The following is a 72,089-nucleotide window of genomic DNA, read 5'->3' as shown; positions in this document are numbered from 1 at the left end:
CAAATGATCATCGTGTTCCTTTTCATTCCTCGAATAGATCAGAATATCATCAATGAATACCACCACAAACTTATCTAGGAACTCATGGAAAATCCTATTCATCAGATCCATAAATATGGCGGGTGCATTGGTTAACCCAAAAGGCATTACTGTAAACTCATAATGGCCATAACGAGTCCTAAATGCAGTCTTAGGAATGTCTTTTTCAGCTACCTTCAACTGGTGATATCCCGAACGCAAATCAATCTTTGAGAATACACTTGCCCCGTTCAACTGGTCAAACAGGTCATCTATCCTAGGCAAAGGATATTTGTTTTTGATTGTTACGTTGTTCAACTCCCTATAATCAATACATAGCCGCATACTCCCATCTTTCTTTTTGACAAACAATACTGGAGCTCCCCACGGTGATGCACTAGGCCTAATGTACCCCTTGTCGAACAAGTCCTGCAATTGTGTCTTTAACTCACTCATTTCTGGGGGTGCCATCCTATAAGGTGCTTTGGATATAGGTGCGGTTCCGGGATTTAACTCTATGGTAAATTCAAGTGTTCTAGCCAGTGGCATACCCGGAATCTCATCCGGAAATACATCTACAAATTCTCTTACGATTGGGACATCCTCTATCTTTACCCCAACTTTCTTACTTACATCTTGGACACTACAGAAAAATAGTTCACACCCTTTATTGACCAGTTTCCTCACTTGTAATGCGGAGATCACCCCAAAGTTCCTAGACTTCCCAAAACGTCTATATGATATTGACTTCCCAGTAGGGTTCTTTAGGCTTACTTTCTGAATCTCACAATCTATCCTGGCCTTGTATAAGCTTAGCCAATCCATCCCCAGAATCACATCTAGTTCCCCCAAACTAAATTCTATCAAATTAGATGGAAAAGTGCAATCTTTTATCTTCAAAGGCAAGTTCTTAAATAATTTCGTACACCTTATAGTTGCACCATTAGGCATACTAACAGGTAAATCAATTGCCTCAAAATCTACTAACTTCAAATTTTTAACAATAGAGGTCGAAATAAAAGAATATGTTGCCCCTGAATCAAACAATGTTTTAACAGGTAAGGAGTTGATAGAGAAAGTACCCGAAACTACGTCTGTAGAACGTTCAGCTTCATTTCTACTCATTACGAACAGCTTTCCGGGAGCCTTGTTGTTATTGTTGTTTCCATTGGCAGGTTTGTTTTGGTTTCCCTGGTTGTTTGGTGCCCCAGCAGGCTTCGAACCTTGGTTCCCCGAATGGTTAAACCCTGGTTTCCCTTGGTTACTACTCCCACTACCATTCTGCTCTCTCTTCTGCTTTGTAAAGCACTCATACTCTCTATGCCCCTTCTTACGACAGTAGTTGCAAGTTACCAATTCCCCCTTACAGTCCTTCCCAGGGTGATTGTTGTTGCACATCTTACAGTGATGCACTCTGTTAGGCTGGTTTTTGTTGGTGTAGTTGTTCCCCTGGTTATTCCTTCCCTGAAAGTTACCATTATCATTACCATTCCCATTTCCATTTCTATTCCTTTTGAAGTTCCCCTGACTTCCCCCAGCATTAAACTCTTTCCTTTTATCCCCAACAACAATATTCTTTTTGTCCCTCCTGGTCTGCAGGCCATAAATATGGGCAGCTCTTCCATACACAATGTCTAAGGACGTAAAGGTTTCCCCGCCTAATCCCAGTTGGATCTCATCGGTTAACCCCTGTTCAAACCTCTGAGCCTTTAGTTCCTCAGTAGATACCACCTCAGGTGCAAACCTCGACAAAGCTATAAACTTACTGTAGTATTCAGCAATGGTCAAATTCCCCATCCTAAGGTTGATAAATTCCTGGGCTTTCTGCTTCCTCATAAAAGGAGGATAAAACTTCCCCCTCAAAGCAACAATAAAAGAATCCCAATTGAATCCCTCAGCAGCACTTAGTCTAGTCCCATTTTCCCTCCACCAAAGGTCGGCCTCATCTTTCAGGTAGAGGACAGCTTGGCCTACTTTCATATGCTCAGGACAGTTTACCACCCCAAATAGTTTCTCAAATTCCCTGATCCAGTTTTCAAGGAAGGTGGGGTCTGCCTGCCCCTTAAAGTATGGTGGCTTAACTTTTGCAAGCCTTTCAAACATGTCCCCTGCAGAATCGGGACGCTCAGTTCTTTCCTGGGTTAGTTTTTCCGCCAAGAGGCGAATAGCAGCAGCTAGGTCACTATTATTGGCCATCCTAGAGCGCGACCTGAAATTAATATGCTCTAATTCAGGTTCTAAACTTTACTTACATTATCCTCTAGCAATGCAATATCACATTAACATTCCAAATGCACACGAAATGAACAATCATGCAAAACATTCAACTGAGAGACGAGGAATAACTTCAATCATCACGAATAATAAGTTAGAATAAAAGAAGAAAACATTCCCCTTGCGTGCCCGTAAAACTTTGATCCTTTAGATAGTCAATAATCTAACTTTTATTCCTCAGAAGAATGTCAATAACAATCCTAAATATTAACACACACCTGTTCTCAAAATAACGTAAAAAGGTTCTACGATATAAACATAAACTATGGTTGGGCGGATTGTCCAACATTTTTCTCACACACAACTAAATATGTAAGCAAAGCTAAAGGGAAACATCATCAGACTTGTCCTTTGATTCGCTATAACCTTCTAGGGTGAATAACTCATATTTAAGTTCATCATCATCATCCATATCAAAATAATAAGCTTCTTTTCTTGGCCTAGAGGATCTTCGTAGACCTTGAAGTTGATGATTAGCTTCCTCTGGCTCAGGCTCAGGTTCAGGTTCAGGTTCATGTTCAGGCTCAAACTCAAACTCAGGTTCAACCTCCAATTCATGCTCGAACTCAAACTCAAATTCTTGTTCGAACTCAAACCCAAATTCATGCTCAAACTCAGGCTCCGAATCGCTTTCAGGTCTCAAAACAGCTTGATAAATATCGACCCTAGTTTGCCCTCTAGCACGATCAAATTCACGAAGGGCTTCATCATCACTATCAGGTTCTCCTGCTCTTAAAACTCGACGCAGAACAAGTTCATGGCTGGTGTAACTGTTAATGTCAGACTCGTAATCCATTTCATTTTCATCATCGCTTAGAATAATAGGGTTAGAGTTGCTCCCTATTCTATTTCCTTCCATGCCAGACATGATTAGAGATCTATAACAATTAAACATAGTTTCTATGTTAGTAATTAGTACTCTCACTTACCGTATGATCCCACAATACACAATGAGCAAGAATGTATATCAATCGCAAAGCATAGGAAAGACACGACAGTTAGCAGGTAGAGAAATTACAATCATGTTGACATAATGCAGACACAATGATTCTATTCTATATGCCCTTTCCTATACTACCCAACTCTCAAAATAATCATAGTATATCAAACATTGAAGCATAAAAGAATAAAACAAGAATGATTTATAAGAATTGGATTGATTAAAAGAATAACTATTAAACGATAAATAATAATTTTTTTTTTTTTTTTTTTTTTTTTTTTTTTTTTTTTTACGGTACTATAGCAGCAGCAGCAGTAAAAAAAATTTTTTTTTTTTTTTTTTTTTTTTTGAAATATTAATTTGAATTTCAAAAGAATCGAAATACATTAATTCGCATAACCAAAAACGTATTTCAAAGCACGATTCAAGAGTCAATATTAAAATAAATTCAAACATTTCTAGCTAATAACTTTAAATTTATTCACTAGTGTGAAATTACTTTTACGTAACTAATTAGTTGGTTAGGCGCCTAAGATATAAAAGGTAGACACGAAATGTCAGTAAAACCTTTAGCTCAAAAATACCACTTTGTAACACCCCGACAATTCCCATTTTCTAAAATAACCCCTTTTTAAATATAACTCTAGGGAATTATCAAAGTATTATCGCCCGTGTAAAAACGTACGGCTTATTCAGAATTTTGCAGCGGAAAACATAAAACTAACTTTTGGGTTCATAATTAATCTATTACATATTAGGTCCAAAACAATTAACTGAAATAAGGAAATACGAATAGTACGACAAGTTTCAAATCCAAGTTAACAAATTGAATCACTTAATTAAACAAATAGAACTACAAGCTCTCTAATCCCGATCCCAATGATGCATCATCTTCAAACCTGTAGATGGGCAATGCTTATTGATCCCTAGAGACTGCTCACCAAAGATGGGTCATCACAGGATCAATAAGGCATAGCCATGATCAACACACACAAACAAAGCACGTAATCAGCAAAGCTGAGTACTACATACTAAAGCAATAATAATCCTAACATGATACTATTAAACATAATTAAGGGCAGACAAAGCATGATAATCTGACGACCATACTTAACTAGACTAGGCTAGACTGGACTAGACTTTTATAACAATAATATTATTTTAATTGAAATAGGCAATGGACCGAGTTTTCTAGCTAGGCGAGGTACGGGCGCGACTCCGTAACCTCAGTGACCTGCGATATCGAGGAACGTTTGACTGAAAATAGGACGCGGTGATCAATCCGGTCCGAATGAAAGGCCATGGGCTACCACCATGAACCCCAACTCCTGTTTGTCCGTCACTCTAGACGTGCACAGTCTAAAGCTATTGCTACTCAGTTTCACTTTACATGATTTACAAATTGACACCCTGTTATGACTCAACAATCACCTAAGGCATGCAACTCACATTTATTTATAACTGTTTGTATCTTGGAATTGAGTAAGTGATCACAAAGGCATCAAACAAGACTCATTCCAATTAACTCCAATCTTTTCTTTAATACTGATCAACCCCTGAATATGGGTATAAGGTTTCAACTTACTAAATAAGGTCCTCCGCCCTCATAAAGTAGTGAAAAGCTAAAAAGGGAACAACAATTAATTGATCTGAATTATATACTGAATAATCTAGTGTTCCCAATCAAACATGTTTGCATCAATCTTCCATACTAACATGTTATAATCCTCAAAATGCAATAAAGGTTTAATATGTTCATCCAACAGTATCAAACATGCAATTTCAACCTGACTAAGTTCATCAACAACATTAACATAACCAAGTTCATCAACAATTCAACATGGTTTCAACAATTAGCACACATTCCAAGCACACAGGTATGTACGTACCTTGTGTAAACAAACTAATAGGCCACTTTAACACTTTCAAAAGTCGCCTAAAGAGAATTCTCCGCCTAAAACAACCAACAAGTAATCTCAATCAACCTCTAATCATTGGCAACCATAATAAAGCATTCTAAATGTATCCTAAACATATTTAGAGCCTTCCCCAATATCAAAACTTAAACATTTGATTTCCTAGCATCATAATTATTGAACTAGTGATTGAAATTCGTTGAAAACTTTTGCAAACATCGTACTTTAAATTTTCAGCAATATAAATTCATTTAAAAGCTTCACCATGGTCAATCTACGTTCCTAGTATCTCAACACAACCAATTCAATGATCCATACTCAACCTATCATGATTAATAATCATAAAAACTTTGAATTTCATACTTTAAACAATCAAAAACCAATATTTCAATATAATTAGATAATCTGAAAATTAATAACTTTATTATAAAATTCATATAATCTCAAATTTATAATTTAAACCACAAAACTCATAACTTTAATTCAAGAAAACTTAACTCAAACTAATAAATCATGAATAAACCCTAACTCAATTTTTAATTAACCAAAACTGAAAATAATTCGTTTATAATTAGCAACCCAAAACTGAAAATCATGTTCAAGCCATAAAAATTATAAATTTAATATCAAGAACATAATTTAAATTAACAACTTTTATTTAAAATAATTAGTTACTTAGGGTTTAAGAAATAACCACGAATTAGGGAGAGAGAAAAGCTGGACGGCGGAACGACAGTGGCTCGCGGCAAGGTCTACCGGCGACGGTGGCTGGGCCGCGGTGATGCTGCGAAAAACGAAAAGGGCTAAGCTAATGGACAACGAAAAACAGAGGGGGGGAAAGGAACGAAAAAAGAAAGAAAGAACAAGGGGAGGAGGAGAGATACCGAACGGTGGCTGGGACGGCGGCGCGGTGGAGGTCGATGAGGCTGCTGGTCGAGGGTTGAAGAAGGCTCCTTGTCTCTCTTTTTCTCTTTTTTTTTCTGCTTTACGTGAATCAGGAAGGAGAAGGGGAGGGTTTTATTTTTTGTTTGGGCTTTTCCCAATTGGGCTAGGAGTAGGATATCCTTAATGGGTTAGGACTTGTTTTCTAATTTCAATAGAACATGGTTTTGCAACTCGAATTCGTTTTAAAGTAAAACTCGAAAATACATTTTGATTTCATAATCATTAAAAGTGTTCGAAATGAAATAAAATAATTATATTTCAATTATATTCGTTTCTAAAATCCGTAATTTATGTTTAAATATATATTAGATATACTAAATATTAGTTAAAATATATAAATAAAATGTATAAAATTACGGGGGATTACAGTCAAGAGTCGTGTCTCGTGTCGAGTATTGTCTCCATGTTTACTTGTTTATTATATGGCTTTTGCATGTGGATTATTTAATTGTCGAGTGAAGCATGTTAGGATAGAATGTTATTCTAGCTTGTTCGTACTCAGCTTTTGTTGACTTCGTGCTTCATGTCTTCTGGTCATGGCCTTTGCCTTAATGACCCTATGATGATCCATCAATTGCATTTGCGTTGTTGGGGAGTAGATTTTTAAATAAGCAGGTCTGTAGAGATAACTTGCTGGAGAAGTTATCATGGGATTCGAGTTGAGAGTTTTATGCTTCCGTATTTTATAAATTCTATTTACTCTTTATTTTTATTTAGTCATGACTATCGTTTCGACTAATACTACTATTTTCAGTTAATGGATTTCAAACGGTTTGTTTAGTTTGGGCCTCAACGGTTCCAACTTGTTTTAATTACCATTTAATATTTATTTAATATGTTTTGAAAGTTAGTTAATTCTGCTGCGTAATTCTGGTAAATAGCCTTAGCCGTTATCACGGTGGCGGTAATATCTTGGTAATTCCTGTGATTTAAGTCGGAAAATGTTTTATAAAAAGCAAGGAATTATTAGGGTGTTACAGTCCGAAGTCACACCATTGTGTTTGATTGTATCACAATAATGTTCGAATTGCTTTAGGTGCTCGTGTGGTGACTCGTTGCTCTTCCCACAAAAAGGATGGCTTTGAACCAAGTTAATCAAAGCGGGTTTGATTTCGAAGTTATTAGTATTGGTTGTGGGAGCTTGGATACCACATGTTGCTTCAAATGCTCCCGGTATACCCAAATTCTTAACCGGGAGCGCCACGGTTTCAAAGGCTTGCTCACTCTCTTCTTGTTCCATGCCTACACTCAAGGATTCAAACCGGTTGTGGCTTGACGAGCGAGTTCGAACGCGCCTTAATCTCCTTAGTGTCCTCTCCAATTCAAGGTCAAGAGGGAGGAGAGACCTTGAAGGAAATAATGCCCTTGGTCCAAGTATGCATTCTATGATAAGTCTAATAAATGCGGTTCAGTATTAATTAACAAGTTAATAATTCAGTGAGATCAAGTGAGCTGAATGCCTAGCTAGAGGCCGCTTCAGTTCAAGTGGAATTAATGATATTAATCCACAGCTTACTCTTGACTGAACCCGTAGGGTCACACAAATAGTACGTAAACGGATCAAGTATTTAATGGCATTAAATACTCCATCTATGAATATTCGGAACCGACGGATCTTGGTTTCAGTGGGAGCTAAGATCGTCACAGGCAAGAAATGAATACTCCGGAAACGATGATATTGCCGGAAACGGAAATATGGATCGTATCGGAAATATAAATATTATCCAAGTCGTAGATGTTGCCGGAAACGGAAACATGGTACGTATCGGAAAATATTATCGGAAATGGAAATATTGCCAGAATCGGAGATATTGCCGGAAACGGAAATATTGTCAGAATCGGAAATATTACCGGAATCGGAAAATAATTCCGGAAACGGAAATATTAAATATTTGTTCGAAACGGAAATTAATTCCGGAATCGGAAATATTAAATATTGTTCGTATCGGAAATGAATTCCGGAATCGGAAAATTTAATCGGAAGTGCATCGTACGAATAAGCATCGGACGAGGCCTGCCGGACGAGGCCTGCCGGACGAGGCCCAGCACGAAGCCAGGCCATCGCCCAGCAAGCCAAGCGCGCCGCACAAACAGCCTCGCCAGGCCCAGCGCAAGGCCAGGCCCAGCAGGCTGCGCAGCGCGCACAGCGCGCACAGCACGCGCAGCGCGCAGCGCACGCGGGCGCTGCGTGGGCTGCTGCTCGCGCGCACGCATGGGGGCCCATCGTGGCTGCCGTGCGTGTGTGTGCAAGTGTTTGTGTTCGTGCACGTTTCCTAAAACATGCAGAGTTCGGTTAATGATTAAATTCCTAATTCTATTTGATAAATTAATTAAATTAGAGTTCTTGTAGGATTCTAGGTTTAATTAATTTGTATCTGAGTAGGATTTCGATTCCCTTTCCATACCCCTATAAATATGAGGCTAGGGCTCACAATTTATAACAAGTTTTCAAAGTATTCAAAGTGAGTTTTTGAGAGAAAAATTCAGTCACACATTTGCCTATAAAGTGCCGAAAATAATAGTACCTTAAGGGCGATTCTAGTTGGTCAATCTTAAGGCGGATCCGGACGTGCTGTGGACTATCTACGGAGGGACGACACTTGGAGTCCTAAAGACTTGTTCTTGTTCGGTTCGGGCGCAGCTAGGGAAGGCACGCAACAAAGAGTATGCATCTAAACTATGCTAAATGATTATGTGTAAATAATATGTTTTCCTGGCTTTATGGTTTTTCCGCATGATTTATGAATTGTCATATGTATCATAACCTAACAGTGGTATCACGAGCCCCTTATTATTTTCATAATCTAAATTGCATGAACATGGTTAAATATTACAAATTTGCAAGAATTAAAAGGGGTGATTAATTTTCGTAATTGTTAATTAATTGCAAATTGCGTTTATTTAATTATACGTACGCAGTTTTTCGGCAGTTTCTTCGTTACTCATCCAAATCGAGTGATTTTTGTGTCAATTCCGCATGTAAAAGGCATTCTAAAATTTTGACAAAAGTAGTATTTTTCTGCCGAACCCAGAATTCTCAAATTCGAAGCCTAACTATGACTTTTCGAAGGTTTTAGTTTTTCGAATGCGAAATTTCGTAAATTTAAGATGTTAAATTAAATATTTGCGATTCTTGTTGATAAATCTTGAATTTTTGATTGACCTACTGCATATGTTTAACAAGTTTGAATGCCTAGTCTTGTTAATTATGCAATCTAATTTGTAATTATGATTAATTTGTTGAAAATTAGAATAATTTAGAATTAATTTGATTTTCATAATTAATTGTAATTTAATTAGAAACCTATGATTAAAAACCACCATAAAAATTGTAAATTTATGATAAATTTTAAATTTTTATGACCTAGACTTGAATCCATAACAATCGGAAATCAATTGGATAATAAATTTTCGATTTTTCGCCCTAAAATTATGAAATTAATAATATTTATTAATTTGTCATTAATTTTATAAATTTTAAATTTTTTATGCGATTCGTTCATATAACTTGCACGCACAAAGCAATGGACGCTTCGTGTTACCCTTAAGGGGTGTTGTATAATGCGGGCATGCGACGACGAGCAAGGGAGCTCGTCGCCCGTGCGGCACGAATGCAATGAGCAAGGGCGTAGTGCACGAGCACAAGGCAGCAGCCCTGCCTTGTGTCGTGTGCCACGAGCAATGGACGAATGGGCATGGGCGAAGGGCGAGCCAAGGCAGTCGCGTGTGGGCAGCAAGCGAGCTGCGCCACAACGCGCGCTGCCTCGCACAAGAGCGCGCAGCCTCGCGCGCAGCGAGCGCAAGCTCGCGTGCCACGAGCGCTGCGCCCAGCATTGCTCGCGCGCACAGCGAGCGATGTCGCCCACCCAGCGAGCGATGTCGCGCGCCCAGCGAGCGATGGCTCGCGCGCCCAGCGAGCGATGTCGCGCGCCCAGCGAGCGATGTCGCGCGCCCAGCGAGCGATGTCGCGCGCCCAGCGAGCGATGTCGCGCGCCCAGCGAGCGATGTCGCGCGCCCAGCGAGCGATGTCGCGCGCCCAGCTAGCGATGTCGCGCGCGCACTGCGAGCGATAGCTCGCGTGCGATGAGCGCTGGCGCGCGCAGCGAGCACCAATGCGTGCGGAGGCTTGCGATGGGGATGCAGCAGCTATGCGACGAGCGCATGGGCTGCGCGCATATGGCCAGCAATGGTTGTGTGCGTGCGGCCCATGGGCGTGCAACGCGTAGGGTGTTTGCGTTACGATTAAAGATCGTTTTGAATGTTTAATTTGAAAATTTCAGTTCACGTAATTTTAATTAATTTTAAAATTAATAATTTAAATTATTTTCTTGGATTTTAATTTTGAATATTGTAATTATAATAAATTTTATTTATTCTAATTATTTTACTAAAATTAAAATCATGAATTAATTTAAATACGACTGAAATTAAATTAAACTTTTTGGATTCAATTATAAGTTTATATGAGCTTTAAATTTTAATTAAATTTGTATGTTTCCGGTTAGACTAGAAATACATTTTTATATTTAAAATTAGTAAAGCATATGAATTTATTGGTTTAAGTGGGAGCGTATTTTAGTCATAAACTCTTGATTAGGTCTACAAATCCTTAAGGTTAAAACAACTTGATTAGAATTAATAAGGACTGAATAATTGGTAGATTATTGGTGCCCTTGATTAATTGCTGCAAATGTTTACGTGATGCATAATGTGTTTTGTTAGGTTATGATACATATGACATTACATAGATCATGCGGAAACAACCATTAACCCAGGACAACATATTATTTACACATAATCATATAGCATAATTTAGATGCATACTCTTTGTTGCGTGCCTTCCCTAGCTGCGCCCGAACCGAACAAGAACAAGTCTTTAGGACTCCAAGTGTCGTCCCTCCGTAGATAGTCCACAGCACGTCCGGATCCGCCTTAAGATTGACCAACTAGAATCGCCCTTAAGGTACTAGAAAATTTCGGCACTTTTGGAGCAAGATGTGTGTTTTTAATTTTCTCTCAAAAAACTCACTTTTGAATACTTTGAAACTTGTGTTATAAATTGTGAGCCCTAGCCTCATATTTATAGCGGTATGGAAAGGGAATCGAAATCCTATTCAGATACAAATTAATCAAACCTAGAATCCTACAAGAACTCTAATTTAATTAATTTATCAAATAGAATTGGGAATTTAATCATTAACCGAACTCTGCATGTTTTAGGAAACGTGCACGAACACAAACACTTGCACACACACGCACGGCAGCCACGATGGGCCCCATGCGTGCGCGCGAGCAGCAGCCCACTCAGCGCCCGCGCGCGCTGCGCGTGCTGTGCGCGCTGTGCGCGCTGCGCGCTGCGCGCAGCCTGCTGGGCCTGGCCTTGCGCTGGGCCTGGCGTGGCTGTTTGTGCGGCGCGCTTGGCTTGCTGGGCGATGGCCTGGCTTCGTGCTGGGCCTCGTCCGGCAGGCCTCGTCCGATGCTTATTCGTACGATGCGCTTCCGATTAATTTTTTCCGATTCCGGAATTCATTTCTGATACGAACAATATTTAATATTTCCGATTCCGGAATTGATTTCCGTTTCGAACAAATATTTAATATTTCCGTTTCCGGAATTATTTTCCGATTCCGGTAATATTTCCGATTCTGACAATATTTCCGTTTCCGGCAATATTTCCGATTCTGGCAATATTTCCATTTCCGATAATATTTTCCGACACGTACCATGTTTCCGTTTCCGGCAACATCTACGACTTGGATAATATTTATATTTCCGATACGATCCATATTTCCGTTTCCGGCAATATCATCGTTTCCGGAGTATTCATTCCTTGCCTGTGACGATCTTAGCTCCCACTGAAACCAAGATCCGTCGGTTCCGAATATTCATAGATGGAGTATTTAATGCTATTAAATACTTGATCCGTTTACGTACTATTTGTGTGACCCTACGGGTTCAGTCAAGAGTAAGCTGTGGATTAATATCATTAATTCCACTTGAACTGAAGCGGCCTCTAGCTAGGCATTCAGCTCACTTGATCTCACTGAATTATTAACTTGTTAATTAATACTGAACCGCTTTTATTAGACTTAACATAGAATGCATACTTGGACCAAGGGCATTATTTCCTTCAGTCTCCCACTTGTCCTTAGGGACAAGTGTGCATTTCCTAATTCCTTTGTCGCTCGATGCTTGCTCTTGAACATAAGGTAAGAGTTGTCATCCTTATTATGTCTAGAGGTGTTCCTCGGTTTCAGAGTTCAACTGATCAAATAAACAGATAATCATAGCCTATGATTCATCCGAGCACGGCCATGCATTTCACAGTTTCTAGCTCTCCGAGTGGCCTTGTACAACTTTTAAGCATCTCATCCCGATTTATGGGAGGACAATCCCAATCTTGCGATCTTGAGATTAGACTTCGTTTGATAGGTGATTACCTGAGCGTTGCCTTTATAGCCTCCTTTTACGGTGCGACGGTTGGTCAACGTCAAAGCAACCAGTTCTCAAACAAGTAATCTCAAATCACTCAGGTATTGAGGATTTAGTGTCTAATAATTTAATGAAATTTACTTATGACAGACTTTCATCTCTTACAGTAAAGTTTCATAGGTCTCGTCCGATACTAGTCTTCCCAAAGTAAGTATCTATGCAAATGATTATGACATTGCCATGTCCACATAGTTCAAGAAACAGAACTACTAGTCATCTTGCATTCTAATCGTCTAACGTTTTCTATGCGTCCAATTTTATAGAAAACTCCGATTAGGGACCATTTTCAACCTTTGACATTCAAGTTCACTTGATAGACATTTCTTAGTCACAGGACTGGTCCTGACAGTCTATCTTGAATATATCGTCAAATTGAAGGGACTCATCATTTAATTAACCACAAATTAAATGGAAAAATGAATTCTTTTCATTTATTGTGAATGATTAACCAATAATGTTTTACAAAGATTTAAACTCTAAAACTTTAAAACATTAAACAGAGACATCAAAGCCATTCTCCAATATGCTTGATTCCCATAGCTGCAGTGTGCGAGTTGTGCTTCGCCTGCGGCAGAGGTTTAGTTAATGGATCTGATATGTTGTCATCAGTTCCAATTTTGCTTATCTCGACTTCTTTTCTTTCAACGAACTCTCGTAGAAGGTGAAATCTACGAAGTACATGCTTGACTCTCTGGTGGTGTCTAGGCTCCTTTGCCTGTGCAATAGCTCCGTTATTATCACAATACAGGGCTATTGGTCCTTTAATGGAGGGGACTACACCAAGTTCTCCTATGAACTTCCTTAGCCATATAGCTTCCTTTGCTGCTTCATGTGCAGCAATGTACTCCGCTTCAGTTGTAGAATCCGCAATGGTGCTTTGCTTAGCACTTTTCCAGCTTACTGCTCCTCCGTTGAGGCAGAAGACAAACCCAGACTGTGATCTGAAATCATCTTTGTCGGTTTGGAAACTTGCGTCCGTATAGCCTTTAACAATTAATTCATCATGTCCACCATAGACCAGGAAGTCATCTTTGTGCCTTTTCAGGTACTTCAGAATATTCTTGGCAGCAGTCCAATGCGCCTCTCCTGGGTCTGACTGGTATCTGCTCGTAGCACTGAGTGCGTACGCAACATCCGGGCGTGTACATATCATAGCATACATTATTGAACCAATCAATGATGTATATGGAATCCCATTCATTCGTCTATGCTCATCAAGTGTTTTTGGGCACTGAGTCTTGCTTAGAGTCATTCCATGAGACATGGGTAGGTAGCCTCGCTTGGAGTCCGCCATCTTGAACCTATCAAGCACCTTATTGATATAAGTGCTTTGACTAAGTCCAATCATCTTTTTAGATCTATCTCTGTAAATCTTGATGCCCAATATGTACTGTGCTTCTCCTAGATCCTTCATCGAAAAACATTTCCCAAGCCAAATCTTGACAGAGTTCAACATAGGAATGTCATTTCCGATAAGCAATATGTCGTCGACATATAATACTAGGAAAGCAATTTTGCTCCCACTGACCTTCTTGTATACACAAGATTCGTCCGCGTTCTTGATGAAACCAAAGTCACTGACTGCTTCATCAAAACGTATATTCCAGCTCCTGGATGCCTGCTTCAATCCGTAGATTGACTTCTTTAGCTTGCATACCTTTTTAGCATTCTTTGGATCCTCAAAACCTTCAGGCTGTGTCATAAACACAGTTTCTGTTAAAACGCCGTTTAAGAAAGCAGTTTTGACATCCATCTGCCATATTTCGTAATCGTAATATGCAGCGATTGCTAACATTATTCGAATAGACTTTAGCATTGCAACTGGTGAAAAGGTTTCATCGTAATCCACACCGTGGACTTGCCTGTAACCTTTTGCAACCAATCTAGCTTTGAAAACTTCAAGTTTCCCATCCTTGTCCTTTTTCAGTTTGAAAACCCATTTGCTTCCAATGGCTTGGTAGCCATCTGGCAAATCGACCAAATCCCATACTTGGTTTTCAGACATGGAGTCTAATTCAGATTGCATGGCTTCTTGCCATTGCTTGGAGCTAGGGCTCGTCATAGCTTGCTTGTAAGTCGCAGGTTCATCACTTTCAAGTAATAGAACGTCATAGCTCTCGTTCGTCAAAATACCTAAGTACCTTTCCGGTTGAGATCTATATCTTTGCGATCTACGCGGGGTAACATTTCTAGATTGACCATGATTCTCACCAGATTCTTCTAAAGATCTCTGAGTTTCATCCTGAATGTCATCTTGAGCATTCTCTAGAGTTTGTTGTTCGACTCGAATTTCTTCGAGGTCTACTTTTCTCCCACTTGTCATTTTGGAAATGTGATCCTTCTCCAAAAAGACACCATCTCGAGCAACAAACACTTTGTTCTCAGATGTATTGTAGAAGTAATACCCCTTTGTTTCCTTTGGATAGCCCACAAGGATACATTTGTCAGATTTTGGATGAAGTTTGTCTGAAATTAATCGTTTGACGTATACTTCACATCCCCAAATCTTAAGAAAAGACACATTTGGAGGCTTTCCAAACCATAATTCGTATGGAGTCTTTTCGACAGCTTTAGACGGAGCTCTATTTATAGTGAGTGCAGCTGTATTTAGTGCATGTCCCCAAAATTCTAATGGAAGTTCGGCCTGACCCATCATTGACCTGACCATGTCTAGCAAGGTTCTGTTCCTCCGTTCTGACACACCGTTCCATTGTGGTGTTCTAGGAGGAGTCAATTCTGATAGAATTCCACATTCTTTCAGATGGTCATCAAATTCATAGCTCAGATATTCACCGCCTCTATCAGACCGCAGTGCCTTAATCTTCTTGCCTAATTGATTCTCTACTTCACTCTGAAATTCCTTGAATTTGTCAAAGGATTCAGACTTATGCTTCATTAGGTAGACATAACCATACCTACTGAAGTCATCAGTGAAAGTGATAAAGTAGCTGAAACCACCTCTAGCATTTGTACTCATTGGTCCACATACATCTGTATGGATTAAACCCAATAGTTCATTTGCTCTTTCTCCAACTTTAGAGAAAGGCTGCTTTGTCATTTTGCCAAGTAAACATGATTCGCACTTACCATAATCCTCTAAGTCAAATGGTTCTAGAATTCCTTCCCGTTGAAGTCTTTCTAAGCGTTTCAAGTTTATATGGCCTAATCGACAATGCCACAGATAGGTGAGATCTGAATCATTCTTTTTGGCCTTTTTGGTATTTATGTTATATACTTGTTTGTCGTGATCTAATAAATAAAGTCTATTGACTAATCTAGCAGATCCATAAAACATCTCTTTAAAATAAAACGAACAACTATTGTCTTTTATTATAAAGGAAAATCCCTTAGCATCTAAGCAAGAAACTGAAATGATGTTTTTAGTAAGACTTGGAACATGGAAACATTCTTCCAGTTCCAAAACTAGCCCGGAGGGCAACGACAAATAGTAAGTTCCTACAGCTAATGCAGCAATCCGTGCTCCATTTCCCACTCGTAGGTCGACTTCACCCTTGCTTAACTTTCTACTTCTTCTTAGTCCCTGTGGATTGGATAATAAGTGTGAGCCACAACCTGTATCTAATACCCAAGAAGTTGAATTAGCAAGTATACAGTCTATAACGAAAATACCTGAAGATGGAACGACTGTTCCGTTCTTCTGATCTTCCTTTAGCTTTGGACATTCTCTTTTGTAATGGCCTATTCCATCACAATAAAGACAGCTTGATGTGGACTTGTCCTGCTTTGATTTAGCATTGCCCTTGGACTTTCCACCTTTCTTGAATGGTCTCTTTCTAGCCTTGAGTAAATCTTTGGCTTCACAGTCCAGTACTATTTCAGCCTTTCTGACAAGGTGAATAAATTCTGCAACTGTTTCTTCTCTTGGTTCACTTAGGTATAGTTGCTTGAAGCGACCAAACCCACTGTGTAGTGAATTGAGCAAGACAGAGACTGCCATCCTTTCGCTTATTGGTGTTCCTAGTAGACTTAGGCGATCAAAATATGAACACATAAGATCCACATGGAACCTCAGTGGGACGCCTACCCTCTGTTTAGTGCGAAGGAGCTGAACATGTGTTTCTTGGACCTCCATCCTATAACACCTGTTGGGAGAACTAACCTTTAGACCAGACATTGATTCAATCAACTCATGGACGTTCAGGTCCCTGTCCTCCGTACTTCCACGACAGATATCCCTCAGATTCTTGATGAGCGTAAAAGGTTCATAGGCTACAAACCTTCTAGCCCAATCATCAGGGATATTGTTCAGCATGAGACTCATAACCTTTTTGAGATCCGCATCCCAGGCGTAAAATCTCTCAGGGGTCATGTCTCTGGCATAGTAGCTTGGCATGGGATGTGACAGTACATACTCAAGTCCATTGAGTTTGACTATTTCAACTAGCTTAGCTTCCCATTCAAGAAAATTTGTCAGGTTCAGCTTGACCATAAGCTCAGAACCCATGATGATGTTTTGATTGTTGTTTGCCATATTAAAAACTACAATTGAAAAGAATAAACAAATAAATAACCATTCACAGTTTCTCTTAATAAACTTAAATTCATGCATAATTCAATGTTTATTAAGCATTTTATTCAAATTATGTGTTCCGGCAGGTGTGAATAAAATGATTCCAAGATCCTAAAATCATTGAAGAACTAAGCACAGTTTGTCGACTTAATCCTAGAACATCTTAGGTAAGCAAAAGCCTTTTGCTAATAGTCTAGAAACTATTCTTGGTTGATAGGTACGTCTAAGAACTTATTAGGTAAACCTATCGAATTTGCCACGACATAAAAGGACTCCTTACTTATATCGTTGAGTTTCACCAAAACTAACATGTACTCACAATTATTTGTGTACCTTGCCCCTTTAGGACCAATAAGTAACACCTCGCTGAGCGAAAACTATTACTAGATTGATGTAAAGGATATCCAAGCAAGTGTATATTTTGGCATGGCACCTTTTAACTCAATTTTTAAGTTTGGAACTTAAGGCTCTTACTATGTTGGTTAGATTTTAAGTGAACTAAAATCCTTAATCATGCAACATAATCAAGCTTTTGATCTCATGCATTTTAAGACATATTCAAAACAATAAATAACTTAAAACATGCATAAGATATTTGTGATCTAGTATGGCCCGACTTCATCTTGAAGCTTTGACTTCAAAGTCCGTCTTGAAAATCTCCGTGGGAGGCACCATTTTCTTCAAATAGGATAAGCTATAACTAATTACAACTATTTGATGGTTCGCAGACCATATTTGAATTGAAAAATAACTTTGGTACTTTAGACCAATTACATTCAAATTAATGGTACGCAGACCATATTTTCTATCCTATTTGGGCCATACTAGTCACTTCATAACCTGCAAAACAGTACATATACAATATATACCATTCACCCATTCATTATCATGAATGGCCCACATAGCTGGTTAGTAAAACACATTATGCATCACGTAAACATTTGCAGCAATTAATCAAGGGCACCAATAATCTACCAATTATTCAGTCCTTATTAATTCTAATCAAGTTGTTTTAACCTTAAGGATTTGTAGACCTAATCAAGAGTTTATGACTAAAAAGCGCTCCCACTTAAACCAATAAATTCATATGCTTTACCAATTTTAAACATAAAAATGTATTTCTAGTCTAACCGGAAACATACAAATTTAATTAAAATTTAAAGCTCATATAAATTTATAATTGAATCCAAAAAGTTTAATTTAATTTCAGTCGCATTTAAATTAATTCATGATTTTAATTTTAGTAAAATAATTAGAATAAATAACATTTATTATAATTATAATATTCAAAATCAAAATCCAAGAAAATAATTTAAATTATTAATTTTAAAATTAATTAAAATTACGTGAACTGAAATTTTCAAATTAAACATTTAAAACGATCTAATCGTAACGCAAACACCCTACGCATTGCACGCCCATGGGCCGCACGCACACAGCCATTGCTGGCCATGTGCGCACAGCCCATGCGCTCGTCGCATAGCTGCTGCATCCCTATCGCAAGCCTCCGCACGCATTGGTGCTCGCTGCGCGCGCCAGCGCTCACCGCACGCGAGCTATCGCTCGTAGTGCGCGCGCGACATCGCTCGCTGGGCGCGCGACATCGCTCGCTGGGCGCGCGACATCGCTCGCTGGGCGCGCGACATCGCTCGCTGGGCGCGCGAGCCATCGCTCGCTGGGCGCGCGACATCGCTCGCTGGGCGGGCGACATCGCTCGCTGTGCGCGCGACATCGCTCGCTGGGCGGGCGACATCGCTCGCTGGGCGGGCGACATCGCTCGCTGTGCGCGCGAGCAATGCTAGGCGCAGCGCTCGTGGCACGCGAGCTTGCGCTCGCTGCGCGCGAGGCTGCGCGCTCTTGTGCGAGGCAGCGCGCGTTGTGGCGCAGCTCGCTTGCTGCCCACACGCGACTGCCTTGGCTCGCCCTACGCCCATGCCCATTCGTCCATTGGTCGTGGCACACGACACAAGGCAGGGCTGCTGCCTTTTGCTCGTGCACTACGCCCTTGCTCATTGCATTCGTGCCGCACGGGCGACGAGCTCCCTTGCTCGTCGTCGCATGCCCGCATTATACAACACCCCTTAAGGGTAACACGAAGCGTCCATTGCTTCGTGCGTGCAAGTTATATGAACGAATCGCATAAAAATTTAAAATTTATATTTAAAATTAATGACAAATTAATAATTAATATTAATTTCATAATTTTAGGGCGAAAAATCGAAAATTTATTATTCAATTGATTTCCGATTGTTATGGATTCAAGTCTTGGTCATAAAAATTTAAAATTTATCGTAAATTTACAATTTTTATGGTGGTTTTTAATCATAGGTTTCTAATTAAATTACAATTAATTATGAAAATCAAATTAATTCTAAATTATTCTAATTTTCAACAAATTAATCATAATTACAAATTAGATTGCATAATTAACAAGACTAGGCATTCAAACTTGTTAAACATATGCAGTAGGTCAATCAAAAATTCAAGATTTATCAACAAGAATCGCAAATATTTAATTTAACATCTTAAATTTACGAAATTTTGCATTCGAAAAACTAAAACCTTCGAAAAGTCATAGTTAGGCTTCGAATTTGAGAATTTTAGAATGCCTTTTACATGCGGAATTGACACAAAAATCACTCAATTCGGATGAGTAACGAAGAAACTGCCGAAAAACTGCGTACGTATAATTAAATAAACGCAATTTGCAATTAATTAACAATTACGAAAATTAATCACCCCTTTTAATTCTTGCAAATTTGTAATATTTAACCATGTTCATGCAATTTAGATTATGAAAATAATAAGGGGCTCGTGATACCACTGTTAGGTTATGATACATATGACATTACATAGATCATGCGGAAACAACCATTAACCCAGGACAACATATTATTTACACATAATCATATAGCATAATTTAGATGCATACTCTTTGTTGCGTGCCTTCCCTAGCTGCGCCCGAACCGAACAAGAACAAGTCTTTAGGACTCCAAGTGTCGTCCCTCCGTAGATAGTCCACAGCACGTCCGGATCCGCCTTAAGATTGACCAACTAGAATCGCCCTTAAGGTACTAGAAAATTTCGGCACTTTTGGAGCAAGATGTGTGTTTTTAATTTTCTCTCAAAAAACTCACTTTTGAATACTTTGAAACTTGTGTTATAAATTGTGAGCCCTAGCCTCATATTTATAGCGGTATGGAAAGGGAATCGAAATCCTATTCAGATACAAATTAATCAAACCTAGAATCCTACAAGAACTCTAATTTAATTAATTTATCAAATAGAATTGGGAATTTAATCATTAACCGAACTCTGCATGTTTTAGGAAACGTGCACGAACACAAACACTTGCACACACACGCACGGCAGCCACGATGGGCCCCATGCGTGCGCGCGAGCAGCAGCCCACTCAGCGCCCGCGCGCGCTGCGCGTGCTGTGCGCGCTGTGCGCGCTGCGCGCTGCGCGTGCTGTGCGCGCTGCGCGCAGCCTGCTGGGCCTGGCCTTGCGCTGGGCCTGGCGTGGCTGTTTGTGCGGCGCGCTTGGCTTGCTGGGCGATGGCCTGGCTTCGTGCTGGGCCTCGTCCGGCAGGCCTCGTCCGATGCTTATTCGTACGATGCGCTTCCGATTAATTTTTTCCGATTCCGGAATTCATTTCTGATACGAACAATATTTAATATTTCCGATTCCGGAATTGATTTCCGTTTCGAACAAATATTTAATATTTCCGTTTCCGGAATTATTTTCCGATTCCTGTAATATTTCCGATTCTGACAATATTTCCGTTTCCGGCAATATTTCCGATTCTGGCAATATTTCCATTTCCGATAATATTTTCCGACACGTACCATGTTTCCGTTTCCGGCAACATCTACGACTTGGATAATATTTATATTTCCGATACGATCCATATTTCCGTTTCCGGCAATATCATCGTTTCCGGAGTATTCATTCCTTGCCTGTGACGATCTTAGCTCCCACTGAAACCAAGATCCGTCGGTTCCGAATATTCATAGATGGAGTATTTAATGCTATTAAATACTTGATCCGTTTACGTACTATTTGTGTGACCCTACGGGTTCAGTCAAGAGTAAGCTGTGGATTAATATCATTAATTCCACTTGAACTGAAGCGGCCTCTAGCTAGGCATTCAGCTCACTTGATCTCACTGAATTATTAACTTGTTAATTAATACTGAACCGCTTTTATTAGACTTAACATAGAATGCATACTTGGACCAAGGGCATTATTTCCTTCATGTTTTACTAACCAGCTATGTGGGCCATTCATGATAATGAATGGGTGAATGGTATATATTGTATATGTACTGTTTTGCAGGTTATGAAGTGACTAGTATGGCCCAAATAGGATAGAAAATATGGTCTGCGTACCATTAATTTGAATGTAATTGGTCTAAAGTACCAAAGTTATTTTTTCAATTCAAATATGGTCTGCGAACCATCAAATAGTTGTAATTAGTTATAGCTTATCCTATTTGAAGAAAATGGTGCCTCCCACGGAGATTTTCAAGACGGACTTTGAAGTCAAAACTTCAAGATGAAGTCGGGCCATACTAGATCACAAATATCTTATGCATGTTTTAAGTTATTTATTGTTTTAAATATGTCTTAAAATGCATGAGATCAAAAGCTTGATTATGTTGCATGATTAAGGATTTTAGTTCACTTAAAATCTAACCAACATAGTAAGAGCCTTAAGTTCCAAACTTAAAAATTGAGTTAAAAGGTGCCATGCCAAAATATACACTTGCTTGGATATCCTTTACATCAATCTAGTAATAGTTTTCGCTCAGCGAGGTGTTACTTATTGGTCCTAAAGGGGCAAGGTACACAAATAATTGTGAGTACATGTTAGTTTTGGTGAAACTCAACGATATAAGTAAGGAGTCCTTTTATGTCGTGGCAAATTCGATAGGTTTACCTAATAAGTTCTTAGACGTACCTATCAACCAAGAATAGTTTCTAGACTATTAGCAAAAGGCTTTTGCTTACCTAAGATGTTCTAGGATTAAGTCGACAAACTGTGCTTAGTTCTTCAATGATTTTAGGATCTTGGAATCATTTTATTCACACCTGCCGGAACACATAATTTGAATAAAATGCTTAATAAACATTGAATTATGCATGTATGCTAGAATTTAAGTTTATTAAGAGAAACTGTGAATGGTTATTTATTTGTTTATTCTTTTCAATTGTAGTTTTAATATGGCAAACAACAATCAAAACATCATCATGGGTTCTGAGCTTATGGTCAAGCTGAACCTGGCAAATTTTCTTGAATGGGAAGCTAAGCTAGTTGAAATAGTCAAACTCAATCGACTTGAGTATGTACTGTCTCATCCCATGCCAAGCTACTATGCCAGAGACATGACCCCTGAGAGATTTTACGCCTGGGATGCGGATCTCAAAAAGGTTATGAGTCTCATGCTGAACAATATCCCTGATGATTGGGCTAAAAGGTTTGTAGCCTATGAACCTTTTACGCTCATCAAGAATCTGAGGGATATCTGTCGTGGAAGTACGGAGGACAGGGACCTGAACGTCCATGAGTTGATTGAATCAATGTCTGGTCTAAAGGTTAGTTCTCCCAACAGGTGTTATAGGATGGAGGTCCAAGAAACACATGTTCAGCTCCTTCGCACTAAACAGAGGGTAGGCGTCCCACTGAGGTTCCATGTGGATCTTATGTGTTCATATTTTGATCGCCTAAGTCTACTAGGAACACCAATAAGCGAAAGGATGGCAGTCTCTGTCTTGCTCAATTCACTACACAGTGGGTTTGGTCGCTTCAAGCAACTATACCTAAGTGAACCAAGAGAAGAAACAGTTGCAGAATTTATTCACCTTGTCAGAAAGGCTGAAATAGTACTGGACTGTGAAGCCAAAGATTTACTCAAGGCTAGAAAGAGACCATTCAAGAAAGGTGGAAAGTCCAAGGGCAATGCTAAATCAAAGCAGGACAAGTCCACATCAAGTTGTCTTTATTGTGATGGAATAGACAATTACAAAAGAGAATGTCCAAAGCTAAAGGAAGATCAGAAGAACGGAACAGTCGTTCCATCTTCAGGTATTTTCGTTATAGACTGTATACTTGCTAATTCAACTTCTTGGGTATTAGATACAGGTTGTGGCTCACACTTATGTTCCAATCCACAGGGACTAAGAAGAAGTAGAAAGTTAAGCAAGGGTGAAGTCGACCTACGAGTGGGAAATGGAGCACGGATTGCTGCATTAGCCGTAGGAACTTACTATTTGTCGTTGCCCTCCGGGCTAGTTTTGGAACTGGAAGAATGTTTCCATGTTCCAAGTCTTACTAAAAACATCATTTCAGTTTCTTGCTTAGATGCTAAGGGATTTTCCTTTTTAATAAAAGACAATAGTTGTTCGTTTTATTTTAAAGAGATGTTTTATGGATCTGCTAGATTAGTCAATGGACTTTATTTATTAGATCACGACAAACAAGTATATAACATAAATACCAAAAAGGCCAAAAAGGATGATTCAGATCTCACCTATCTGTGGCATTGTCGATTAGGCCATATAAATTTGAAACGCTTAGAAAGACTTCAAAGAGAAGGAATTCTAGAACCATTTGACTTAGAGGATTATGGTAAATGCGAATCATGTTTACTTGGCAAAATGACAAAGCAACCTTTCTCTAAAGTTGGAGAAAGAGCAAATGAACTATTGGGTTTAATCCATGCAGATGTATGTGGACCAATGAGTACAAATGCTAGAGGTGGTTTCAGCTACTTTATCACTTTCACTAATGACTTCAGTGGGTATGGTTATGTCTACCTAATGAAGCATAAGTCTGAATCCTTTGACAAATTCAAGGAATTTCAGAGTGAAGTAGAGAATCAATTAGGCAAGAAGATTAAGGCACTGCGGTCTGATAGAGGCGGTGAATATCTGAGCTATGAATTTGATGACCATCTGAAAGAATGTGGAATTCTATCAGAATTGACTCCTCCTGGAACACCACAATGGAACGGTGTGTCGGAACGGAGGAACAGAACCTTGCTAGACATGGTCAGGTCAATGATGGGTCAGGCCGAACTTCCATTAGAATTTTGGGGACATGCACTAAATACAGCTGCACTCACTATAAATAGAGCTCCGTCTAAAGCTGTCGAAAAGACTCCATACGAATTATGGTTTGGAAAGCCTCCAAATGTGTCTTTTCTTAAGATTTGGGGATGTGAAGTATACGTCAAACGATTAATTTCAGACAAACTTCATCCAAAATCTGACAAATGTATCCTTGTGGGCTATCCAAAGGAAACAAAGGGGTATTACTTCTACAATACATCTGAGAACAAAGTGTTTGTTGCTCGAGATGGTGTCTTTTTGGAGAAGGATCACATTTCCAAAATGACAAGTGGGAGAAAAGTAGACCTCGAAGAAATTCGAGTCGAACAACAAACTCTAGAGAATGCTCAAGATGACATTCAGGATGAAACTCAGAGATCTTTAGATAAATCTGGTGAGAATCATGGTCAATCTAGAAATGTTACCCCGCGTAGATCGCAAAGATATAGATCTCAACCGGAAAGATACTTAGGTATTTTGACGAACGAGAGCTATGACGTTCTATTACTTGAAAGTGATGAACCTGCGACTTACAAGCAAGCTATGACGAGCCCTAGCTCCAAGCAGTGGCAAGAAGCCATGCAATCTGAATTAGACTCCATGTCTGAAAACCAAGTATGGGATTTGGTCAATTTGCCAGATGGCTACCAAGCCATTGGAAGCAAATGGGTTTTCAAACTGAAAAAGGACAAGGATGGGAAACTTGAAGTTTTCAAAGCTAGATTGGTCGCAAAAGGTTACAGGCAAGTCCACGGTGTGGATTATGATGAAACCTTTTCACCAGTTGCAATGCTAAAGTCTATTCGGATAATGTTAGCAATCGCTGCATATTACGATTACGAAATATGGCAGATGGATGTCAAAACTGCTTTCTTAAACGGCGTTTTAACAGAAACTGTGTTTATGACACAGCCTGAAGGTTTTGAGGATCCAAAGAATGCTAAAAAGGTATGCAAGCTAAAGAAGTCAATCTACGGATTGAAGCAGGCATCCAGGAGCTGGAATATACGTTTTGATGAAGCAGTCAGTGACTTTGGTTTCATCAAGAACGCGGACGAATCTTGTGTATACAAGAAGGTCAGTGGGAGCAAAATTGCTTTCCTAGTATTGTATGTCGACGACATATTGCTTATCGGAAATGACATTCCTATGTTGAACTCTGTCAAGATTTGGCTTGGGAAATGTTTTTCGATGAAGGATCTAGGAGAAGCACAGTACATATTGGGCATCAAGATTTACAGAGATAGATCTAAAAAGATGATTGGACTTAGTCAAAGCACTTATATCAATAAGGTGCTTGATAGGTTCAAGATGGCGGACTCCAAGCGAGGCTACCTACCCATGTCTCATGGAATGACTCTAAGCAAGACTCAGTGCCCAAAAACACTTGATGAGCGTAGACGAATGAATGGGATTCCATATGCATCATTGATTGGTTCAATAATGTATGCTATGATATGTACACGCCCGGATGTTGCGTACGCACTCAGTGCTACGAGCAGATACCAGTCAGACCCAGGAGAGGCGCATTGGACTGCTGCCAAGAATATTCTGAAGTACCTGAAAAGGCACAAAGATGACTTCCTGGTCTATGGTGGAGATGATGAATTAATTGTTAAAGGCTATACGGACGCAAGTTTCCAAACCGACAAAGATGATTTTAGATCACAGTCTGGGTTTGTCTTCTGCCTCAACGGAGGAGCAGTAAGCTGGAAAAGTGCTAAGCAAAGCACCATTGCGGATTCTACAACTGAAGCGGAGTACATTGCTGCACATGAAGCAGCAAAGGAAGCTATATGGCTAAGGAAGTTCATAGGAGAACTTGGTGTAGTCCCCTCCATTAAAGGACCAATAGCCCCGTATTGTGATAATAACGGAGCTATTGCACAGGCAAAAGAGCCTAGACACCACCAGAGAGTCAAGCATGTACTTCGTAGATTTCACCTTCTACGAGAGTTCGTTGAAAGAAAAGAAGTCGAGATAAGCAAAATTGGAACTGATGACAACATATCAGATCCATTAACTAAACCTCTGCCGCAGGCGAAGCACAACTCGCACACTGCAGCTATGGGAATCAAGCATATTGGAGAATGGCTTTGATGTCTCTGTTTAATGTTTTAAAATTTTAGAGTTTAAATCTTTGTAAAACATTATTGGTTAATCATTCACAATAAATGAAATGAATTCATTTTTCCATTTAATTTATGGTTTATTAAATGATGAGTCCCTTCAATTTGACGATATATTCAAGATAGACTGTCAGGACCAGTCCTGTGACTAAGAAATGTCTATCAAGTGAACTTGAATGTCAAAGGTTGAAAATGGTCCCTAGTCGGAGTTTTCTATAAAATTGGACGCATAGAAAACGTTAGACGATTAGAATGCAAGATGACTAGTAGTTCTGTTTCTTGAACTATGTGGACATGGCAATGTCATAATCATTTGCATAGATACTTACTTTGGGAAGACTAGTATCGGACAAGACCTATGAAACTTTACTGTAAGAGATGAAAGTCTGTCATAAGTAAATTTCATTAAATTATTAGACACTAAATCCTCAATACCTGAGTGATTTGAGATTACTTGTTTGAGAACTGGTTGCTTTGACGTTGACCAACCGTCGCACCGTAAAAGGAGGCTATAAAGGCAACGCTCAGGTAATCACCTATCAAACGAAGTCTAATCTCAAGATCGCAAGATTGGGATTGTCCTCCCATAAATCGGGATGAGATGCTTAAAAGTTGTACAAGGCCACTCGGAGAGCTAGAAACTGTGAAATGCATGGCCGTGCTCGGATGAATCATAGGCTATGATTATCAGTTTATTTGATCAGTTGAACTCTGAAACCGAGGAACACCTCTGGACGTAATAAGGATGACAACTCTTACCTTATGTTCAAGAGCAAGCATCGAGCGACAAAGGAATTAGGAAATGCACACTTGTCCCTAAGGACAAGTGGGAGACTGAAGGAAATAATGCCCTTGGTCCAAGTATGCATTCTATGATAATTCTAATAAATGCGGTTCAGTATTAATTAACAAGTTAATAATTCAGTGAGATCAAGTGAGCTGAATGCCTAGCTAGAGGCCGCTTCAGTTCAAGTGGAATTAATGATATTAATCCACAGCTTACTCTTGACTGAACCCGTAGGGTCACACAAATAGTACGTAAACGGATCAAGTATTTAATGGCATTAAATACTCCATCTATGAATATTCGGAACCGACGGATCTTGGTTTCAGTGGGAGCTAAGATCGTCACAGGCAAGAAATGAATACTCCGGAAACGATGATATTGCCGGAAACGGAAATATGGATCGTATCGGAAATATAAATATTATCCAAGTCGTAGATGTTGCCGGAAACGGAAACATGGTACGTATCGGAAAATATTATCGGAAATGGAAATATTGCCAGAATCGGAAATATTGCCGGAAACGGAAATATTGTCAGAATCGGAAATATTACCGGAATCGGAAAATAATTCCGGAAACGGAAATATTAAATATTTGTTCGAAACGGAAATTAATTCCGGAATCGGAAATATTAAATATTGTTCGTATCGGAAATGAATTCCGGAATCGGAAAATTTAATCGGAAGCGCATCGTACGAATAAGCATCGGACGAGGCCTGCCGGACGAGGCCCAGCACGAAGCCAGGCCATCGCCCAGCAAGCCAAGCGCGCCGCACAAACAGCCTCGCCAGGCCCAGCGCAAGGCCAGGCCCAGCAGGCTGCGCAGCGCGCAGCGCGCGCGGGCGCTGCGTGGGCTGCTGCTCGCGCGCACGCATGGGGGCCCATCGTGGCTGCCGTGCGTGTGTGTGCAAGTGTTTGTGTTCGTGCACGTTTCTTAAAACATGCAGAGTTCGGTTAATGATTAAATTCCTAATTCTATTTGATAAATTAATTAAATTAGAGTTCTTGTAGGATTCTAGGTTTAATTAATTTGTATCTGAGTAGGATTTCGATTCCCTTTCCATACCCCTATAAATATGAGGCTAGGGCTCACAATTTATAACAAGTTTTCAAAGTATTCAAAGTGAGTTTTTGAGAGAAAAATTCAGTCACACATTTGCCTATAAAGTGCCGAAAATAATAGTACCTTAAGGGCGATTCTAGTTGGTCAATCTTAAGGCGGATCCGGACGTGCTGTGGACTATCTACGGAGGGACGACACTTGGAGTCCTAAAGACTTGTTCTTGTTCGGTTCGGGCGCAGCTAGGGAAGGCACGCAACAAAGAGTATGCATCTAAACTATGCTAAATGATTATGTGTAAATAATATGTTTTCCTGGCTTTATGGTTTTTCCACATGATTTATGAATTGTCATATGTATCATAACCTAACAGACCTTTGACGTGATCGACCTCTATTAAGCATACAAACTCAAAGAAACACGTGAGTATTTCAAAGGAAAAGAAAACAAACAAGAACGCAATATTTTTGTATTTTTCTAATGGTAAACTAGTCTCAACAAAACTCAATAACAACAACCGTTCCCCGGCAACGGCGCCATTTTGAAAAGGTGTTTTTCCGTTGTAGAAAAGAAAACCACCCGACCAAACAAAATTTATAAACTCCTAACTAACCGGTAATATTGCAATAGAGGCAAGTATAGGGATCGTCCCATAGAAACGGTGTGCATTGAGTCAAGGCGTTAAGCTAGTTTAGAGAAGAGTTGGTTTGAATTAATTTCTAAGGAAACTAAGCTAATCAATCAAGGAATTAAACAATATAGGGAAACGCTAGGGAGTCGGGGATAGCCTAGGGAATTGGGGGAAACGATCTAAACAATCACTCAATCATGATGATGCAACGACTTAGTGCATAGGGGAATGGAATCGAATGACGTGCTCACCACCTCTCGGATGGAGCACGCGAAGCATCTAATCTATGAAAGAGCTTTCGCCTAATCCTAAACTAGATAAACTTGCATATAGGAACCACCATACACTTGCACAAAATAGGCTCACAATGTCTTGCCAAACCTAAGCTATGCAATCCAATCAATTCCAATCAACTAGTATTTGCAACTACTACTCAATTAGTCATGGATATCCTATCACTAAATCAAATTTAATTACATCAATCAATCAACATTCAACCATCAATTTCCCCTAATTAAGCCCCTAGATTCTCCCCTTTCCCTAACCTAAATCTACTCAATACACATACTTGAAATAAGGAAATTCATGAATTCTAGGCAAGCAATCATGTAATTGAAGGAGTAGAAGGAAAGAATCAAGAAGTTGAGCATTCAATTGCAAAATCAATTAAAGAATTGAGAATCAATGAAACTAAAATCAAAGCAAGAGGAATTCAGAAGTTGAAGAACAATCAAAGAACAATAACAAAATAGCATGAACAAAGAACTAAGAACTTGAATTAAAATTGCAAGGAATTGAGAAGAGTTGAAGAAATTACAACTTGAAGCTTCAAAGCAATGGAGTTTCTCTCTCTAGAAAACTAAGCTTGAAGAGCAAACTTTCTAAAACTTCTTAAAATTCTATTTCTGAAATTAATTCTTAATAATAAAAAATGAAAATTCTATTTATACAACCCCTAAGAAAATAGAAATTTAAACTCGAAAAGGTCAGCCCGCACAGCGATGCGATCGCGGAGACCCAGGTGCGATCGCATCGGTGCGAACGTGCCCCAGATCTGTGCGATCGTTCTCAACAACGATTCTCTTCTTCGCATGGTGCGAACGGGCTCATAATCTGTGCGATCGCACGGTCTTTACTTAGCCAAAATATTCAAAATTCTTTATGTGCTCGCACGGAAATTCTGTGCGAGCATGCAAAAAATCAGTGCGAGTGGACTCATTTCTGGTGCGATCGCACGAAATTCTGAATAGTTTCTGCATCGTTTTTGCGATTTTCGTGCGAACACACACTTCTGGAACTCGATCGCACGGCCTGATTGACTTTAAGGCCAAGTCTGCTGACCCGTGCGAACGCACAGAATTCCCGTGCGATCGCACGGGCTTGATTCGAGCATATTTCCACTCTTTTCCCATCATTCTGTTAGGTTATGATACATATGACAATTCATAAATCATGCGGAAAAACCATAAAGCCAGGAAAGCATATTATTTACACATAATCATTTAGCATAGTTTAGATGCATACTCTTTGTTGCGTGCCTTCCCTAGCTGCGCCCGAACCGAACAAGAACAAGTCTTTAGGACTCCAAGTGTCGTCCCTCCGTAGATAGTCCACAGCACGTCCGGATCCGCCTTAAGCTTGACCAACTAGGATCGCCCTTAAGGTACTTAGAATTTTCGGCACATATAGGCAATTGTATGACTGAATTTTTGCTCTCAAAAATCACTTTGAATACTTGAATACTCGATACAAAATAATGACCCTAGGCCTTTATTTATAGAGGTATGGAAAGGGAATTGTAATCCTATTAGGATACGAATTAATTAAACTAGAATCCTAATAGAATTCTTATTTAATTAATTCATCCTTTTAGGTTTAGGAATTTAATCATATGTCGAAACCTGATAGCTTTAGGATTCGTATAGCACACAAACACACACACGCACGCACAGCATCCCACGAGGGGCGCCATGCGCGCGCGCGCAGCCCGCGAGCTCGCAGCCCATTGCCACGAGGCCCACACGTTGCCGCAGAGTTGGCGCGCGCTGGGCCTGCCTTGCGGTGGGCCTGGCGCAGCCTTGGCTGGTGCGTTGTGGCGCGCTGGCTTGCTGGGCGATGGCCCGGCTTCGTGCTGGGCCTTCGTCTGGCAGGCCTCGTCCGATGCTAATTCGTACGATACGCTTCCGATTAATTTCCCGATTCCGGAATTCATTTCCGATACGAACAATATTTAATATTTCCGATTCCGGAATTAATTTCCGTTTCGAACAAATATTTAATATTTCCGTTTCCGGAATTATTTTCCGATTGCGATAATATTTCCGATTCTGACAATATTTCCGTTTCCGGCAATATTTCCATTTCCGATAATATTTTCCGATACGTACCATGTTTCCGTTTCCGGCAACATCTACGACTTGGATAATATTTATATTTCCGATACGATCCATATTTCCGTTTCCGGCAATATCATCGTTTCCGGAGCATTCATTTCTTGCCTGTGACGATCTCAGCTCCCACTGAAACCAAGATCCGTCGATTCGGAATATCCATAGATGGAGTATTTAATGCCATTAAATACTTGATCCGTTTACGTACTATTTGTGTGACCCTACGGGTTCAGTCAAGAGTAAGCTGTGGATTAATATCATTAATTCCACTTGAACTGAAGCGGCCTCTAGCTAGGCATTCAGCTCACTTGATCTCACTGAATTATTAACTTGTTAATTAATACTGAACCGCATTTATTAGACTTAACATAGAATGCATACTTGGACCAAGGGCATTATTTCCTTCACATTCTCCAACATTTTCCTGAAAAGTGCAAAGATGGTATAAGGGCATAAAAATGTAACAAAAGCTATACAAAACTACCAAAAAGCATAATAAAATTCTATAAAATCCTAAACTTAGAGCGACATATATGCCGCTCATCAGGTGGAGCTTCCGACGGAGAAGAGTTTGGTTCCTTCTTCCTCTTCCCTCCCGGAAAAGCTAAAATTGTTGAACAGGCTCGCCGACAGCCGTTTGTTCAGGCTACTAGTGAGCTTGCGGCCGCAAGGATAGTTGCGATTAAGGTAAGGTGTTTTAGGGTTTCCTTTTGGGAGAGGAAATGATATAGAGAGATACAACGACTAAAACTCTAGCAATAGGACTTCAATGATTGGATTGGATGTCGTTGAATGATATTATTAATCTGATTTTTGGTCTCAAACAAAAATTTGAAACTTATTTGATCGATCATTTTATGAAAATGTAGATAGTCAGAGATTGGGTGAGAAGATAGCCCTTTGATATAAAAAAAAAATAGGTGATTTAATTGGGAAGAAATTTTGATTTAATTCATGAATTGACAGAAAATTGAACAATGAGATTAAAAAAGTTCATGAATGTTATTAATTGAGCAATTGAGAGGGAAAAGTGAGTATTTAATTCATGGTTTGGTTAAATTAAGAAAATTAACGAGAAATTAAGGTGAATGGAATGTAGAAGATTTGAAAATTTATTGCCTTAATGGGAATGGAAAGAATGTGAGTGTCGAGAGAATAAATTGGGGATGAATATGAGTGGTTCAAGCCTTCAAGGTAGACTACAGCTTTTTATTCCAATCAAAGGAAGCGTCGCTTTTATAAAAATAAAAAAATTACTCCTTCCGTCCCATAATATAGTACTTGTTTGACCTATTTTACATGAATTAAGAAACTTGAAAAAGAACATGAGAAATTAATATTATTGTACTTTAGTAGAAAAGTACGCAATTTATTTTATTTTTAAAACAAAAAGACAAAAAACTAATAAATTATGGACCACGTTTTCATGATAGAAACATTAATGATAGGACCACTCTATTTTCTAGGTACAAACATTAAATATTAGACCACATTTTGGGACATCCAAAATGGAAAACAAGCACAACATTTTGGGACACCCAAAATGAAAAACATGTACTATATTTTGGGACGGAGAGAGTAGCTGGTTTCACCCTAATCCATAATGCACAGGGTCTTAATCTACTCACTTTCAATTAAAAAATTCTTTCAGTATCAATTTTTTTTGTAGATAAGTTCACAATAACTTATCGCATAAAACCTAGTGAAAAGTCAATTATGAAGTTTAAATTTAGACGTTGAGAGTACATATATAAAAAAAAAATAAAAAAATAAGTTAACATTACGTATACATTTCCTTTCTCCATCAATTATCAATCTAAAATTAAGACATATCGTGTTGACATCCGTTGTAGGGTAAACTTACCATCACAAGTTAATCAGCCCAGCTACGCAAGTATTTGCTTGAACCACTCCCAAACATTTCGAAGTTTATGGGGCTCAGGTCATAAGGTGGGTTCTCACCAACTCCACCAACTTGTGTTGCTTTTTTATGCATATCATTAACAATGTATATTACCCTTAAAGAGTATAAGGACACTTATTAAAGAAAGAAAATACTATAGAGTATAATCCTCACCACTGCCTTACACTGGAAAAGCGAGCTTGGCAATATCTAACTAACTACACAGCTTTCAATTAACTGCAAATCAAATTTTTGCTCTACCACATACAAAGAGTGGTTATTTCGGCCTCTGTTCCAGTAGCTAGAAATTTGGAATTAAATTCGGAAGCCTTGAGCACCCATGCAAGAACAGATTACAGCAAGGAAGATATATACGCAACAGAAAAGAAATGCCTTTTACATATGGAACAGAACTCAACTTAACATAACAGAGCCATTCCCTTCTTCTAACTTCAACGACCCAAAATTTACATTCACCAATTGTGCAGCTTCTCTGGCTGCAGCTGATGCCCGCTCCGCTGAGGCAATGGCAGCTCTAGCTTTCTCTAATATGTCAGCAGCATGTGATCCTGAATCCCTTTTACCATCACCAACTGGGCTTTCCCCTCTGCTACTTTGGTTTGATACCCTTGTCCCATCGGTACTCAATACTGGCTGGTTGTCGGTATAGTTAGAAATTTGAAGACCTCGTACACTCAGTTTTCCTGTTGAAGTTGGAGGCATGACAGACTGTGCCCCATTGGAAGGCGATGAATTATGATGCAATATCTGGATGGGACGTGCAGAAACTGAAGGATCTTCACGAATTGGCCTCCGACTATCCTATAAACAGTTCTATGCTTTTAATAAACAATAAAACTTAATTTCCCAGCTCAAAAACACAAAAAATCAAATACGAAGAACTAATACGCTCTCTTCACCTAGTCTTGTCTGATTTTTCTAGTTTCTGGTCTGGTGTTATCTGATTTTTCCTAATTTGATATGGCCTGAATGTTTTATGTGAGCGCTTTTTTCTATTACTGGTCTGGTTTGGTCTGAATTTTCTGGTCAGGTCTGGTCTGGTCTAATAAGCAATAAGAATAAGGTGAAGAGAATAAAGCCTAAATTAACGTTTTTGCAACAACTAATATATTCTCTTTGTCCTACGTTATTTCGCAAGATCGCATTTGACTAGGAGATTCTAAATAGCAGAAATGGATACAAAGTAAGAGAAGGTGTAGGTTGGAGAAAGAACAGTGGAAGAGAAAGTTTGGAAAGTAATATGGGACAAAAGGAGTTTAATATTGTATTAAAGTCACGAAACCTACATATTATGTTAGCTTGATGAAGTTTCTTAATCTTACTATGGCTGGTCCAGTGATACTCTGTAAGTTGATAACCATGTAAATAGGCAAAGAGAGAACTTGACCATTCACCAACTAAACTCCTAAGCACCTCATCAGCAAATGTTCCCCCAAATTTAAGATAGAATACTTCCATTGTAAGTGTGAAACATCATCTCCAAGTTCAGTAGTGCAAGCTTTAAGGTAACCAAGATGATATCAACACATACACAAAATAACGTCAACAACTTCCCTTTTACAAAAATAAAAGTCAACAACAATAAGGAATAGAAATAACTGCATTACATCTCTAGAGTGAAACCCCGTCAGTATGGGATCCATTTTTCGTGGTCATTTTTTCATATCTATAGCCATCTCAAAAACATCCATTAAAGCAAGTAATTAATCTTCTAATGAGTGAGTAAAGTATACTTATTCGCTAAGGTTGATAACAGCCCATCCCTGTTTGAAAGGGACACTACCCAATGTCAAAAGAGAAGACTAGATAAAATCTCGGCCTCTTCTAGAAATTGGTCAACCAGGAAAACAAGTGACCACGCTTTTCCTATTCCCTGATAAAACATTATACATGCAATGTCTCAAAGCATCACCTGATAGAATTGTTATTAATTTTGGAGAAGTAGCATAACGACGGCACGGCAGTAGAACTGTACAATCTTCTACATTAACTAACTTGTGTAATTTTCAACAATTAATTAAATTGTGATTGAAATCACAATTATAGGTACTTCTTGCACATATATGAAATTCCTTGTTTGTTTTTCCACCTAGATTAGAGAAAGTGACATTAATGAATTTCCCTATCATCAAACAAGGCCTAAGCCACTTTACAAAATTGTTAGTGGATCCTATTGCATCGTCTGGATACATAGGCTGATAGGCATAACACTATCTACGAGCAAGGTATGCAAAACACTATGGACTTATAACCTTTTCGTGAAGGTTCTATACACAAATTAAATTCGAGTATCACCTTTATGATACTGATATCAATAAACAGTACAACCCAGATGGTTCCTCTAGATTCGTCAGCTTAATACATAACTACAGACACCCCAGAGGTCTTCATACTTTGCAAGTGACTGTAACAGAAGTATAATTGAGAATTCAGAAGATCATAACAGAATGGCTCTAGTAAAAGGCTAGAAACCAAATAATAGGAAGAGCAATAGGAAACAGAGAGAGAAAATAAGGTTGAAGCATACAAGGACATTCGTCACACAATACACATGCAAGACTGGAGCGTCTAGAGCTCCTTTGAGGACATAAAGAGGTCGGGAAAGAAAAAACAATTTTTTTAAAAAATGACTGAACTATGGCACAACTCTTCAAACTCCAAACTGGTCAAAGTTTTAATATACATAATATACGCTTCCTTTGTTTCATTCTCGATGACCCAATGGAATTAGGGCACTTGCAAATGCACTTCTTGAACAATTAAAATCTCTAAATATCATTAAGTAGAAATTAATGCCCCCGAGGTTTTGCGTAATGCACCAAATACTCACTAAGTTTCAAAAATACTTAAATTACCCCTATTTTTTCAGTAATGCACCAAATGTTCTTGGACATAACAAAAATCTAGCGCCGTTAGTTTTAATGATAATCAACTATTTAAAACCCTCATTAAACGGTAATTAAACCACTAATCCCCAATTAAATCATTAACCCCTCATTGCTCTCTCTCCCGTCTCCCAACAAGCTCATTGTTCACCATTGCCCAGCCACCCTCTCCGCAAGCACACGCCGCCGTTAACGGTACACCACCACCCTCGAACCCATAATCTTTAAAGAGCACAGTTGAAAGATTATGCGCAAAAAATGAAGAGGAGTAAGAGTTTGAGAAGAGAAGAGGAGAGAGAAAAGGGTAACGTATCTGGGCTGAAGAGGAGAAGAGAAAATGAGAGAGATGTGCTTCTAGTGGGCTGCTTGAGAGTAAAGTAAGGAAGAAGAGGAAGACGGAAAGCGGGGAAGACGGGATTCACAGATGTGTTCGTATGTCTATGGATCCGGTTTGAATTGTAATTTGTTATATGGTTGGCGTGGTGGGTGGGTGGGTGGGTGGGTGGGTGGGCGGGGGGCTCACTCGAAGCGAGTGGCTGCCATGTATGTAATGCTTCAGGAAAGAAAAGAGAAGGAAAGGGGAGAGAAAGAAAAGAAAAAGGTAGGAGTAAAGGCATAAAGGTAAAGTAACGCTAACGGAACATTAACGGCCGTTAAGTCCAAACTCCAAGGCATTTGGTGCATTTCTGAAAAAATAAGGGAATTTTATGTATTTTTGGAACTTGGTGGGTTTTTGCTGCCTTACATGAAATCTCAGGGGCACTCCATGAAAAAATTGTAAAAAAATTGATATTAAGAAAATATACATTGAGACGAACTGATAAGGCCCCAATTGACAATGTGTTTTTCTAAAGGATAAATCGTCAAATTAGATTATGTGAATAGTGTACAAACAACAATTTTCATCTTAAAAAATCAATTGCGTTCTAAAAAGGTGAAGGTCACAAAAATAAACCAATTCAACAATACAGGTTTAGCGAAGAAGCACAATTTACAAAATTTGGGATGTTTTCTTTCCTCGCATTGTTTTCAAGTTCAGAACTGTTAGCATGATTTGGTATGACATTGGAATGACATGTGATACATTATACAAAATTTAGGAGCTTTGTTAACTTCTAAGTATGATGTTGAGGTAGATACACTTAATTCCCTAGCTATGAGATTTTTCAATCATAACCGGTGCATGCAGTGTTGATGGCAATAGGCAGAGACCAGGTCTAACACAACCAGGACAAACACATGAGACGATGATAAGTCACGTGAACTAGAGAGCATTAAGGCATAAGAGGGCAAGAGGTGGTTATCAAGGAGTTATGTAGGCCACACTTGGTGTGTAAGCTGGAAGTTGACGTGGCAAGAAGCAAAGTTAGACAGCAGGTGTCATGTAAAAGCAGGATCTGGAGTGTGTGTGTATGACAGACCTTGTTGGAGAAGTTGTTTCGTGAAACAGCGAACGAGAACAGTCAAGAGACTTACAGAAGGTTGTGAAGTAGTATCGTAGTTGAAGGAATTATGTCCTTAGACATTTCCGGCAATGACTAAATATAAATAGGAATTAATTATGAAGATAATAAGTTAATTATTTTAGTAATCATATTTGCTTGCTAGAGAATAAATGTGATTAGTAGGACAATATTGATTGGACCTACAACTAAAATATATTAATCCTATAAGGTCACACATATAAGCACTAATTGGAATGGGCCAAAAAGGTCCTATGACAATCGGCCTGTTAAGAGAAATAAAGTTGGGCTTTGTGTTAACCTAAAACTCTCACATTATAATAGTTATAATGTCAGGGAGTTAGGAATTACGTTCATTCAATATCTGACAAAAAGGAAAACACAAAAACCCTAATTCTCATTCTCTGAAACGCCGTTCTTCCCAAACAAAGCAAGAGATTGATTTTGATCGTTCTCTTCCGTACGAGCATACGTGGGATTCAATTGGTGCTTGTGGACTAAGTAGAGGAGCAACAAGTGGGGCTCTAAGATCTTCGAAGCTTGCATACGAACGGGAGAACACGCTACAAAGGTGATTATTCTTTCGTCTTAATCTGATCTATACTATTGTTATGCATGTGATCCTGTGATAGATGTTAGGAAATTGTTTCCTGAAATTCCGCTTTATGCATCTATATAATTCTACAGTGGTATCAGTTTTAGCCTCTTGCATAATATTTTATGATCATGATTGTATGCAACATTATTATTTTGATTCAATTAAGGGAAGATTTATTTATGGCTTGAATTTGCAAAATTAATATATGATATTAATTGATTGGAATTAATAAATCGTGATTTATTTAATTTTTGCATAAAGTAAATTTATAAAATTCCGAAACTTTTATCATAAGGCCGAAATTAATAGTTAATTTCACACAAAAAATTTCGGATTTTTTAAAATTAAATTCGTCAGATTTTAAATTATTTAATGGTTAATAAGATTAATCATGAAAATAATTTGTTAACAATTAAATTTTTGATTTTTAATTTGTTAAATCAATCTACTGATTATCCCCTAATTTTTATACAATAGCCGAAATTTTTTGGTATTTTTTTTAACTATTTATCGGAATTTTTGTATATTAATTATTGAATTTGGTTAATTTTTATGTTTAATTCGATTAATCATAAAATTTAAGGATAACAATTAAAATTCTTGATTTTATTTGTTAAGAAAATTCAATAGATCAGCCTGGTAATTTACTTCGAATTTTTCGGGAAATAATTGTTATTTTTCTGAATTTTTTGAATAAAATAAGATAAGTATGCCTTAGATTTTGAATTATTGTTAGATTTAATTTTAATAAGATTATAAATTGAAATCTAATTAGTAACAACCCTAAAATTCAGTTTAAGGTTTGTTGATTTATTCAATATTTTCTAGCATAATTTTCGGATTATTAAACCCTAATTAAGTTTTTTAATCATTAACAAAGGTTGGATAAAGATTAATTTAAATTAGTTATTGTTGCACAATTTAAATGAAAATTGCCCACCATGGCTGGGTGGCACCACCTGCGACGGTGGAGCCATGGTGGAGGGAGAATTAGGGCGGCCTTCCGGCAGCAGAAGGGGCGGCGACGGGCGGCAGCGTAGGCGGCGTATTGACGCGGTTGTTGCGCCTGGCTCGCTGCGGTTGCGTAGGATCGGTGGTTGGCCTGGCTCGCTGGTCGGCCGGGCTTCCGGCTTCTGCTGGTGGTCGGGTCGGCCGGCGTGGCTGGGTTATCCGTGGAAATGACCCGGGGATGGTGGCTTCTGGCCGGCGGCCCTGGTGGTTGCTGGCTTGCGGTGCTAGTGAGTCTTCGGGAAGTTATTAATTTGGAATACTGCTAGTCTGTTGTTCGGTTCTCAAAAAAAAAAAAAAAAAAAATATTATTATTGAAATCACAGGTTTAATTTTCGCACAGGGGCATTCCGGAAAGTTGTGGAAATCTGTAATTAAAGGATTTCCTAAATCAGTTTAGGATGATTTGGAAAGATATATAATTTTTTTTGTTTCAAAATCGTGTTCAAAAAGTTGGACAGGGATATTTTGAAAATAATTTTTATTGGAAATAATATTTCTATGTTGAGCATAAATCCATAAGTTTTCAATAAATGTAAATTCTTGATTAATGAGATTATTCTAGCTATATTTAAATAGTAATTGAATTAAAATAATAAAGTTTCCTAAAAAACGTCGAACTTAAATTGTTTAAGTTATTATAATTATTTTGGAAATGTTATTTGCTTATTAATAGTTAATAAGTAAATATTTTGTGTTTAATATATTTTGATATTATATGTGTGTATGGAATATATATGATATTTTGTTACAGGCAAGTGACTATTATGGCCCAAAATAGGATAGAAAATACGATCTGTGTATCGTTTTTGTATTCTTGTAAATTTTGAAATACGATCTGCGCATCGTTCTGTATTGTTGTAATTTAATTTAAAAGTTTAAATTAGATTATAAAGTTCGTATTATGAGTTCGATGGAGTAAGAAGGTTCAATCAGAAATTCAAGGATGAAGATCCAAGAAAAATGTACAGGAAACCGAGAAGATTTGAGCTTAAGTTTTAGGGGCCATACTAGGATCACATTTAATTTTATGCATTTTATATTGCCTTAAAATGCTTATTAAGTTTATGTATGTGGTTATTTAAAGCAATGTGTTCACTTTTAATTAACCAACATAGTAAACTTAGGTCCCAAATAATATTGAGTTTATGTGCTTTTCCATACAACACCTATAAAGCCTTAGATCATAAGTAATAGGTTCTGCCAAAGCAGGGTGTTGCTTATAATTCCGGGGATAGTAGAGTAGGTTTTTGAAACTTACATGTTAATGTTTGGTTTAACTCAACAAAACTATCAAAAGACAAAGTTTTGGGTTTTGAAGCTAAGAGATAGGAAAATACAAAGAGTTGTTAACCTGTCTACCAAGAGTTATAATCAGTTATAATTAGTAAAATGTTTACTTACCTCAAGTACTATAAATTAAAGTGGCAGGGCCAAAGTCCGTTTGATTGTAGTGGGAGGGGATCTTGGTTAATTCTTTATTCAATGGGGACTTCTAATTTTGAATAAAGGGTAGTAGTTAATTAAATTTGTTTAATTGCTACTTTTGATAAACATTATATTGAATCTTGCTTTACCTTTTATTGTAGTTATCATGTCTGGTGCAAACAACAACTCTACTTTTAACTTGCGCCCTCTAATTGAAAAAGACAAACTGAATGCTACCAACTTCCTACAATGGCAAATGGTTGTTGTTCTCAGAGCGGAAGGAAAAGAAAGTGTTCTTGACAATCCTCTCCCTGAACCCCTGCCAGAAAATGCTACTGCAGCTCAAAAGCGAGCTAGACAAACTCTAGAGGATAACTCCCTGCAAGTAACATGCTTGATGCTTGCTTGCATGGAACCAGAGTATCAAAAACGTTTTGATGGTGTGGATGCCTACAGCATAATCCAGCAACTGAAAACTTTGTTTCAGAAAAATGCTAGATTGGAGAGATATAAAGCAAACTGCAAACTTCTGGATTCCAAGTTGGAAGAGGGGAAGCCCGTTGGTCCGCATGTGTTCGATTTGATTGGACATTTTCAGACCATGGAGAAATTGGGCTTCCCTTATCCTAAGGACCTGGCAACTGACATAGTCATCAGATCCTTGCCTGAAGATTTTCATAACTTTAAGTTGAACTTCTACATGCAAGGAGGGAGGCTACCCTGCAAGAGTTGCATGGTTCACTAACTCAGGCTGAGAGGAACTTACCAAGTAAACCTAAACATAAGGATGTTCTAATGGTTAGTAAAGGTAAGCAGTTCAAGAAGAAGGGGGCTCCCATGAAGAAGAACAAGGGCAAGGTAGTTGCCAATGAGAACTCTTCAACCAAGCCAAAGGCCACTCCTAAGGCTAAGGTAGTTGCTCAACATGAATGCTACCACTGCCACAAGATTGGTCATTGGAAGAGGAACTGCCCCAAGTATCTGGAGGATAAGAAGACTGGTGCTTCAACTTCAGGTTTCTATGTCATAGAAGTTAATTTAGCTACAACTGCTTCTTGGGTATTTGATACTGCTTGTGGATCTCACATTATTGGTAATGTGCGGGGACTTAAAAGAAGTAGGAGCTTGAGCAAAGGTGAAGTGGATCTCCAAGTAGGCAATGGAGCAAGAGTTGCTGCTTTAGCTGTAGGAGATTATAGTTTATGCTTGCCTTCTGGTTTAATATTAGAACTTTATAATTGTTATTGCGTTCCAGTTATTACCAAGGACATAATTTCTATTCTGATTTTGGATTCGGAAGGTTTTTCATTTCAAATTATGAATAATTGTTGTTCAGCATATTTGAATGGTATGTTCTATGTCTCTGCTAAATTATCAAATGGTTTATATGTACTAGACTTACAAAACCATATCTATCACATAGAAAACAAGAAACACAAACCAAATGATTTGAACCCTACTTACCTATGGCATTGTCAATTAGGCCATATAAGCTCAAAGCGCATAGAGAAACTTCATAAGGATGGAATTCTCAAATCATTTGATTTTGAATCATTTGAAGTATGTGAGTTTTGCTTAATGGGGAAAATGACAAAGTCTCCTTTCACAGGCTCAAGTGAAAGGGCCAATGATCTTTTAGCCCTCATACATACTGATGTGTGCGGACCTATGAGTACTTTGGCTAGGGGAGGGTACGGGTATTTCATTACTTTTACTGATGATGTAAGCAGATTTGGATATGTTTACCTCATGCGGCATAAGTCGGAATCCTTTGAAAAGTTCAAGGAATTCCAAAATGAAGTACAAAACCAACTTGGAAAGAAAATTAAAGCATTACGATCCGATCGTGGTGGTAAATATTTATCTCAAGTGTTTGGTGATCATTTGAAAGATTGTGGCATACTTTCGCAATTGACTCCACCAGAGACCCACAGTTGAATGGGGTTTCCGAAAGAAGGAATCGAACTCTATTAGATATGGTTCGGTCCATGATGAGTCTTGCTAACCTTCCTGCCTCATTTTGGGGATTTGCGCTTGAAACAGCGGCATTCACACTCAACAGAGCTCCGTCCAAAGCAGTAGAAAAGACGCCATATGAGATGTGGACTGGAAAAGTTCCAAAATTGTCTTTTCTAAGGACATGGGGTTGTGAAGTTTATGTAAAACGTTTACTTTCTGATAAGCTTTCACCCAAGTCCGATAATGTCATTTTGTGGGTTACCCAAAACAGACTAAGGGATACTACTTCTATAACCAAAGCGAAAACAAAGTGTTTGTTGCTCACGATGGTGTCTTTCTGGAAAAGGTGTTTATTTCCAGAAAAACAAGTGGGAGTAATGCATATCTCGAAAAAAATTCGAGATGAGCAACAAATGGATGACGTTCACACCTCGTCAGAGATGACCCAGCATGAAAATGCTCAGGAGGCGGTGCATTCTATTCACGCGCCTTCTACCGTCCCACTTGGAAATAATCCATGCGAAGTCCCTCAACCTAATGAGGTGGAAACTTCTCCTGTTGTTCCCCAACGTAGGTCTAGTAGGACCGTCATTCCGTCAAAGAGATATATTGATTTCCTTTTGACAGAAAATTCTGAAATAGAGATTTTAGAACATGAGGAACTTACTAACTGCACAAATGCTTTGACGAGTCAAGACTCCGAGAAATGGCTCAAAGCCATGAGATCCGAAATGGATTCGATGTTTGAAAATCAAGTATGGGACTTGGTTGCTTGGCCTGATGGGGTTAAACCCATTGGTTGCAAATGGATTTTCAAACTGAAAAAGGACAAAGATGGAAACATTGATGTCTTTAAGGCAAGACTAGTGGCAAAAGGTTTTAGACAAATTCATGGTATTGACTATTCTCACCAGTAGCCATGCTGAAATCCATTAGGATAATCCTTACGATTGCTGCCTTTCATGACTATGAGATTTGGCAGATGGACGTCAAAACCGCTTTCTTGAATGGGTTCTTGAAAGAGGATGTGTACATGACACAACCACAAGGTTTTGAAGATCCAAACAGTCCAAGGAAAGTTTGCAAGCTTAAGAAGTCCATCTATAGACTAAAGCAAGCATCCCGGAGTTGGAACCTCAGATTTAATGAGGCAGTCAAATCTTTTGGCTTCCTCAGAAATGAAGAGGAATCTTGTATATACAAGAAGTTGAGTGGGAGTAGTATTGCTTTCCTGGACTTGTATGTGGATGACATACTACTCATAGGAAACGACAAGACCATGCTTGAATCAGTCAAGGAATGGCTTAAAAGTTGTTTCTCCATGAAAGACCTAGGAGAAGCTGAGTACATCTTGGGAATAAGGATTCATAGAGATAGATCCAAAAGGCTGATTGGACTTACCAAGAGACTTATATTGATAAGGCTCTTGCAAGGTTCGAGCTAGAAAACTCCAAAAGAGGTTTCATTCCCATGCAACATGGCATTTCACTTAGCAAGACTCATGTGTCGAAGGACACCTGATGAGGTCAAGCGCATGAGTAATGTTCCTTATGCCTCTGCAGTAGGGTCCATTATGTATGCTATGGTATGCACTCGACCGGATGTTGCATATGCTTTGAGTATGTGCAGCAGATACCAGTCAAACCCAGGAGAGGCGCACTGGATGGCAGCAAAGAATATCCTTAAGTACTTGAGAAGGACTAAGGATAATTTCTTGGTCTATGGTGGAGATAATGAGTTGGTTGCCACTGGATACACCGATGCAAGCTTCCAAAGTGACAAAGATGATTTCCGATCACAATCTGGTTTCATATTTTGTCTCAATGGAGGGGCTGTGAGCTGGAAGAGTTCTAAGCAGAGTACCATCGCAGATTCTACAACAGGGGCTGAGTATATTGCAGCAAGTGATGCAGCAAAAGAAGTGGTTTGGATCAAAAAGTTCATTAATGAACTTGGTGTAGTTCCTAGCATTGAAAATGGCATTGAGTTTTATTGTGACAATAATGGTGCCATTTCTCAGTCCAAGGAACCCAGATCACACCAAAAATCCAAACATGTGCTCAGGAGATTCCATCTTATTCGAGAGATCGTTGAAAGAGGAGATGTGAAAGTAAGAAAAGTACATACTGAGGATAACGTGGCTGATCCTCTGACTAAACCGCTTGCTCAACCTAAGCATGAGAGTCATACTAGGTCTATGGGGCTTAGGCATATGGGAGAATGCCTTTAGGTTGTTTACTTCATGTTTACAATTGTAAAGACATTTATTATGCTTTGAATGTTTGTCAATAAAAGTTCATTCTTATTTAATTGTTTGGTTTAGTATTAAATAAAATGTCCAAATAACTTGTGTTTTCAAATAGGATTATCGAAAACGTTTTGATAATGGAACCCTATAAAGTGAACTGAAATCACAACTTATTAAAGTCCCTAGTCTAAATCACTAAATCGGACATAAGTGATTTATGTGAAGACTAGCATGTAATTAATTGATAGTGCAGTTCCATGGGCTATGGAGACATAGGGATGTCTAATTGATTATATGGATGTATACTTGATGCATTGAGACTTGACCTGACTAGATTCTAAAAGTAGAATCAAACTTCTATATTTAGTGGATTCCTTAGACATGAGTATGTCTTAATAACCACGAGACAATTAGTTTAACCTTGACGTTGTTAAACGCCGAGCAGTAAAAGTAGGTTATAAAGGCAGTGATCAGGTGGGCTAAGAATTGAGTGGGAGTTATGGTCATACAAGAGTGAATAAGTCCTCCTATTTGATAGGAATGGTGTATGGGCCTCTTGATGAGCGAGAACTGAAAATTGCATGGCCATGCGGAATGGGATTAAAATGTTAATCTTTATTTGAACAGTTCGAACTCGGCGATCAAGAAACTAGAATTTGAGAATAACAGTGTGTTATCAAATTTTGGCATTAAGAGACTTAAGGAATTTAGCATTGCGTTCTTGTCTTCGGACAAGTGGGAGATTGAAGGAATTATGTCCTTAGACATTTCCGGCAATGACTAAATATAAATAGGAATTAATTATGAAGATAATAAGTTAATTATTTTAGTAATCATATTTGCTTGCTAGAGATAAATGTGATTAGTAGGACAATATTGATTGGACCTACAACTAAAATATATTAATCCTATAAGGTCACACATATAAGCACTAATTGGAATGGGCCCAAAAGGTCCTATGACAATCGGCCTGTTAAGAGAAATAAAGTTGGGCTTTGTGTTAACCTAAAACTCTCACATTATAATAGTTATAATGTCAGGGAGTTAGGAATTACGTTCATTCAATATCTGACAAAAAGGAAAACACAAAAACCCTAATTCTCATTCTCTGAAACGCCGTTCTTCCCAAACAAAGCAAGAGATTGATTTTGATCGTTCTCTTCCGTACTAGCATACGTGGGATTCAATTGGTGCTTGTGGACTAAGTAGAGGAGCAACAAGTGGGGCTCTAAGATCTTCGAAGCTTGCATACGAACGGGAGAACACGCTACAAAGGTGATTATTCTTTCGTCTTAATCTGATCTATACTATTGTTATGCATGTGATCCTGTGATAGATGTTAGGAAATTGTTTCCTGAAATTCCGCTTTATGCATCTATATAATCCTACATTAGTGTAGATGAATGTTTCTAGTAAGCTGATGATCAAGGTGCTAATCTAGAAAGTTCATGTTTTTACCTGTTCGTGGTTTGGGAACTAAACTTGAGAGCAGTGAGGCTACTACATAGGAATCAAGACAATTGTGGAACATCACATGTTAGCCAGTATACATCCAGCAGTTATGAGAATTATAATTTTAAGAGGAATGCTAATGGATCATTCACCAACAGAGAACTTTATGTGTGATCAAGCATGGTTCTTCTTTGATTAGTGTTTAAGAGTCCTGTTTTCAGCACTCGCTTGAGTGAGTGTTTCGTGGTTTTGGCTCGTGGTCGACTCAAGAATTGGTTTTCATGCAATTTCCCAACTTGTTTAGGATTTTTGTTTCGTGATTTTCAATCTCTAGGTTGTTTAAGAATTGTTCTGAATTCGTTTACAGCTTCTAATTACATTAGGATTCTGTTTCAGTTTCTAGTTCCTGAGTCAATTAGGATTTTCTTTTCAACTCCTAATTAGTTAGACTTCGTTTTTATTTTTTAAGCCTAGTTTGGGTCAATTTATGGTTCCAAGTTGTACTAGGAATAGGATTTTTATTTCAGGTCGGATTAAAATTTGTTTAAGGCTTGCATTGGAATTTTCCTACTCCAAATAGGTTTGTCTTTTCTAGCCTATTTAAAGGCCATGAAATTAATGAAAGAAATCAGAGAGTTGTTTGATTGAATTTGATGAGCTTACGCTATCTAGATTTAGGAAGTTAAACCAAACACACAACCGCGACTTGTGCTTCCTTCATAACCGTGACTTTTGAGTTATCTATCTGTTACTTTTATCAACTTGTCACGTTCATAATCTAAGTTACATTACATACGTGTAATGGACCACCACCAACCTAATCCACCTGTCCGTTTTGGTTACAGCAGAAGGAACAAGCAGAGACAACAAACAACAGAAGCAGGCAGACTACAGGAAGAGCACAACCAAAGCAAGTAGAGGGAAGTGAGCACAGGACCGTTGCCACTGCTAGCAGACAAGAAGGGAGCCAGCTGCACCAATTAATGAAGTGTACTACGCTTATTCTCTATTGCATAAATAGGAAGAGTAGGAGAGAGAGAACGGTGTGTGAACTGTATTGAGTATTGAGAGTTGTGACCTAAAGTCACTAAACTAAGAGATTGATAGCCTAAAGCTATTACTTTTGTAATCATACAATTGAGTAATCCAGAAATCCACATTCCTTTTCTTTCATTTGCTGTGTTTTGCTCTGTTATTCTGATGGTTGTTGTTGAGATTTGCAGGAACATTGCACTTGGTATCACAGCAGCCACGAGCCCAGGGACGAACAAGCACCATGGTGAACTTAAATTCACAGAGATTTGAGGCCTTAGAAGGGGGACTTACCGGCGTCAGACAGGGGATGGAAGGTTTGGAGAGCAAGGTTCAGCAACTCCTTGCCGAAGGGATGGAAGCCTTTCAAAAGACGCTGGCGCAGAACTTCGTTTCCAAGAGCGCAGAGGATACCCAGGAAAACCAAGAGGCAGTGGAAGCAGCCACTGTGCGTTTAGAGGGGAGAATGGATCGATTCAGAGAAGATCAAACCTGTCAACTGGCTTTGATGAAAAGAAACCAGGAGCAGTTTCAAGAAGAGATAAAGAAATTGTTGGCTAACAAACCTCCTGCTCAGAACCTAGAGGGGGAGGATTGCTCGGAAAATCAAGTGAACCAAGAGAGGCGGGCTGGCAGGAACTTTGAGAGAGTTGGGTTCGACGACGGCGGTGGAGGGAACGGCGGTCACTGGAAGTATCACAACCTGGATATGCCGTTGTTCGAAGGGAAGGATCCCGATGGTTGGATTCTTAGGGGAGAGAAGTATTTTGACTTTTATAAGTTGAATGAGAAGGAGAAAATGGAGGCAGCTGTAGTCTCCATGGAAGGCGACGCATTACGATGGTACACCTTCAAATCGCGGCGTCACCCGATGAGAACATGGGTTGAGTTGAAGGTAAAGGTGCTGTCAAAATACAGATCCACAAATGCAGGAACACTTCACGAGCAATGGCTCGACTTCACGAGCAATGGCTCGCCACCACACAAACGTCGACGGTGGAGGAGTATCAAAGGCTGTTCACAGAATTGGTTTCTCCATTAGAGGATGTACCCAAGAGTATTCTAATGGGGCAATTTATAAACGGGTTAAAGGAAGAGATAAAATCAGAGATCCGTTTATTAAACCCGTACGGCCTAGAACAGACCATGCACTTGGCTATTCGGGTGGAGGAGCGAAATCGGGTAAGGGGAGGATTTGGGTCAGCAAGAAGTGGGCCATTTTCGTATTTCAGTAAAATCCCAATTTCTAACCCTCAAAATAATTCTAATTCAGGAGCCCAAACTCCACAAAACAACTCCCACTTGTTTCAATCAAACCCAGCGACTAGAGGAAGCAACTACAGACCAGTGCTCCGTCTTGGGTGGGTTCTCACACATCCAGCAACGCAGCGCCAATCCGGCCGATCACCACCTCCAAATTTTCCGGTGAGACCAATAGATTAACAGAGAGGGAGTATCAGGAGAAGAGAGAGAAAGGATTATGCTTCGAATGTGATGAGAGATGGGGAATAGGTCACATTTGCAAGAAGAAAGAGCTGAGTGTGATGTTATTAATCAATTGGTCTGGTTTCTGGTAATTAGAGTATCTGTGTAGATTAGCAGGCCCGTAGGTCAAGCCAAACGTCATTACGAGAAATTAGTAATGTCCTTCATGAGTCCGGAACGCCGTCTTGTGAGTGTCCTCTGGTTTCACACGAATTTGGTGATACTCTGCCTATTATGGGGAGATATGGGCTGATTGTATTTACCAGTTCATAATAGATGGTCCTCTGGTTTCACACGAATTTGGTGATACTCTACCATCAAAGCCTCCACCATATCACACCGTAGCGTGAGATATGGGCTGATTGTCAGCGTTGGGTCCGAAAACCGACGATTTATATGATTACATTTGTTGTACAACAGGAAAGGGAGGCTTGAGGAAAAGATCTCAGGGGGCAGCTGCAGCTAGCTAACACTTAACAGACATATACCTATGAATAAAATACTGGAAGGTTCCAAATTTATGTTTCACCATGTGGTTTTTGCTTAAAGAGGAAAGGAAATCATGTATTTTATGGTGAACCAGCGACAATGCAGGTAATGAACTAGTGATACAAGCTCCAATACATAACATGCTCCAACGCCCAAGTCCAAGTTTAACAATCATTTACATCTTAAGTCACAGGCATCTTAAGCACATTATTCAACATGCTCCAATACCTTGGTGCAAATTTCCCTTTCAAAGTACTGGACTTTGTCATTAAATCACATCATAGAGGCCTATCTACTGGATGATAAGCAAGGCAAGGGATAGAACTGAAGTGCAGAAGAAATAGCAAGAAAGGGAAAAAAAGCACACCAGGAGATCATCATGTTTCTTACTGAATTCTACTTCAGTTTCTGAAGAATCCCAGTTGACATTATACTCTTTTGCAATATCCTTCAGAAGCTTGAGTCTTAGTTGTGCAGATGGGGCATTAGCAGAAAGTTTCTCAATTATCTGCAATGGAAAGACCAGAGAATCCAAAGTTGTAACATATAAATTCTAGAACAACGATATTGGATCTTCTACCACAATATCATGCATGAAAAAGTGTAAAGAAAAGACTAGTTTTTCTCAACTGTACGGTTAACACTAGTATCAGGCCGGAGTTCACAGACAGCTGAAATAAATTCCTTTCCATATTTTGAAGTGAACAGATTTTTAACTTGCAGGAGGTCCGGCAAATCAGAGCACCTGGGAGCTGCAAATATTATGCTTGCTATAGCCTCCTGTAACTCTGAAGGACATTGCCTACAATCATATTTGACAATCGTAAGTACTATACTGTTTACAGAAGAATTTACGTAAAAGAAATATTTCTTTGTATTAATCACGAAAACAATGAGAATAGCAACCATAAGGCCCACAAGCAGGTGGGATAGAAAGATTAAAAAAGAACACGTAAATTTTCTCAACAAAGCCCCTGCTCCCCACCTTGGCACCTGCACCTCATCTTGTATGGACCTTGTCAACTCGTATGTAATCATTACAATGAAGATAAGACTAAGGCCATATCCTCGGAGTAAACCATGGGAAAATCATGCACACTCTTATTCTAACATTTGTTGCATCCCTGTATATGTTCTTACTTATGAGATATGTTTGCCAGATAGCATATGCTCCTTTTTATCAACAACACTAAACTACGTCTTTTGGTACCTTATTATAAGTCTTCTCGACGGCGGTAAAAATCACGTACATTCTCTTTTATTTTAACAAATTGCTCTATTGGTTCTCTCGGTAGGTAAATGACTTCTGTATTAGGTCTCCTATGAATAAACTCAAACTGGTTATCAAACACTTTCACACACTTACTGAAATTCTCAGTTTTTGGTCTATACCCATTTATTCTCCCATTCTTATGACTTCATGGTATAATTTATTATTTTTTTCCCACCATAATTTGAACAAATTTGCACAACACCTTTGTGCTTGTAGATGGGCATAAAAGTACTCCTGCAATCACTTTTTGGTTGTCCATCACTTGCCGAAAAGGCGTGCTAGCAATGAGACCAACCCTTGCCTAAAACCATCACCTCACTTTGCAATTCATGTAGAGATCCCTTTCGACACACCAACATGATTTTCAAATTCTGCTAAAGCAATCGCTGAAGTACTCTTTCCACCTACCTTTAGATAGTTTGATCTCTATACTAGATCTCTAATCTTCATCTCAATCCATCACACCATCTTGTAGATATCATTTCTCTTTCTTTCGAACCAACTAAGCTTTGCATTCCAAACCGCTTCCTTCAATACAATATTCTCTTCAGTCCTACACGTTACCAGTTCAGCTACCAACCTAGTTTCCCTAATCTCCTTCTTTACTTTATTTTCTTCCACCATGTTGTATCTCTATACCGACCTACCATTAGTGCTCTACGAAAAAGAAAGTGCACCTTATTGTTATAGGCAGTACCATCTAATCTCTTTAATTAGACTTCTATTATTATCAGAATGAGAAGACACAGGGAGACGTCAAAATCCAAAACTCATCCTCCATAGATGAAATCTTACAGGTAAAAAACAAGATCACAAACACAAACATATATAATAAAGTAATCTGGAACAAATATTTACATGACATAGAATAAACTATATTTGACTTGAATCGTATTAATCCAAGTTAAAAACTTTTAAGGAATACGTAAGCACTAGCCTCCTCATGAAGTGTGAATGTTCTGCAAGCATGACAAGCAGAGAACTAAAACACATTTTCCTTTGCTAGTCCAAAATGCATCCATCAAATATCAAAGAGAAAAAAGTTGGTGAGATGTCTTAGGTAAAATACCTCTGACTTTCAAGAATAGGCACACGTGCAAGAACAAATTCACAGAACATCTCCAAAATCTCATATGCTTCCCATATGTTTTGTTCTCGTATAACATGCTCCACCTTAGAAAAGAAAGTCAGAATGTACATCAGTTGTACGATATCTCACATAATATGCATCAGCTTAATATGTTAGAAATACTAAGAAATATCAAAACGGAAAATACAGAAACTAGATTAAGGCGTGATTACACTTTCTTTAAGATTATATTAGCCACCATCACTATGTTGTTGGGTTTAATATGGCTAATTACCCCCAAGAATACTTAATCTACAGAACAGAAGTACAACAGATTTCTATTCTCCATACACATGTTAGTAGAAATTATTTTGACAGAAAAGAATTGGCAGTTATCAAAATAGTCATTTGATATTATCCTTACATATTGATTAATATAAAATATCATTATTTATACTTCCTCCGTCCTTTTTTAGTTGACACATTTCTTTTAATCACGTTCGCCAATGCAATATTTTAATCATAGGGGAAAATTATAAAAGTTGATATTATAAATCTATACAATGAGATGATTATAACAAGACCCTACATGACTATATTTTTCTTAAATATAAATCACAATTGATAATCAAAGTGGATTGTATGAATAATGTCAAAAGTCAAACTTCTAAAAAAGAACGGATGAACTATTAAACTGAAAAGAAAATTAACGTTATATACGACCAGGTTCTAATGAGAACCAAGTCTATAATGAGAATGAGAAGCAAATTCCTTAAAAGTAAAGCAAAAAGACATTAAAGTAAATCATATTAACTCAAAAGTAATTAACCAAATATGCAATTCTTACACTTTAGATTTTTAACTTTTAAGGAAGAAATCATATCAATAACCATAATTCCTTAAAACATCAACATTGAAAACTAACATTTCAATCTCTTTTATTAAATATCGCTTTGGTCTAGTTTACGTTAATTTTAATACTAAAAGTAAATGAAAAACTAGTAAAATAAATGAAATCGGTCAAAAAATAAATGAAATTTCTTTAAAGTAAAGAAACTGGGAACCGGTTTGGAAAGTTCCATAATTACGAAAATCTCATTAATGACACGTGAATCATTTGGACCATTCGAATTTGATGATCTAAGGACCCATATTGGATCGTTTTGACGGAACCAATTTTCTGCATTGGAAGGAGAAGATATCGTTCCTACTCACTACTTTGAAGATTTTCTATGTTCAGGATCCATCAGGTAAGGACATCAAAGGGGTGATGATTGTGGAACATGAAAACCACACCGAATATGAGATATTGTGTAGAGGGTATATTCATTGTTTGTATGATCTCTATACTCCAATTCAGTTACAAAGGAGATGTGGAAATCACTGGAATTTAAGTATGGTGCTGAAAAACGAGGAGAGGTGGAAATCACTGCTAATTTAATTATGAATTTCTTTAAATTGATTTTTAAGTTTAAAGAAGTGATGATAATCATTCCTAAAAACACTTCTATACTTGATCAAGTTGCATGAATTTCTTATATGAACTTTTAAGTGTAAAGAACTGATGATAACCATTCGTGAAAAGTTGATTGTGAGAGGGATTATTGCCAAATTAGCACCGTCCTAGAATGCTATTAAGAGGAATGCACTTTAGAACATATACATAAACGCTTACGAATTGAAGAGGAAACTCAAAATCGTAGAAGGATTTAAATGTTGCTTCTAGTTCTAAAATGAATTATGTAAGTCGGAAGAATCAGAAGGGTAAAAGAACGGCAAACAATAACTCTACTTCTTCTAACCCGAAAAAGGGTAAGGGATATTCCTGAAATTCTTTTTAGGATGAGTTACAGACTCTTAATGACATTCTAGTGATAAAGAAATTTCACCTATATAGACATAAAAAGTGGTGCCACTTCTAACAAAAGTTTTTGGGTCAAAATTTTGTAAATGTACATCGTGAGCACATGGCCATAGCCATAATAGTGCTACTTTCTTAATAAACATGTTGTGTGTGTGGTTTTTCGGTCCTAACATAGGGAATATTTCTCTATATATCTAATTATGCTTCGGTTAAGTAATTGGTTCGAGCTAATATTTGGGCTTGGACTTGGACTTGGGGCAATGCTAGTGTGTGGATTGGATATATATTTCTAATCATAGATTTAGCACTTTGCACGAGGAACGAGCACACACGGTTTAATTAGGATATTAAAATGGTTTCATTAACAGTAATTTTTTTATTAGTATAAACTAGTAATATAATATGAATAAATAATTAAGGATAATATCAGATGACAATTTTGATAATTGCCAATTCTTTTTCCTATAAGTATTAATTGACAGAAGTTAAACGTCAGTTGGTTTTATTCATCTCTCAAAATAACTTCGACAAACATATTTATGGAGAATAGAAATGTGTTCTACTGTTCAAGTATTCTCGGGGTAATTAGTCATTGTAATCCCGGCAGCAGAGTAATGGGGCTAATGTTGTCCTAAGAAAGTGTAACGCGCCTTAATCTAGTTTCTGAATTTTCCAAAACTATCGCCCTCTCTTTTTTCCCCCTCTCATTTCTCTCTCTTCACCCTTCTCTTCTAGGGTCTCAGATTTTTTGGCCATTAAGGCGGAAAATAATATAATTTCCGAAGAACTTGTTTTCCTTTCGGTTTTTGTTTTACTCTTTCATTTTGTTGCTAATTTTTGTTCCCAAATTTTATGGGTTTTTCCTAACTTTTGCTAAGTTCTTGATTTTCATTAATAGTGATGAGAATATTTTTAGGGTTTCAATAATTGAGAAGGTAATCGGGATTCTTATAGGTTTACGATTTTAATCAACTCGTTGATCGAAAAAATTCGTGCTCATATTGCAAATGGCTCACTTAGAAAGATGCGAAGATATCAAAAATAATTGCTCGCGTCGATCTAGAAGTGGTGGAGTACGAGTTGTGCTTTAGGGGCCTGTGGTTTAGAGATCTATTTTATCTTTGTGGAGGTAGTATTGCCATTGTTCTTCCCCGTTAAAAGCAAAGAAAAAAAAAACTGTATTTTCCTTTTTGATATTTCGTAGTATACTTTCTAACATAATAGGAGCAAGATATTACATGACATGGAGCAAATACCCGTATTCTAGCAATGGCTTCCTGGCCAGTCCGCAAAAACTGAGCTATCTCCTTGCGCATCTGCTTGAGCTGGGCATCTCTCCTATTTTGCAGCAATTTGATACGGGAGATCGCCAAATTTAAGCAAGTTTTGCTACAAATCAAATACCAGCAATTCAGCATAATAATTGCCTAAACCCCAAATCATTTTAAGCATGTTTTGATGCAAAACAAATGTCAGCAATTCAGCATAATCAATTCACTAAACCCTAAATCAAGTAAAAACTAATAGACGCAATCTACATCACAAAAGAAGGGTAATTGAAAGATCGAAATGCCATAAACCAGCAACAATTGAAATACAGAATTATGATTTGAAGAAAAGGGTAGTTAGTAATGAGCTAACCATCTAGTGCCGAGAACACCCCGACTGAAGAGCTGATTCAACACTGACATTGGATTGAAACCAGAAAATTATGTAAACCCTTACGAAATTCGGGGAAGATTTGTTCTTCGTCACACTTGTGTGAGTGGTTCGGTGGAATTTGATTGAACTGGCAACAATTGGCGTCCCATCCCAAAATTCCCCCAATCAATCGATCATCAATAGTCAACCACAAATTCTTATTTACAATGGGTGTACGATAAATATTGTACACCAAGGTAAAAGTTAACCCAAAATGCTTAAAAGTTAAGCTTATATATGTAAAAGTTATCTATTTTTAAGTGATAAATTTTTTCATTTTAGTAAAACTTATTTCTTCAAAATCACTAATAATGTATAAAATTAATCATTTAACCATTTAAAATATTTATCTATCAATTTTTTTTACTAATATAAAAGTTAATCAAAACTAGGTTAAAGTTACAAAGAAAAGGGTTAAAGTTATCTTGGTGTACAATAAATTTATTGTACACCTTGTGCGCACAAGACCTTTTGATAGTCAACTACTCGTTCTTTTTTTTTTAATCCGTCAAATAAACTTTTAAAAGTTCACAAAAATTAACAAAATATATTTTAGCTACGGAAATAAGTTTAATAGGAACACCAAGGTGAAACTAAGCATTACTATTTCACAGCCCTTTTTGTTGTTTCATTCTAGAATATACTTCCTCAATACCGGCAAACGTTTGATTAGATCTTGTTGGATTTATTTCAATACGTATTTTTAAAATATCAACTTTTTATAATTTTTGCTTGAAAAGAATTTAAGATATTAACGATTTACATTGTTCATCGGCATGCGTAAAAGTGATAAACTTTGTGAGTATTTATGAACGTAGGAAGTATATTACATATACTCGGGTGTATTGTGCACCCTCTCACATTTTCTCTTTACATATAAGAAGAAAATGTGATGAAGACCACCAATGGATATACTCCGTAAAATATAATATTGGGTGCACGTTACACCCGGGTGCACCTAATAATTTTCAGTTTCATACTACCCTAAATACTAGCAACGTTTGAACTTTTTATACTATTCACATATTCTACTTTGATTAGTATGGGTAATTTATATGTCAGATAAAATATAGTCATGTGGAATCTTGTTAGATTCGTCTAAAGGCATATTTTCAAAACATCAATTTTTTATAATTTTTGCTTGAATAGAATTTACGGTTTTTTCATGAAATGCCCCTGAGGTTTCACGAAATTCACCAAATACCCCTGCGTGTTTCAAAATACATAGTATACCCCTAATTTTTTCATACTGTTCACCAAATACCCCTATTATGACTTTCCGTTAGTCCTCCGTTAAGTCATGTTTATAATTCACTAATTGCACCTATATATAAACTTTTTGCATAATATACACCTATTTGTAAAGTTCTTTGCACCAAATACCCAAACTGCCTTTTTTCTTTTCTCTCCATCCCTTCTTTCTCTTTTCCTGATCCATCTTCTCCAGTACTCCTATTTGCTTTGTCAGTTTTCAACGGGATGATTGTCCTTGCAAATGTGTGTTTTAGTGTTGTTGTGTTGGTGCTTTTGATGCATAAATCAAGGTTGTTTTTAGGTGTATACAAAAAGGGTCCAAGCTTGGTAGTTAAATTTCTAAATCACTACATTGATGATGCCATATACGAAATACTCTGTATTAGGTAACTACTCCATCATAATGAAGCATATTCAGTCCAACTAACGACTAATCCATATTTTACGCTTTGCAACAAATCTTTCATCGATTTCATTGCTATAATCATAATAGATTAAACGGATTTTTCATGAAATACCCCCGAATTTTGGCGTAATTCACCAAATGCCCCTCGACTTTCAAAAATTCACCAAATGCACCTCACAAATGACTTAATACCCAAAATACCCTTACTAATGACGCGCCGTTAGTCCTCCGTTAGCCTAATTTTTAAATTCACCAAATACCCCTATTTATTACTTATTTCACATAATACCCTTATTATGAAACTTAATTCACCAAATACCCATAACTTAAAATTACCCATTTTGATGCTCCACGGCTAGTTTTTATGTTTGAAAATTAGTCTTTGCTTATTGTTTGCTTATAAAAACCCCTTTTCTGACTATTTATATTGTTTTGTTAATTTCTTATCACTTTTGTCATGAGTTTTCTTTCAAAATCACCATCCACACCCATGAATCCACATATGTAAGAGTCCCAAACAATTTCTAATATTGTGGGAGGAAATTTCCATTCGAGGCTCCGATACAACACTCAGTAAGTTTCAATTATGATCCAATAAGTTCAGGCCTCATCCAGTAAAGACAATGCACTTTAGCTGAGCAAAAGGCCAAAAAACACCCCTTTTCAAAGGAATCTTATGTGAGTGAAGCTGAAGTAATTCAATTTAAATCTAACACCTTAATTCTCTTATTGTCCGAATGGTGAAGAGACTAAGAAATCAAGTTCAATAACGCATACATTTTTATCACAACCTCGATTTCAACTTGGATTCATGATGTGAAAATATTGAGTTTGGAGGCAAATCTTTGTCCCAAGATTCGTGTTTTTTCACTAGGTCATGAGATTTGGAACATACCTTAGTTTCATTTTTTTTTCTTGTTCCCTCAAATCCAAAAATAGATATTTGTCCATAAATCTGACTATCTCAATAGGACCTAGCTCAAAAGAAAAGTGGGAAAATCTTTATGCCTCGACTGTAAGGTTGAGAGAAAATTAGGAGATGGAAGAAAGATGTTTGGAGGCAGTAGAGACAAGAGACAAAAGGGAGTTAACGTTAAATAGGTGGCATGGAAGCGATAGAAGCCGAGGTAGCTGGAACATATGCGTTAGAATAAAACTAATAAGAGCTTTATTTTTAATCTGTTTGCACATGTTAAAGATATTTCCTATATTGGAAAAGGAATACCTCCCGATTGCGTGGTAAATATAATTACTTGGTCACATAAAGAATAAGGTACAAAGGAAGTAGCTATTTTCTTGAGGAGTTGCGACGTTTTGAGGTGTTTTTAAGTTATTGGTATTTGGTGAACTAAGCTTCAGAATAAGGGTATTTGGTGAAATAAGTATTAAAATAGGGGTATTTGGTGAATTTGAAAATTAGGTTAACGGAGGACTAACGGCACGTCATTAGTAAGGGTATTTTGGGTATTAAGTCATTTGTGAAGGGTATTTGGTGAATTTCTGAAAGTCGAGGGGCATTTGGTGAATTACGCCAAAATTCGGGGGTATTTCGTGAAAAATCCGTAGATTAAAACCCGACTACAATATCAACAAAAGAACACGAGATCTATATTTAACAACAAAGATCAAAAGATTTATCAGACATGCAATTATAAGAAAACACCATGTCAATTTGATTCAAGCCAACAATACAAAACACCCCCAAATTACACTATTAATGGTAGAAATTATATACAAATTGAAATGGAAAATGAATAAAAACAATTGGAACCATCAACAATTGGAAAATAATCGCCCACAAATTGGACTGAGATTGGAGATACAAGAAGGAAGAACCCAGAAAAGAACATACGGGAATGTAGATTGGAGAAACTCGCGTTCATCGCCTTCCTCCGATTCACCGCATTATCCATCTTTAAAATTGCAAACCCCAAAAAAATCAAATTGGGTAAAAAATTGAAAATTGCAAACCCAAACAAATTATCCATTATATCACCCACAAAACTGCACCAAAATCTAGAAAAGTCATCCACAAATATTATGGAAAAGCAGTCCCTAATTTGCAGAAAAATCGAACAAAATTAAACTCCCACAATCCCTTTTCGGTGCTTGTCAAGTGGTACTTCGTGGGATGATGAGAAATGGGTTGGAGAATGCAATACTTTTAACCGGTTCCGCCATCGTCGCGAACGTCTGACACGCCGCGGTGAGATCCGCTCTCATTGGCGACCGACACGGGCTGACCGGAGGTGATAGCATGTCGGATAAGTCGTCGCTTGAACTGATATTGGAGAAACAAGAAGGGCGAACCCACAGAAGAGGGTATAAGGTTGAATTCGGATTGGGATGCGGATATGAATTTGTGTTGGGTTAGGCTAATCAATGGGGTAGAAATATTTGTTTTTGTGAAGAGAGCAAAAATGGCAGAAGAAGAAGAAGAAGAAGAAGAAGAAGAAGAAGAAGAAGAAGAAGAGAGAAAGATGGGTCGAACAACAGAGAGGAGAGGAGAGAGAAGAAGAATAAGAAAGAGGAATTTTTATTTATTTTTTAAAAAAAAGGTTAAATGTAGAATATTGGGTGAGTAAGGGTATAAAGGTAAACTAACGTTAACGGAGCACTAACGGCCGTTAAGTCTAGGGGCATTTGGTGCACTTTAAGTTTAAATAGGGGTATACTATGTATTTTGAAACACGCAGGGGTATTTGGTGAATTTCGTGAAACCTCAGGGGCATTTCATGAAAAAACCGTAGAATTTAATATATTAATGATCAAAATTGTGCATTGGCATGCGTGAAATTGATAAACGTTGCGAGTATTTCAAATCGGAGGAAATATTTTGTAGATCTAATCATCATGAGCCCGACCCGACCAAAAAAAACAGGGCAGAACTTTTTGGGCTCGACTCGGTCCAATTTTACTTATTTCCAGTGGGTTTTAGGTAACTCAAGTTATAAAATTAGTCCGACCCGAAATGGCCAGAAATACCGTTTTTTGGCAGCAAATATTGGCCCGAAGTTTGGCTCAGTCAGCCCAACCTGATGGGCAGAATTTTTAAGGTGTGGCCCTGCCTGACACGTATTTTTATCAGGTCTAGCATTTTGTTTAGGGTGTTCCATTTTATCCTTTACATTGAGAATCTTCCTTTTATCTAGTCATATGTGTACTTTGTCTTAACTGGTACAAATAATAAATAAAGCAATCTTTTGTTTGTTGGATTAATTAGTAGATTGAAGTCCTATTTTATTCAACTTTTTTTAATAAAAAATAAAAATTACTTCCTCCGTCTTTTTTTTATTCTTTTTAAGTAGTCGTTTTAGGTAACCCATTTTAATCTTTGATTTGAAACATTTCCTTTTATAATGTAGCACAAAATTCCTAATATTTAGTCAAAAATCGAATCAAGTGATTATTTTAAGGGGCTTACTATTTACCGCCCCATATTACTCAAAACCGCCCCATTTATTTACCCATATATATACCCTCCTTATTTACCCCCCTTATTTACCCTCTTACCTTCCCACCCCAAATCTAACCACCACAGCCACCATCACGTCGTCGACGACAAAACGGCCGAGTCTTCACAAGATTTTCTCTTTTTTTTCCGGAATTTTTTTTAGAAACTTATGCATTTTTAGCTTGTACCATGGTACAGGCTTATGAATTTTAAGCTTGTACCATGGTACAGACTTATGAGTTTTTAGCTTCGACCATGATATTGACTTATGCAGTTTAAGCTTGTACCATGGAAGGAGCTAAAAATTCATAAGCCTGTAACATGATACAAGCTAAATATTCACAAGTCTATAATTTTTAAGGTTTTGATTTGTTGTTGCATTTGATTTAATGTAATCGGACAAAAAAAATAAAGACTTATGATTGTTTAGCTTCTTCCATGGTACGGGCTTATGAATTTTAAGCTCTTCCATGGTACAAGCTTAAATTGCATAAGTCAATACCATGTGTAGACACCTACTTTTGTCCCCATTTCCGAAAGGGAAGGTTCGATGATGAAAGCGTAAATCTCCACTTGACAACGCATCTCCTATAAAATAACGAATCTCGATCACCCCTTTTCATTTCACTCGAAACCTGCTATTTATAGAAACCTGTTATTTATGGAAACCTGCTTAAAATAGTAACTGCCGTAATGGGTAGTTGTTAAAAGTGGCAAGTCATAAAAGATAGAAACCTGTCAGAATTAGGTGTTGCACTCCAACATAAATCCTAAATGAGATAGAAATTGCGAGAGAATCCTATTCCTAATACAATTCGAAAATAAGAGTCACGTATTGATTGAAATCCTAACGAGCCTAGAGTTCGTAACGGGCCAAGACGCATTCCGTCATAAAATTAATACGCACTAAAAGACTCGATTAAGTCTCATACGCTCCGGATTCTAAGCGTCCGAATCTGACAAAGAAACGGCCCAAACAGCAATTTCAACGCCCAGCCCTGGGCGCTGAAATTGCCTGGATCCTATTTTCAACGCCCAGAGCTGGGCGCCGAAATCTTTGACGCCCGGCACTGGGCGCTGAAAATACCTGGTACGTGTTTTTTCCTAATTCCTCGTGGATTAGAGTTCTGCAATTCTATCTTTCCACGAACTCTTTTCTATAAATAGGGTCTTAAGTTCGACGTGAAAAGGACACACAACACACAATTATATTCTGAGTATTGACTCTAAACCCCTAAGCCTAAGCCTCACGCTGCAAAACTGATCACGCGTTCTGTCGCAATCGATCCATAAATCGAACAGAACGTATCCCGTCCCATAATTTGAGATTCGTTAAATAAAAGGAGAAATAGCAAAGTCAAAGTGGTTAGTTTTCTGAGAACCGTGACACACCTCTCAAGGGTGCGTCGTAATGTGTCCCTTTTCCATGGTTTGATTGCTTTCTTCGCCCTTTTATGAACTGTTAAACTAACTGAAATCTGATTGTTCGATCACGCTTAATAAATATGATATTTTTGGGAAATTGGATTATCATGCTAGGTCCCTTAAAACAATCTAAACCAGATAATCGCGTTCGATCTAGTACTATATGTTGCATATTGATAAAATCAACTCAGATTAGTTTAATAGTTAACGCATGTCCCTTCAATTATTTATGCTGAGCTAGTAAGGATATCCTGCCTCTGGAGTTATCGAAGAGCGAGTACTCCTCTCGGTAGTTACAGTCCCCCGAACCCTCAATCTCTACCCTGCGGGTGTACGTTGAGCGATCCCCACCACCAGGGATCACAAGGGAACCTACGGCCGTCGTGGTCAAACATAATTGCACTCCCTTTATGTCACGATAACCGGGTTTTGTCAGTTTTTCTCATTGTCGTTAAAAACTGAATGGCGACTCCTATATTACTAGTCAATTGGGTGTAAACTCACAGGAAATCCAATTACACTTGATTTGACAAAAAGAAGCGTCACACCCACGAGGGGCGAGGTCACGCAATAGCCTCGTGCTTTTTCGACCCCCTCACAGTGGCGACTCCACTGGGGATAGTGAAGGAAATACTCGTGCTTGTAGGTAATCAAAATAGCCGAAGGGTGAAACGATCCTACCCCGCGTTTATTTCCCAATCAAGTTGGGACGACCTGAAAATCAGCATATTAATGTGAACGGACAGAACCGCATAACGAATCTTGGCTCCCTTGGTATTTCATCTTGGGAGTTGGGACTAAGGATACCCATCGCCAACCGGGGGGTGCATACGCTTTGAATGTTGTCCACTCGGCACTTTCGCTAGTAGTACACCCGTCCCAAACCCTATCGCTCGCTCATTAGGTCCCTCTCGCCTGCATGCCCCCTTGGCTTGCACTTACGGGTTGGCCTCTTGAGCGAAATTCGTCTGCTGAAGACACTACCTCGACCGGGGCATGTGTTGGATCTACGATAGAAGCGGTACCAAGCTAGGCGCAAATAACTACCCATAGAAGCCTATCATAAACTACATGACATATTATTATTGCCTCATGATGGAATGTTAGTTATGTGTAGCGAAATATATGATTGTGTGTGACAAACTGTCCTAGAAAACCAACGACCTTAAAGATTGCCCAAACATTCATAAACCAATTTTCCAAAGAGTTATACCGAAACACGTGTTCCGCAAACCCGAACGATCGCCACAAAAATAAGCGACGCTCGGGATGGCCTGTAACGAATCCCACAAACGCTGCACAACGCGTAAAGGACGTTATTAGGCAAGCACGCAAAATCGAAGTTGCGTAAACAAAAGTAGACGCAAACAGAAAACGAGAACCAGCCAGGGACGCATTTTCAACGCCCCTGGCTGGGCGCCAGAAATTCTCACGCCCTACGCTGGGCGCTGAAGTTGCTGTTTGGCCTTCTGGTCAGGCGCAGCATCCTCGGTGCCCACGCATGAAGAAAATACGTTGCAAAAAAAAAAATTCGTGAATTTTTTTTGCTACGAGGGCGTATGAAAAGGCACTCGACTCTAAAAGCGACTAAAAAAATAAAAATAAATAACTCTTTGTGTCGTTGTTAGGCCTCCTACGACGACAATGCTCGGCACCAAAACCGAGCATGCTAATTAAACGACCTTGAATGTCACATGGGCAAAGTATTCAAAAAATAATGTTCGAATAAACTCTTCAAGAAAAAAATAAATGTTCAAATAAATCCGAGTCTAGACTAGGCTATGCCAAAGTACAATCTAAATCCTAAGTCTTAGTTGTCTTATCCATAAGAATCGGTCCTAATGCTTGGTGTCGCTCTGCAAGTTAAAAGGTTAAACCATATTGAGTCTCCCTTCCTAACATTTAAATCAATAAGCACCCATATGTAATTGTCATCCCTTGCTAAGAATCCACGGCCTCAATACTCTCTCTCACTAATAAAAAGAATACATTGTAGTATTTGCAAAATGGAAACAGTCACATTCTGAAAATCATTCCCCCATAGTCGCACAACCCCCAAAGTGAACCTAAGGTGTCAATACCATTAGCAAAAATTAACGGCCTCAAGGCTCAAGATCACATTGGGTCACGACTATCATAGTCCTCTCGAGTCACTCGCTCCTTGAAATACTACTAAGTACAGACTAAAAGATTTTCCATGAATGCAACATGACCAACCATGAAAATACCCAAATCGGCATACCATAAGGCTACCATTGGGGTAAAAGCAATACACACTAAGAGAGAAGCCGCACTAATGATTCTAGCCTTGCAAAAATGAAAATTCGATCTCCCCAATTAACTACCTTGCCAACATTAAGCAAAATGGCGCATGACAAATGAACACCCAAGGGTTAAAATCTGAAGTGTCAACCAACGAAAGTTATGGTCCAATTAGCCTAAGTCTGAGAGTCGCTTGGTCAAGTATTATAGGCTTATGCCACGTCATTATTTTGAGTCTAGGCCACCTCCTTATATTCCTACACGGGTTATAATCAGAAAGATTAATGAAAGTTCGAGTCTAAATCACAACTTCCAATTAAATCCCAGAAACTGGAATCTGAAAAGAAGCAAAAAAAAAGTTATTTTCGATGCAATTCTGTCGTTAAATTTCAATAAGGTAAAAACAAGGTTTCGAATCTACGCTATTTGCACACTTTAAGAAACGACTAAATACGCTTGCAAAGTAAGACAATTAAAAGGTCCACCCTAGGCCTGTTAAAGCTAGAGGTCCACTATAGGCCTACCAAACGAGGCTCACTCAGTCTCGCCTCGTGACTCAAAGACCACAACCATCTACCTTTCAGCCCAAATAAAATTTTTGAAGGATTTATGTTGGGGACAAATCCCATGCAAAAAGGAAAAAATAGAAAGAGAAAAGGGAGAGCGAAAAGGGCGAGCCATGAAATACTTAGCCCGTACCTCCCAAAGTGCGAAATTTACCCAAGTAAACGAAGGAAAAGAATTGAGTCAACCAATCCAAATCATAAAATTCTACGATATCTACCCTTTCCAATCCTTATGTTCTTAGACGCCTTCGCTCTGGGGCCCCTGTTCGGCTCATCTAACCCATCCATGTTCTCATTGCCATAACCCAAGAAACCATTACCTCGACTCTTGCAAACCACGCACGGCGATTGACACGTGCGTCATACCCGTTATTTCCAAAGCCCAAACCCATTATTACACCACCGTTAGCATAATGACCATATAACTTGTTTGAATACAGCCTGTTGATATTCCCTTGAGCCGTCCCCATGCTACTCATTGGCCTTGGTTGATGTAAACTCATGACACTAGTTCGAGGCTGCAAATTGTGAGCCCTAGCAAATATAATCCTCATGCTTGACCAATACCTATACAAATTATCCTATCTCATTCAACCCATCTTTCAAACCGTCTTGAGTCAGGATTATAAAAAAAAAGACAAATGAAAAGTACAAAAAATGTAAATAATACAAAAGCAAACTTTGCAAAGCGCCTCTAAAGTTAGTCTAAAAAGGAAAAGAAGCATTTAGCGCACTAAAAAAAAAGATCCGCCCAGAAGCCATTATCAGCGTCCAGAGCTGGGCGCCGAAATCTTTAGCGCCCCAGCCTGGGCGCTGATTCTCTCTGCTTGCTAAAATTTTGTCCAGAAGTGCTCGTCATTTTATCCGCACATGCACGGAAAAATAACGAACACTTGGAGGGGTACAACACGTATTCAGATATACGTACCACCAAAAAATACATGTACTACTCAAAAAAATATAAAACAAAATTTTGGCTTACGGCAAAGCAGCAGATTAAAATAATAATAAACTTCACTTATTCTACCGTTTCAAATAATATGTTTCCACTCGAACGTACTTGTTTAAAATCGGCATTTTGAGAAACCATTTTCTAATAATATGTTTTCATCTCAGAACATTCTTATCGAATTCGGCATTCTAAGAAACCATTTTCTAGGCTAAGAACTACGCAAGACCTGATTCCAAATTAAATCTATTTAAGGCGGATACGTAGGCAATCCATGATTCGGTCCAACCAATATTAAAGCCTATAGAAAAACAAGAATAAAAATAGAAGTCCCTTATTGAAATTTAATTACTTGCAATCTAAGTCGAAAGAAAAATTGAAAGCACGAAGAAGAATCCAAGTCATCAAGATGCCAAAATGAGCACACATCGAAAAATAATAAGGGCACGTACCCTTGCCAGAAGGAGCACTCACACTCCTAGGCACTTAGCCAAGACCCAAAAAGATCGCTTTGCCTCAATTGAATGGGGGCTAGCGCAAGCGTCCATGACCTCTAAAGTACTCGACTTGACCCTCCCTAAAGCGAACTAACTCACTTAAAGACTTTCTTTCACCACTAGACATAGTCGTTAGCTTAAAGACCTTCTTTCACCACTAGACACAGTCATAATCGCCAACAAGTAGTGAAGGCAGTAAGCTTGCAATAAAGAGGATTGTTCTACGGCGTTGCCCCATCGTTCCTTCGAGCTCAGGGCACCCGTTCATGGTAACTCAAATGCTCGCGAATCCCCTTTTAAAAAAAATCAGACATTGTCAATAGGACTCGGCACTTAACCAAGGCTCACTCTACTCAGACATATGACACGGGCATCTAAAATCGAAATCTGAAACATCATTAATGGGAAGACATAACAGCAACTGGGGGCTAAAAAATTGAAATGAAAGAGCTAGGGAAAGAACTAAGTATACCTTGACCTTTTGTGCAGACATACACCAAGTAAATCTAAGTCAATTTGAAAACGGTTTATATTCCCGCAATTCTGGAAAAGATGGCCTTAAAAGCCTAAAGCATATGCCAAACGGGCACAAGTATATCTTGACGCCTGCACCCTGGGTTCCAGCAAATCCTTAGACAACATTCCAAAAATTGTAACAGTATTTTGATTCATTCATGTAATCCTGTACGAACCCTTCTATGAGTCAACTTACTTAGGACACCTCGGATTGTACACAGTAGGACTCGGATTTTAAATAATTTTCAAATGATTTTTAAAGACTTCTTCGGACATAATAAAGTATCGTTGGTTTAAGTTTAGTATGCGTCTATCTCAACGTTGCAAGTGAGTCAAAAAGATTTTTAAATATGATTATGGGTAAAGAAAGGCACCTAGATTTTGGTCAAGGCACACTTCGACATGTGACTACCTTGACCATGACAATGTCGCACAATACGACATTTACAAGAGAAGTAGCAGATCACTACTCGAACGTACCTCGCACTAAACGAGTCTGGTTCAAACTATTCATGGTCCATGTCACCATGAATGCATAAAAACGTATGCAAGCATTATAGCACCAAGCCAATCCCGTAGCTACAATTGGGGGCTTGAGAAAAACACTCTAAAAATGCTCGAAATGACGATTTTATCGCAAATTCTCGACGCTAATGCTATACACATGTCATAGGGGCACAATCCTAAGCTTTAATCGTGTAAAACGAACCTTAGAATGGCTACAACCCCTCCCAAATTCTAAAGCACTACTTAGAATATATAAAGTCACCCCACTATCAAGGGTAACTGAAAATCGCGAGTCACCAAAACTCCGATCAAACTACTGCACATAACGCTCGCCCTACAAACGCCCGTTACACAGTCTACCTCGTTCCAAGGCAAAAGCGAAAGAAAAAAAAATCAAAAAAAAAGTGTCAAAATTCTACCCAGAAATCACTTTCAACGCCCAGAGCTGGGCGCCGATATCTTTAACGCCCCAGCCTGGGCGCTGAATCTTTCTGCTAGCCAAGTTTTGCCCAGATAAAAAAAAGGGGGAAGAAACACCTATGAATCCTCGCATCGAACGAAGTAATAAGCCATGCAAACCCACGCAGAAGATGCTACACTTGTTCGAACACCTGAACGAGGCATGATAAAGTACTCCAATGCAAAAAATAATAATATCCCAACACCTGGAGGAATGTTCTAAGACACGCCGTTAGGCCACACAAGCCTACGTCGCACCATAAGTTCAACCTACGGCCGTCGTGGTCAAACATAATTGCACTCCCTTTATGTCACGATAACCGAGTTTTGTCAGTTTTTCTCATTGTCGTTAAAAACTGAATGGCGACTCCTATATTACTAGTCAATTGGGTGTAAACTCACAGGAAATCCAATTACACTTGATTTGACAAAAAGAAGCGTCACACCCACGAGGGACGAGGTCACGCAATAGCCTCGTGCTTTTTCGACCCCCTCACACCATGGTCGAAGCTAAAAACTCATAAGTTTGTACCATGGTACAAGCTTAAAATTCATAAGCCTGTACCATGGTACAAGCTATAAATGCACAAGTTTCTAAAAAAAATTCCGGACAAAAAAAAAGAACTCTTATGAGGACTCGGCCATTTTGTCGCCGACGACGTGATGGTAGTGGCCGGAGGTAGAGGCCGGCGATGGTGGACGGAGGTGGTAGCCGTCTGTGGTGGGAGAGAATTGGAAAGTAAGATTAATTAAGGGTACTAATGGAAAACAAGGAAAAATAGTGGGGCGGGTTTGAGTAATATGGGGCGGCTTTTAGCCATTAAATTTCTCACACTTTCCAATTAAATTTTTTGGTCATTTTAACCATTAAATCTCTCACACTTTCCAATTAGAACATTAAATTTTTCTTATTTTCCCAATGTCAAAATTTTGATAAAAGTGAAAATATTATTAATAAACGTAATTTGCATTGTTTAAGTAAAACAGAATCTGTATCCACATTAATTATTTGATAAATCGCATGCGTGATACCAAACGTAAAGAATTACTCTCTCCGTACCTTTTTATTCTTTACGTTTGGCATCATGCAACATGCAATTTAACAACTAATTAATGTTGATAAAGATTCATATCTTTTTTAAACAATGCAAATTACGTTTATCGGTAATGTTTTCACTTTTATCGATTAAACAATGCAAATTACGTTTATCGGTAATGTTTTCACTTTTATCGATAATATGACACTGGGAATGTGTGAGATATTTAATGTCCCAAAGAAAAATTGTGAAAAGTTTAATGTCTCAATAATTGTAATTAATTAAAATAATCACTTGCACGGTTTTCGATAGAATATTTAGGACATTTATGATACAATATAAAAGGAAAGATTTTAAATGTGAAGATTAAAATGGGACACTAGATTTTTTTAACGGAAGGCATAAAAAATAAAAAGGGATGGATGGAGTAAAAGGGACGGAGGGAGTAGCTTTCACTTTATCCAAAAAAGAAATAAATGGATATTGGATAAAGTGAAAGATTGATTAAAGAATGAAGTAATTTGCTTATTTTTCTTGTAAAAAAATATATATTTATCCTCATTAGTTATACAGTACGTTAAATTGCATGCATGATACCAAACGTAAAAAACAAAAAGGGACGGATGATGTATTAATCTCCAAAATATGTACTCCCTCCGTCTTTTTTTGTTCATTACGGAGTACATTTGATATCATGCACGCGATTTAATGTATAATTAAATAGGATAATTTTTTTTTAAATGCAAATTATTCCATTCACTAATCATTTTTCACTTTATTATTGTCTTTTTTGATAAAGTGAAACCAACTTTAACTTTTCATTCAAAAAAAAGAAGGAAAAGTTGCTAAAAAGGAACTCTTATAACAAAAATTTGTAAGGAACAACCTTTAATTTTTTTTTGAAGTAAAACCTTAAATTAAAAAAAAACTTGCGAGATACAACCAAATGCTTATTTCCGGCGTTGACTCAAAATATCCGACGATTGACTTGCATGTGCAGGGAACATGTTCTTCTTTTTGGCTAACCACACCCATATTTCCTCCTATTCTCCCATATAAAAGCCTTTCCTTTAACAAGAAAACCCAAAAAAAATCATTGAAATTTTTGTTCCCTTTGTTCTTGTTCCCAAAAAATGAATTCACAAGCTCAAAAGGGTGTTGTTTTCTCAATTCAATCATTCTCCAACATTGTTCGACTGTCTACATCCTGATTTTGGAAAGTTTGGTGTATTCATTTTGTGGAAGATGTTGCTGCTAGAGGTGTTGAAGCATGGAGATTGTTGATCTTATTCTCATCGAAAGGGATTTTATGGTGTTTAGCTTCATGATGAATTTTTATCGAGTTCACATTTGGGCGACGACTTTGCAAAGAGGGCATTCCATCTTCGCATGACCTCCTTTTGCGGCGCATGTACGATCAACAACACGACTTTACCTCCGTCGCAATTGGTGGTTGCAGCGTCGAGTTTCGCCGTGAGTTCCTTGGTGGTGTGCTTCTTTGGCTTGGCCATCCCTGTCATGGTGGTCGGGTATGGAAGATATTGGGGGGGGGGGGGTTCTCTCTCTAGGGTTTGAGATTGAGGGGGGGGGGGGGGGGGGGAGGGGGGTTGATGATTTTGAAGGAAATAATGCCCTTGGTCCAAGTATGCATTCTATGTTAAGTCTAATAAGTGCAGTTCAGTATTAATTAACAAGTTAATAATTCAGTGAGATCAAGTGAGCTGAATGCCTAGCTAGAGGCCGCTTCAGTTCAAGTGGAAATTAATGATATTAATCCACAGCTTACTCTTGACTGAACCCATAGGGTCACACAAATAGTACGTAAACGGATCAAGTATTTAATGGCATTAAATACTCCATCTATGGATATTCGGAATCGACGGATCTTGGTTTCAGTGGGAGCTGAGATCGTCACAGGCAAGAAATGAATACTCCGGAAACGATGATATTGCCGAAAACGGAAATATGGATCGTATCGGAAATATAAATATTATCCAAGTCGTAGATGTTGCCGGAAACGGAAACATGGTACGTATCGGAAAATATTATCGGAAATGGAAATATTGCCGGAATCGGAAATATTGCCGGAAACGAAAATATTGTTAGAATCGGAAATATTATCGGAATCGGAAAATAATTCCGGAAACGAAAATATTAAATATTTGTTCGAAACGGAAATTGATTCCGGAATCGGAAATATTAAATATTGTTAGTATCGGAAATGAATTCCGGAACCGGGAATTTAATCGGAAGCGTATCGTACGAATAAGTATCGGACGAGGCCTGCCGGACGAGGGCCCAGCACGAAGCCAGGCCATCGCCCAGCAAGCCAAGCGCGCCACACGAACAGCCAAGGCCACGCCAGGCCCAACGCAAGGCCAGGCCCAGCAGGCCATGGCAACGCGCGCAGCGCGCGCAACAATGGGTTGCGAGCTGTGCTGCTGCTCGCGTGGGCTTGCGGCTCGCGTGGGCCGAGCGGCGGTGTGGGCTGTGCGCGGGCATGGCCTACACGCTTGCGGGTCATGCTCGTGTAGAGTTTGTGTTCACATACGAAACCTAAAGAGTATAGGATTTGTTTAATGATTAAAATTCCTAATCCTAAAAGATAAATTAATTAAATAAGAATTCTACTAGGATTCTAATTTAATTAATTCGTATCCTAGTAGGATTCGATTACTTATTCCATGGTCTATAAATATGAGTTAAGGGCTCATAATTTATATCGAGTATTCAAGTATTCAAAGTGATTTTTGAGAGCAAAAATTCAGTCATATAATTGCCTACAATAGCCGAAAATTCTAAGTACCTTAAGGGCGATCCTAGTTGGTCAAGCTTAAGGCGGATCCGGACGTGCTGTGGACTATCTACGGAGGGACGACACTTGGAGTCCTAAAGACTTGTTCTTGTTCGGTTCGGGCGCAGCTAGGGAGGGCACGCAACAAAGTGTATGCATCTAAACTATGCTAAATGATTATGTGTAAATAATATGCTTTCCTGGCTTTATGGTTTTTCCGCATGATTTATGTTTTGTCATATGAATCATAACCTAACAGATTTGTGGGTGGTGGGAGAAATTGGGGTCATTAACGACTGTCGAGAGTCCAAAATCGGATAGCTTGAGCCTCCCCTTAGCGTCGAGGAAGAGGTTTTCGGGTTTGATACAGCGGTATAAAATACCTATGGTGTGGCAGTGAGTTACAACGAGATTAGCGGTTAGGTTTAGGGGTTTTTTTCGACTCTTGGGGGTTGGGGAGGAATAAACAGTGGGATTTGTTTTTAAGATTTTGTAGTTGGGGATTTGTAGGGAAAGGGGTGTAATTAGCCATCTAAGCTATCACGTGATGGTCAATATTCGGAAAATGACAGCCAATGCCAGAAAGTTGGTTTTAGTTGTCTTTCGCATAAAAAAATAGTTTAAGGTCTTACTTCACAAAAAATTTAAAGGTTGTTTCTCGAAATTTTTGGGTTATAAAATGTCAATTTTTTGCAAATTTACCAAAAAATAAGACTTCAATCCACTAACTATTCTAACAACCAATAATTTTTTTTTTTTAAACCAATTATGGTAAAGTCCACAGATCGCCATCTTAACAAGCAGAAATTATACTCCAACATAATGTGATTGTCGGTTGTATCCTCAAGTATAAAAAACAAC

General features: G+C 38.4%; 1 protein-coding gene and 1 long non-coding RNA gene across 3 annotated transcripts; both read right to left on the bottom strand.

The window, feature by feature from the left end:
• Nucleotides 1–3,869: 3,869 nt before the first annotated feature.
• Nucleotides 3,870–6,916, bottom strand: LOC130469196 (uncharacterized). The gene is made up of 4 exons (XR_008929585.1): nt 6,033–6,916; nt 5,843–5,932; nt 5,122–5,186; nt 3,870–4,165 (listed from the first exon to the last, which is right to left on the bottom strand). It is a non-coding gene; the product is annotated as an uncharacterized lncRNA (long non-coding RNA).
• A 26,321-nt stretch (nt 6,917–33,237) lies between these two features.
• LOC110798574 (uncharacterized) lies at nt 33,238–55,245 on the bottom strand. 2 transcript variants are annotated; one of them, XM_056840590.1, is made up of 6 exons: nt 55,043–55,245; nt 54,640–54,790; nt 51,538–51,641; nt 49,826–49,997; nt 49,563–49,703; nt 33,238–33,949 (listed from the first exon to the last, which is right to left on the bottom strand). In XM_056840590.1, the coding sequence occupies exons 1-6, from the start codon at nt 55,090–55,092 to the stop codon at nt 33,542–33,544; spliced, it is 1,026 nt and encodes a 341-aa protein (XP_056696568.1). In that variant the 5' UTR covers nt 55,093–55,245; the 3' UTR covers nt 33,238–33,541. The 2 variants fall into 2 exon arrangements, with proteins under 2 accessions (XP_056696568.1, XP_056696569.1); XM_056840591.1 differs by having other exon boundaries at nt 54,658–54,790; nt 55,043–55,243.
• Between the last annotated feature and the right edge of the window lie 16,844 nt (nt 55,246–72,089).

Source organism: Spinacia oleracea, chromosome 3 (genome assembly GCF_020520425.1).
Source record: "Spinacia oleracea cultivar Varoflay chromosome 3, BTI_SOV_V1, whole genome shotgun sequence".
In the NCBI taxonomy this organism is placed as follows: Eukaryota; Viridiplantae; Streptophyta; class Magnoliopsida; order Caryophyllales; family Amaranthaceae; genus Spinacia; species Spinacia oleracea.
This window is presented reverse-complemented; position numbering and strand designations above follow the sequence as displayed.

Coding starts and splice junctions, on each gene's coding strand:
- LOC110798574 (XM_056840590.1), bottom strand. CDS start 55,092: ATGTCAGTGTTGAATCAGCTCTTCAGTCGGGGTGTTCTCGGCACTAGA. Junction 49,998..51,537: donor CCTATTCTTGAAAGTCAGAG/GTATTTTACCTA, acceptor ATATGATTGTAG/GCAATGTCCTTCAGAGTTAC. Junction 49,704..49,825: donor ATACTAGTGTTAACCGTACA/GTTGAGAAAAAC, acceptor TTTCCATTGCAG/ATAATTGAGAAACTTTCTGC.